The sequence below is a fragment of the Ursus americanus genome, chromosome 21 (assembly GCF_024610735.1).
Source record: "Ursus americanus isolate L20-20 chromosome 21, mUrsAme1.1.p, whole genome shotgun sequence".
Taxonomy (NCBI): domain Eukaryota; kingdom Metazoa; phylum Chordata; class Mammalia; order Carnivora; family Ursidae; genus Ursus; species Ursus americanus.
The window spans coordinates 40,612,443-40,680,454 of record NC_142147.1 but is presented as its reverse complement, the minus strand read 5'-3'; the positions used below and the strand labels follow the sequence as shown (position 1 = coordinate 40,680,454).

The 68,012-nt window shown below is 55.9% G+C and overlaps 3 protein-coding genes and 1 long non-coding RNA gene across 8 annotated transcripts; 1 reads left to right on the top strand and 3 right to left on the bottom strand.

Annotated features, from left to right (window-relative positions):
- Positions 1 to 10,472: 10,472 nt before the first annotated feature.
- Positions 10,473 to 27,325, bottom strand: HPN (hepsin). Of its 3 annotated transcripts, none has more exons than XM_087870683.1 (13): positions 27,163 to 27,325; positions 26,518 to 26,587; positions 20,889 to 20,990; positions 20,765 to 20,806; positions 15,737 to 15,866; positions 15,533 to 15,655; positions 15,378 to 15,418; positions 14,763 to 14,928; positions 14,469 to 14,659; positions 11,727 to 11,867; positions 11,382 to 11,524; positions 11,038 to 11,202; positions 10,473 to 10,819 (listed from the first exon to the last, which is right to left on the bottom strand). In XM_087870683.1, the coding sequence occupies exons 2-13, from the start codon at positions 26,531 to 26,533 to the stop codon at positions 10,781 to 10,783; spliced, it is 1,299 nt and encodes a 432-aa protein (XP_087726809.1). In that variant the 5' UTR covers positions 26,534 to 26,587; positions 27,163 to 27,325; the 3' UTR covers positions 10,473 to 10,780. The 3 variants fall into 3 exon arrangements, with proteins under 3 accessions (XP_087726809.1, XP_045652623.2, XP_087726810.1); XM_045796667.2 differs by having other exon boundaries at positions 11,727 to 11,822; positions 27,163 to 27,324; XM_087870684.1 differs by lacking the exon at positions 20,765 to 20,806.
- Positions 27,326 to 28,726: 1,401 nt separating this feature from the next.
- SCN1B (sodium voltage-gated channel beta subunit 1) lies at positions 28,727 to 37,340 on the bottom strand. 2 transcript variants are annotated; one of them, XM_045796666.2, is made up of 6 exons: positions 36,945 to 37,340; positions 35,097 to 35,263; positions 34,097 to 34,337; positions 29,863 to 30,004; positions 29,452 to 29,528; positions 28,727 to 29,368 (listed from the first exon to the last, which is right to left on the bottom strand). In XM_045796666.2, the coding sequence occupies exons 1-5, from the start codon at positions 36,982 to 36,984 to the stop codon at positions 29,462 to 29,464; spliced, it is 657 nt and encodes a 218-aa protein (XP_045652622.1). In that variant the 5' UTR covers positions 36,985 to 37,340; the 3' UTR covers positions 28,727 to 29,368; positions 29,452 to 29,461. The 2 variants fall into 2 exon arrangements, with proteins under 2 accessions (XP_045652622.1, XP_045652621.1); XM_045796665.2 differs by having other exon boundaries at positions 29,457 to 29,528; positions 36,945 to 37,339.
- A 2,798-nt stretch (positions 37,341 to 40,138) lies between these two features.
- GRAMD1A (GRAM domain containing 1A) lies at positions 40,139 to 64,829 on the bottom strand. 2 transcript variants are annotated; one of them, XM_045796663.2, is made up of 20 exons: positions 64,686 to 64,829; positions 63,562 to 63,862; positions 53,873 to 54,083; positions 53,760 to 53,780; positions 53,189 to 53,273; positions 52,954 to 53,057; positions 52,787 to 52,882; positions 51,921 to 52,001; positions 48,758 to 48,870; positions 48,440 to 48,590; positions 47,677 to 47,875; positions 46,592 to 46,735; positions 44,828 to 44,943; positions 44,600 to 44,742; positions 44,072 to 44,175; positions 43,815 to 43,988; positions 43,615 to 43,702; positions 42,390 to 42,497; positions 42,184 to 42,304; positions 40,139 to 40,598 (listed from the first exon to the last, which is right to left on the bottom strand). In XM_045796663.2, the coding sequence occupies exons 2-20, from the start codon at positions 63,825 to 63,827 to the stop codon at positions 40,506 to 40,508; spliced, it is 2,418 nt and encodes an 805-aa protein (XP_045652619.1). In that variant the 5' UTR covers positions 63,828 to 63,862; positions 64,686 to 64,829; the 3' UTR covers positions 40,139 to 40,505. The 2 variants fall into 2 exon arrangements, with proteins under 2 accessions (XP_045652619.1, XP_045652620.1); XM_045796664.2 differs by lacking the exons at positions 63,562 to 63,862; positions 64,686 to 64,829 and adding an exon at positions 59,963 to 60,174.
- Positions 60,288 to 62,557, top strand: LOC148108249 (uncharacterized). The gene is made up of 2 exons (XR_015728099.1): positions 60,288 to 60,964; positions 62,303 to 62,557. It is a non-coding gene; the product is annotated as an uncharacterized LOC148108249 (long non-coding RNA).
- Positions 64,830 to 68,012: the final 3,183 nt, after the last annotated feature.

Genomic DNA, 68,012 nt, shown 5'->3' with positions numbered 1-68,012 from the left:
CTGAGCTGGTAGGTGCAGAGGGGGTGGTCCAGATGTGCCCTTGGGGAGTTTAAGGGACTGCAGGCCAGCCGAGGGGCCCACGGGGGGTGGCTGCAGAGAATGACGGGAGATTCTGCACTAGAAACTCATAGCTGAGCATATGGGAGCATGAGTGGGGGACATACCAACAGAAGAAGACATTGACGTGGAGCTGGAAATAAGGAACCAGCAAAGGGGGCTTATGCTGTGCACCTGTGGAGATCGGTGGGGGCTGCCCTGGCGGGAGAAGTTCTGAGTTAGGCAGGCGGGACCCCATGGTCAAAGTGGGGATCCCCAGGGCACTGCTCTGGCTTCCCAAGCCCAAGCCTTCAGCTGGTCAAACCAGGTGGGAGCGAGGAGTGCTTATACCAGGCCCTGATGTGAGTGGACCCCTCACCTTCCCCGGACTCTGAGGAATCTCTGGTTGAGGCCTCCTAGCTGCATTCCCAGAACACCCCAGCATGGGGCCCGGGGAACCCCCAGGAAGCAGTGTCCAAGCCTGGTCAGCAGGGAGGAGCTGGCACTGGAGGACCCAGGCCCTCTCCTGAGATGTTCCGGTCACAACCCTGGCTTTGTCCTCAGATGTGCCACCTCGAGTAGATTACACAGCCCCCTATGGGATGTCACACCCCACAGCCTCTCCTTCTGGCTTGCATGGGGACTAAAGCAGCATTTCCCAAAGTGTGGCTGGCTCGTGGGCTGTCAGTGCGGGAATTCTGGGAGTGCCTAGGAGGGGATGGTTATTATTTTACTCATATTTGTTTATCTGATATTTATTATTCCTTTTTTTAAAGATTTTATTTATTTGTTTGAGAAAGAGAAAGCATGAGTGGGGGAAGGGGCTTGCGCAGAGGCAGAGGGAGAAACAGACTCCCCGCTGAGCAGGGAACCTGACATGGGGCTGGATCCCAGGACCCCAGGATCATGACCCAAGCAGAAGGCAGACGCTTAACTGACTGAGCCACCCAGGCGCCCCTACTATTTGTTATTTCTATTGAAAAAAGTATTCCACTGCCACCTGAAACCTTCAGTTTTATAAAGATTACTGTTAAAGTCAAGGCTAAGTTGAGAAAAGAGAAAGACAAAAAGAAAGAGAAGCAGAAAGACATGATCTAAATAAAATAATAACACAAGCGGGACCAGTGGTATTTGTTCCTTGTCTGTCCTCCCTGCACAAGACAGCCCCATAAGGGCAGGGATTGCATCTGGTTCGTCTCCAGTCATGTCCCCAATGCTTGGAACAGTGCTTGCTTGGCACATAATAGGTGCTCAATAAATACTAGTTGAATGAATAGTAAAAATTAAGAAAACCACTCAAATGTCTGACTTGCAGCAAATAATGGAGTAACATACATGAAACTCTCAGCAGCACCCAGCACATATGAAGTGCTCAAAAATATTCACTCATGCACTTATTCTTATGAAAATTATTATTTACAAGGGCAACAAATACGCATTCTGACCAAATGCTGACTAGCTGAGCATTAAAATGAAGATATGAATTAAGATGGCGGAGGAGTAGGGGACCCCTTTTTCAGCCGATCCCCTGAGTCAAGCTGGATAGGTACCAGACCAGCCTAAACATCCATGGAATCAGCCTGAGACGCAGGAAGATACATCTGGATCTCTGCAAATGAACATCTCCAGCGCTGAGTATTGAGGTACGAAGCGGGGAGCCGTGAAACTGCACACAGATATTGGAAGATAAATGGAAGGGGGAGGGAGCCGCCGCGATCGGGCGCCGGGAAGCGGTAGCCACCTGAACGGGGGAGCAGGCGGACTCGCGGACGGACACCTGCGAGAGGGCGGACTGAGACCGGTGAGCCGGGAGCGCGCGCCACCAGACTTCTCTCGGAACTCCGGTGCGCTCACTGGAACCAGACTGAGACCGGGAGCTCCGGAGCGCAGGGGCGGCTGGCGGTGTTAGAAACTCAAAGGACAGAGACGTGCCGGCCCTGGAAGTGAGGGCTGGGACGCCGGGTGTGGGGCGCACATCCCGGGACGCTGCAGGGTTGAGCAGCACCAACAGAAACAGAGTTAAAGTGGCCAGAACATCAGTGGAGAGCGGTCTGCGATCCCTCTGTTCTGTGACAGAGGCTGGGATTCTGCCACTGCTGCTCTGACTCTCAGAAGAGGCACAGCAAACCGCCAGGGAAAGCCGCCAGAGAACAAAAGCCTGGAAATACCATCTCACAGTGTGCCCATCCCCATCCCCCCTCGCAGGGGACACGGAGACTCTACCAAATCAGCGCAGCAGGCCCCTCCCCCGGAAGGCAGGCTGAAAAATCAAGAAGCCCACATCCCTAAGGTCCCTATAAAACAAGTGTGCACTGCATGGGTCCCGGTCAATAATTTGGGCTCTGGACAACCCTGCAACCTCCCCTCATCAGAATGATGAGAAGGAGAAATCCCCCCCAGCAAGGAAAAGACAATGAGTCTGTGGCCTCTGCCACAGAACTAATGGATATGGATATAACCAAATTATCAGAAATGGAATTCAGAGTAACAATGGTCAAGACGATGTGTTGACTTGAAAAAAGTATTAACGAAAATGTTAATGAGAATATAGAATCTCTAAGGGCGGAAATGAGAGCGAATCTGGCAGAAATTAAAAATTCTATGAGCCAAATGCAGTCAAAACTAGAGGCTCTGATGGCCAGGGTGAATGAGGCAGAAGAATGTATCAGCGAATTGGAGGATGGGTTAGTAGAAGAGAAAGCTAAAATAGAATCTGGACCCAAAAAAATCCACGCTCAGGAATGTAGGTTACGGGAGATTACTGACTCAATGAAACGTTCCAATGTCAGAATCATTGACATCCCCGAGGGGGTGGAGAAAAACAGAGGTCTAGAAGAGATATTTGAACAAATTGTAGCTGAAAACGTCCCTAATCTAGCAAGGGAAACAAACATTCGTGTCCAAGAGGCAGAGAGGACCCCTCCCAAGCTCAACCACGACAAATCTACGCCACGTCACGTCATAGTGCATTTCGCAAATATTAGATCCAAGGATACAGTATTGAAAGCGGCCAGGGCAAAGAAATTTCTCACGTACCAAGGCAAAGGTATCAGAATTACGTCAGACCTGTCTACACAGACCTGGAATGAGAGAAAGGGTTGGGGGGGCATTTTTAAAGCTCTTTCAGAGAAAAACATGCAGCCAAGGATCCTCTATCCAGCAAGGCTGTCATTCAGAATGGATGGAGAAATAAAGATCTTCCAGAATGGCCAGTCATTGACCAATTTCGTAACCACAAAACCAGCCCTACAGGAGATATTAAGGGGGGTTCTATAAAAGTAAAAAGGCCCCAAGAGTGATACAGAACAGAAAGTCACAATCTTTAGAAACAAAGACTTTACTGGCAACATGGCATCATTAAAATCATATCTCTCAATAATCAGTCTCAATGTAAATGGCCTAAATGCTCCCATAAAACACCACAGGGTTCCAGATTGGATAAAAAGATATGACCCATCCATTTGCTGTCTACAAGAGACTCATTTTGAACCTAAAGATACATTCAGACTGAAAGTAAAGGGATGGAGTACCATCTTTCACGCCAATGGACCTCAAAAGAAAGCTGGGGTAGCAATTCTCATATCAGGCAGATTGGATTTTAAACTAAAGACTATAGTTAGAGACACAGAAGGGCACTATATTATTCTTAAAGGATGTATCCAACAAGTGGATATGACAATTATAAATATATATGCCCCCACCAGGGGAGCAGCAAGATATACAAGCCAACTCTTAACCAGAATAAAGAGACATATAGATAAAAATTCGTTAATGGTAGGGGACCTCAACACTCCACTATCAGCAATAGACAGAGCACTGGAGCAGAAAACCAACATAGAAACAAGAGCTTTGAATGCCATACTTGACGAGTTGGACCTCATTGATATATATAGAACACTACACCCCAGAACCAAAGAATACTCATTCTATTCTAATACCCATGGAACAGTCTCAAGAATAGACCATGTTCTGGGACACAAAACAGGTCTCAACCAATACCAAAAGACTGAAATTTTCCCCTGCATATTCTCAGACCACAACGCTCTGAAATTGGAACTCAGCCACAAGGAAAAATTTGGAAGAAACTCAAACACTTGGAGACTAAGAACCATCCTGCTCAGGAATGACTTGATAAACCAGGAAATCAAAAATCAATTTAAACAATTTATGGAGACCAACGAGAATGAAAACACAATGGTCCAAAACCTATGGGATACTGCAAAGGCAGTCCTAAGGGGGAAATACATAGCCATCCAAGCCTCACTCAAAAGAATAGAAAAATCTAAAATGCAGTTTTTATATTCTCATCTCAAGAAGCTGGAACAGCAACAGAGGGACAGGCCTAATCCACGCACGAGGAAGCAGTTGACCAAGATTAGAGCAGAAATCAATGAAGTAGAAACCAGAAGTACAGTAGAGCAGATCAACAGGACTAGAAGCTGGTTCTTTGAGAGAATCAATAAAATTGACAAACCGCTGGCAAGACTTATCCAAAAGAATAGAGAAAGGACCCAAATTAATAAATTTAATAAATAAAATTATGAATGAAAAAGGAGAGGTCAAAACCAACACCAATGAAATTGGAAGGATTATTAGAAACTTTTGTCAACAGCTATATGCCAATAAATTAAGCAATCTGGACGAGATGGAGGCCTTCCTGGAAACCTATAAACTACCAAGACTGAAACAGGAAGAAATTGATTTTTTAAACAGGCCAATTATTTATGGAGAGATTGAATCAGTGATAAACAACCTTCCAAATAACAAAACTCCAGGCCCGGACGGTTTTCCTGGGGAATTCTACCAAACATTCAAAGAAGAAATAATACCTATTCTCCTAAAGCTATTTCAAAAAATAGAAACAGAAGGAAAGCTACCAAACTCATTCTATGAGGCCAATATTACCTTGATCCCCAAACCAGGCAAAGACCCCATCAAAAAGGAGAATTACAGACCGATTTCCCTAATGAATATGGACGCCAAAATCCTCAACAAGATCCTGGCTAATAGAATCCAACAGTACATTAAAAGGATTATCCATCATGACCAAGTGGGATTCATACCTGGGATGCAAGTGTGGTTCAACATTCGCAAATCGATCAGCATGATACATCATATCAACAAGAAAAGACTCAGGAACCATATGATCCTCTCAATCGATGCAGAAAAAGCATTTGACAAAATACAGCATCCTTTCCTGATTAAAACCCTGCAGAGTGTAGGAATAGAGGGTACATTTCTCAATCTCATAAAAGCCATCTATGAAAAGCCTATAGGAAATATCATTCTCAATGGGGAAAAGCTGGAAGCCTTTCCCTTAAGATCAGGAACATGACAAGGATGCCCACTCTTGCCATTATTATTCAACATAGTACTAGAAGTCCTTGCAACAGCAATCAGACAACAAAAAGGGATAAAACGTATCCAAATCGGCAAAGAAGAAGTCAAAATGTCTCTCTTCGCAGATGACATGATACTCTATATGGAAAACCCAAAAAAAGCCACTCCCAAACTATTAGAAGTTATAGAGCAATTCAGTAATGTGGCGGGATACAAAATCAATGCTCAGAAATCACTTGCATTTCTATACACGAATAATGAGGCTGAAGAAAGAGAAATTAGGGAATCCATCCCATTTACAATAGCACCAAAAACCATACGTTACCTTGGAATTAACTTAACCAGAGACGGAAAGGATCTATATTCTAGAAACTATAAATCACTCTTGAAAGACATTGAGGAAGACACAAAAAGATGGAAAAATATTCCATACTCATGGATCGGAAGAATTAACATAGTTAAAATGTCCATGCTACCCAGAGCAATCTACACTTTCAATGCTATCCCGATCAAAATACTGATGACATTTTTCAAAGAACTGGAACAAATAGTCTTTAAATTTGTATGGAACCAGAAAAGGCCCCGAATCTCCAAGGAACTGTTGAAAAGGAAAAACAAAGCTGGGGGCATCACAATGCCAGATTTCGAGCTGTACTACAAAGCTGTGATCACAAAGACAGCATGGTACTGGCACAAAAACAGACACATAGACCAGTGGAACAGAATAGAGAACCCAGAAATGGACCCTCGGCTCTTTGGGCAACTAATCTTTGATAAAGCAGGAAAAAACATCCGGTGGGAAAAAGACAGTCTTTTCAATAAATGGTGCTGGGAAAAATTGGACAGCTACATGCAAAAGAATGAAACTTGACCACTCTCTCACACCATACACAAAAATAAACTCCAAATGGATGAAAGACCTTGATGTGAGACAGGAGTCCATCAAAATCCTAGAGGAGAACATAGGCAGCAACCTCTACGACATCGGCCAAAGCAACCTTTTTCATGACACATCTCCAAAGGCAAGAGAAACAAAAGATAAAATGAATTTGTGGGACTTCATCAAGATAAAAAGCTTCTGCACAGCCAAGGAAACAGTCAAAAAAACTAAGAGGCAGCCCACAGAATGGGAGAATATATTTGCAAATGACACTACAGATGAAAGACTGGTATCCAAGATCTACAAAGAACTTCTCAAACTCAATACACAAGAAACAAATAAACAAATCAAAAAATGGGCAGAAGATATGAACAGACACTTTTCCAATGAAGACATACAAATCGCCAACAGACACATGAAAAAATGTTCAAAATCATTAGCCATCAGGGAAATTCAAATCAAAACCACACTAAGATACCACCTTACGCCAGTTAGAATGGCAAAAATAGACAAGGCAAGAAACAACAATTGCTGGAGAGGATGTGGAGAAAGGGGATCCCTCTTACATTGTTGGTGGGAATGCAAGTTGGTACAGCCACTCTGGAAAACAGTGTGGAGGTCCCTTAAAAAGTTAAAAATTGAGCTACCCTATGACCCAGCCATTGCACTACTGGGTATTTACCCCAAAGATACAGACGTAGTGAAGAGAAGGGCCATATGCACCCCAACGTTCATAGCAGCATTGTCCACAATAGCCAAAGCGTGGAAGGAACCGAGATGCCCTTCAACAGATGACTGGATTAAGAAGTGGTGGTCCATATACACAATGGAATATTACTCAGCTATCAGAAAAAACGAATTCTCAACATTTGCTGCAACATGGACGGCACTGGAGGAGATAATGCTAAGTGAAATAAGTCAAGCAGAGAAAGACAATTATCATATGATTTCTGTCATCTATGGAACATAAGAACTAGGAAGATCGGTAGGGGAAGAAAGGGATAAAGAAAGGGGGAGTAATCAGAAGGGGGAATGAAGCATGAGAGACTATGGAACTCTGAGAAACAAACTGAGGGCCTCAGAGGGGAGGGGAGTGGGGGAATGGGATAGGCTGGTGATGGGTAGTAAGGAGGGCACGTATCGCATGGTGCACTGGGTGTTATACGCAACTAATGAACCGTCGAACTTTACATCGGAAACCGGGGATGTACTGTATGGTGACTAACATAATATAATAAAAAAAACATTAAAATAAAAAATAATAATAAAATAAAATAAAAATATGCGCCGTGCTGAACATCACCATCCTAGGATGAACTTCTGAAACATAAAAAGAAATCTGAAAACGTATTAAATGTTTATTACTGTCACAATCTTATGACCCACCACAATTACAGCAGGCAAATCTTTCAGGTTGAACGCTTTAGTGAGGGACAAGCCCTCCACTTCGTCACGGCCAACAGGCCCCTACAGTAAATGAGTTTCTGTGGCAGTTCTGAAACACGGCCCCGAATTTCTTCAACAGACTGAAAGGTGGGGTCTGTCTCTCTCTGCTCCTCAAGTCTGGGCAGGTTTGTGATGGCTTCAACCAACGGAGTAGAGCAGAAGGGAGGCTGGGGTGTAAGAGGCAGTGTTTACAGAAACGCTCCCCGTGGAGCCTGAGACCCTTGAGAAGTGCCAATGTCCTGAGGCAGCTGTGCTAAGAGGCCGGGTGAGCTGGTAGCTGAGCCCGGCCTCTGAGCCATTCCAGCCCAGGCATCAGACATGTGAGTAAAGCACTTTCCCTACCTCTGTCTCTGTCCACCGAGTCCCTGCATCCTTCAGATCTTCGAGCCGAGGACCCCGACATCACTGAGCAGAGCCAAGCAGTCCCTGCTGCTCCCATTTGACTTTTTGAGCCGCAGAACCCACGAGCATCATAAAATGGCTGCTATTTCACACCGCTGAGTTTGAGGTGGTTTGTTGCGCAGCAACGGAACCGCTGCCCACGTGACACCGCAGAATTTAAATAGTATTACTTTTTCTGCAGAAGCGAAAATCCATTTCCTACTCACACCACTACTTGAACGTTCACGGTAATTATTTCTGATCGTCACAATCATTGTTAATCGTGCTGGCATTTTCCTTGTAAGATAATTATTGTGAAAGCCTGGATGTTTCTCCTTCTGCTTGACTGGGAGGACGCCAACTTGGGAAACACACGTGAGGCTTTGCATTCCAACTTACATCCCAAAGGCTTTTCTGTATTTGCAAGTGAAAATTCAGCTAGAAGCACTGACTGTGAATGCAAAGCCTTGCTTGTGCTCCTGATATGGTTGCATTCAGTGGGCTGAATCCTTCCGGCTTGGAGATGTGTACCAGTGACACGGAAGTTGAATTTGGAGGGTCAACTTTTCTGAAGATCAAGACCCCAGCAGAACATGACGATAACCCTGTATTGTCATCATGGTTCTAATAGTGGCTTCTTGGGGGTGGGGGGAGCACAAGGCTGGTGGGGGCAGGAGGGGAAACTGAGGCTCACAGACCCCTGGCAAACACAGGAAGCTGATAGATGACCGTTGAGTGAATCATGATCCCTCTAACTGCCTCCCTGCCTCCAAGGGAGCAATAATGGTGGCAGATACCAGAGTGGCCACCTGGTCGACCTGTTTCCGGTAGACCTGTTATTGGCTTTTAACGCACTAGGTCCCCTAGAACAGGGCCACCTCCTCTCAGGTCCCCCAGGGCAGGCCATTGCCCTCTTTTGTCCCCTGCAGAGCTGGGTCAGGTCTGCTCAGACCAGCCCTCTCCTGCCAGGGTAAGCTGTGTCCCCTTAGGCTCTCCAGGACATGGTTGTATCTGCTCGGGACCCCCACCGTGGGGCTGTGTTCTCTCAGAACCCCTGAGCTTCATAAAACACAGGCACCGTTCATTTTTCAGCTAATTCCAAAATTCTAACGAAACAAAGTGTGAGCCAAGTCTCAAATGAACATCTCAGATAGGATGGGTCGGGCCGTGCAGCCATGTGCAGACACTTGGAAAACCTGCCTGGAGCTTGAATGAGACTGGGCAGTTGTGTGTGGGGGGGGGGGTGGGGTTGGCTCCTGAAGGACAAAGCAGTGGTGGGGATCAGCCACACTAAGGGTTCGGAATCCAGGGAGTGATGCTTGGAGCATCTTCCAAACGGTCTGTTATTTGAAGGCACTTTCCTGCGTCTCTGTTTTAGGAAATTGCTTGGGTGCGTGCAGCTGAGGGGCAGCACATTATAATGTTGTCACTGGAAGTCATGGGAACCAGGCTTCCGTGAGCATTTTCCTGCAGACCAGCTGATTTTCAGCAACAAGTGGACTATTAGGGCAGAAAAATGCTTAATTTCTCCCAGTTCAGGGGCAGCAGCACCCCCTGGTGGCAAACACAGGAAACACCACCCCCACCCCCGTGGCCATCAAGCCTCTATGAGATCTGCAGATACTCTAGAGAACAGAGTGGGTCCCAGGGGAAGCTGGTACCCAACCTCCAGCCCAGATAAAGGAAGGGGCAGGGGTCTCAGGCTCTACTCACGGGGTCTAGCACTCCTGTCTCCACCCTACAGAGCCTGGTTTCTTGTGTTGGCCTATGGTGAATGTCTTTTTCCCCCCAGTGGGCATCTACATCCCTTTTTTTTTTTTAGAAAAAACACTCCATATTCCTTTGGGGAACCCCCTACACTGAAGTCATATAGTTCTTGAGGGTCAACCCCCTGACTCCATGCATCACGTGAACAGTGATTTGATGAGGGATGAGCATATGACCCAAAACTGTCCAGTGAGAGCCAGGCCTGGGCCTTTCTTGCTATAGCTATTGGGAGAAAAGCATTTCCTTTCCACTGGGGCTGCTAAGTGGTCCATGGCATATCAGCCTAGCGTTTGGGTGGGTGGGAGACATCTCTGTCTCTGGTTGTAGGGGCGTAGGGGAGGCTTCTTGCAAATAAAGCTTTTCTCTATACAAAACCAGACTTTGGAGAGGAAATGAGGCAGTTCTGATGAAAAATATTTGAGCAGCTGGATCCAGCAGAACCTGAAGCCGCTTGCTCCAGGGCATTTTCAGTTAAGTGAACCAATTAATTTTTTTTTCTCTTAAGCCAGTGGGAATTGGAGGATAATGCTCCTTGCCTGATTTGTGCCAGTCCCTAATTTCTCTCTTCCCTCCCCGACAAACGTCCTCATTGCTGTTTACACTTGCAAACTCAGAGGCCATGTTAATCAAAACCATCTTTATTATTTAAAGAGCATCCTGTCATCACGGGCATCTAGATGGGGGTCCCCAGATGGCAGAACAATATTTACATGGGGGTCAGGAGGGTGAGGCTCGGGTGGTCCCAGGGCTGAGTGGGCCCGCCACTGTGGAAGAGAGGAGCCTGGAGGAAGGGTATCCTTGGACCTGTGGGCTCAGCCCAAGAAGAAAAACGTCCCATTCCGGGCCCAGGGTGAACCCCAGCAGGTGGGGCTGGAGCCACGTGGGTGAACTTGGGCCCTGGAGGCGTGCGCATCAAGGAGAAGCCACAGGTCAGAGCTGGGTCACCATGCCGCTGGCTTCGGAGTGAGTCTGGAGAAAGACAACTGGGGGCTTCTGAGGTCTGAGAGGCTTCCCCAGTCCCACAGCTAACCTCCCCTCCGCACAAGCCCTTGGAAATCCATCTGTCCCCTAGGGCACCATTTCTAGCCTGAGCACAGGTTTCCAGAAAACCCCTGCCTCCTCCCCTTTCCCCATTAAGAGTCCCAAACCCTCTCGCCCTCTGGCTCCCATCTGGGCCCGACGTTCACCTTTATGGCCTGGAAGATCCACTCCCGGAAGTCACTGACTTTGGTGTAGACACCTGGCTTCTGGGCCAGGGCACAGCCAGTGCCCCAGCTCACAATGCCACACAGCCGCCAACGAGGCGTCCGAGAGATGCTGTCCTCACACACGAAGGGGCCACCACTGTCACCCTGGTGGGAGAGGGGAGGCCTGGCTGGAGGCCAAGAGGTCATCCGGGAGGCCCTCTTGGGTAGCTAGGGGCTGTGGTCACAGAGCTCTGGCCCTGAGATAGGGAGCCCAGCCACCTACAGCCCTGTGTTCCCATCCCTGGAGTGGCAGGGGCTCGGGGCCGCCCCACCCAGTCCCTCACCTGGCAGGCATCAATGCCGCCCTCAGGGTAGCCGGCACAGAACATCTTGGGCTTGATCTGGTTCGCGTAGAAGTCGGGGCCGTTGCAGACCTCATTGCTGATTATGGGGACTCGGGCCTCTTGGAGTACCCCAGCCTGTTGGCCTGGGGGTGTGCGGGCAAGGCTGGCAGAGGCTGGGGAATGGGCGCAGCCCCCTTCCCTCCTGCTGTCCCCCCCCCCCCCCAGGCTCTTCAGCGGCCCTGGGCCCCAGGACCAAGAAGCATTTGCCTTTCCAGCCAGATTGCCTTTCCCCAGCCCAGCTCCGTCTCCCTCACGGCGGCTCTGCAGGCAGAAGACGGGACTCACCGTAGTACTGTGTGTTGCCCCAGCCAGTTACGGTACAGATCTTGCCGTCCACCAGGGCCTGGCCGGCGGCTGGGAGGCACACGGGCTGGATGTATTCTGTGAGAGAGACCAGGCGGTCCAGCCTCTGCTGGCCTGGCCCGCCTGGAACAAAGCCTCTGTCCAGTGGCCTCAAGGGTCCCGGCACACCCTCTCCTCTGCTCTTTTCAAATAACCACAGCAGGAGCTGCTGTCCCCTGAGAGCGCACCAGGCACTAGATGACTTCCTGCCTCGGTTCCTCCCAATTCCTGGCAGTCCAGAGAGCAAGGGGCTACTATTAGCCCTTTACAGAGGAGGGAGATGAAGCCGAGTCACTTGTCCAAGGTCTCGTAACGGGGCAATAACAGAGCTAGAATTTGAACCCAGGTTGGCCTGGTTCCCAAGCCCGCGTACTTAACCGTGGCCCACAGGCCACCCCCCGCCTAGAAGGCACCCTTGGGAGAAATAGAAAAATGCATCCCTGTCTTTAGATACTTGACTCCCATCTGCCAGAAGATCATTGTAATAGATACACAGGCCTACACCAACAACAGTGGCGCCCCTAAGATGTGACGTCCTTGTGCAGTGCACAACCCACACCACAGTCCTGGCAGCTCTGTCTACTGCCTGCCTGCTGGCGACTTCATGGGCCTAAGCGTCAGAGCTCTCAGATATAAAATGGACAGGATAATTGTTCCCCTCAGAAGTTGTGGTGAGAAACTGGTGACGCCCTGAGCAGCACACTTGGCAAATAGGAAATGCTCCCATAACTAGTAATAGTAATAAACAACAACAACAGCAATGACTGTTTGTGTTAACTGAGTGCTCACTGTGTGCTGGCATTGCTCTAAGCTCTTTACTCAGATTACCTTTCTTTTTTAAAGACTTCATTAATTTATTTGAGAGAAAGCAAGAGAGAGCAAGCTTGAGCCGGAGGGGGAGCAGAGGGAGAAGCAGGCTCCCTTCTCAGCGGGGAGCCTGACATGAGGCTCCATCCCAGGACCCCAGGATCATGACCTGAGCTAAAGGCAAATGCTTAACTGACTGAGCACCCAGACACCCCTCATATTACCCTTTTAATCGTCTTGATAACCCTAAGAAGTCATTTAATGGATCAGGGAAACTGAGGCACGGAGAGGTGAAGCCAAGATCACATAGCTGGTAAGCACCTGAATCTGATTCCAAACCCTGTGCTCTTACCTCCTCAGCCATGTGTCTCCTGGCCAAGCGGCTCCCACCCCATCCTCCTGTCCTTCCATGGACCCTTCTCTATTTCACGATTTGTAACCCTCCCTAAAGACAAGGGTTTGTTTCACTTTAAAGAAAAATGTGTATCATCCCCTTTGATGGAAAACCAGGAACACAGAAAATAACCATAAAAAGAAGTAGAATGCAAGCTACAGAACAGTCCCGGCAGCAAAGCCAGGGGGTTACACACAGATTCCCATGCCAGGCGGCCTTGACCCAAACCTCTGCCATTTTCCAGCCTCGGGACTTTGGAGCCACATTTACCTTCTCTGCGTGGGGACCTCCTCCATGTGGGAAAACAGGATCCTAAGAGGATCCACCCTCCCAGGGCTGCTGTGGGAGCTAAATGCGTGCAGGCTCCCCAGCCTGCTGAGAACAGGGCCCGGCACACAGGAGGTGAAGTGCGAGTGTTGGCGCTATGACATCATCACCGGGATAGTATTTAATTCTACTATTTCATTAACGTTCTCCTGTTGCCTGCCAAAGGCTCGTCATCATCCACGACTGTGACTTCATCAGCATTGTTTTTATTAATACTGTTGTCACGCTGTGGCCTGCTGAGAGCTGGCTCTCAGTCCACCGCCCTGCGGTGGAAAAGCCCTGAAGACATCCTAGCCCCCAAGGGAGTCTTTCTCCCAGAGAACAAGGAAATGCTCCTGAAAACTGCGGAGGGAATAACTTCTAATTCCCTCTCGGTTTCATTCATAGATTTTAAAAGCTTTCTTCATTTCCGCTAACTGTATTTTTTGGTAACAGCTTTTCCGAGACATAATCCACACACCATACAGTTCACTCCCTTCGAGCAGACAAGTCAATGGCTTTTAGGGGGCTTGCAGAGAGGGTTTAGTGGCACGCCTGGTGACAGGAAGATGCCCCCATTGCCACCATCGATTTGGGAACATTTGATCACCCCCCAAAAGAAATCCTGTATTCGCTCCATGTCACCTCCCAATCTCCCTGTCCCCCTCCTCGCCCCTACCTCATACCACCGCTACCCCCTGGCAGCCACTAATCTACTTTCTCTCTCTCCAGCTCTGCCTTTTCTGGACATTTCATATAACTGGAATCATATAGTGGCCTCTTGTGTCTGACGTCTTTGCTCAGCACAATGTTTTCAGGGTGATCCATTGCGTATCATGCGTCAGTGCTCCAAAACTCCTTCTTATGGCCACATATCACTCTCTTTATGGATCTACCGCATTCTGTCTATCCACTTGTCAAATAAACATCGGGGCTGCTTCTATCTTTTGACTGTCGTGAATAGAGCTGCCGTGAACAGCTGTGTCTAAGATTTTGTGTGCACCCGTTTTCCTTTCCTCTGGGCACGTAGCCCGGGGTGGAACTGCTGGGGCAAATGCTAACTCCATGTTTAACTCCCCTCGAGATCGTTTTCCCTATCACCATGGATTCCTATGGCTCTGTCCTCTGTCCTCCCGGCCTCTGGCGTCCCCAGGCCAAGGCTCAGCCCCCAGGCTTACCTGTGAGGGGCAGGGCACTGGACAGGTGGACCAGGGCGATATCATTGCTGTTTTCCTCACTGTTGGGGTCTCGAAAGGGGAGATAGCCCCCGTGGTAGACTACTGCCTGCACCCCCAGCTGCAGGCCATGGGGTGAGACCTGGGCCACAGCGCCAGCAAACACTCGCCATCGAGACAGAACCCGGTTCCGCCTACCGGGGAATAGGAGAGGAGGGTGGCAGCGTCCCCAGGCGCAGCCTCTCTCACCTCGCCTTTCCCCTGCCTCTCCCGCTCAGGGCTGTGGGGGACACTCACTCAGGGAAGCAGTGGGCTGCTGTCAGCACCCAGTCTCCGGAGAGCAGGGACCCTCCACAGAGGTGTGCTCCATCGTAACGAAGACTGACTTGCCACGGCCACCTGCCCAGGCTGGTGTCTTGGCCTCCCACGATGCGGTCCACAGGTAGCTTCCTACGGCCACAATCTGCAGGAGAGGCAGAGTCAGGGGCAACAGGGGGGCCTGGAAACTTCAGGACACAGCCCTATCCTTAGGGACCTATAGGAACATGGCCCTGCTTTGGGGGACTAAGGGGACATGGACCTGTCACCCTGGGGGAGTCAGAGGACACAGCTCCATCCTCATAGGATCTAACAAGATATGGCCGGGGGTGGGGGGTGTCTGATGGGAGGAGACCCTGACCTGAGGGCTCTGCAGGAACATGGGCCCACCCTAGGGAAGTGAGGAGACACATAGTCCCATCCCTGGGACCCTATGGGGACATGGTGATACCACCCTGGGAGAGGACACACAGAGCTCTGCCCTTGTAGGGTAAGAGGATTTGGCGGGTGTGTGTGTTTGGAGAGGGGATCTGATGGGACATGGCCCTGCCCTGGAGGGTCTCAGGGAGAAGGTTCCGAGTTTCAGGGTCTCACCTTGGCAGACAGTAGCCAGGAAACGGCCCCTGGGACAGTCACTGTGACAGAAAGACAGGGGCAGAGACAGAAACAAAAGGGGAGGCCAGTTAAGACAGGAGAAAGGGCCCCCGAGGGTGGGCAGGCTGGCGCCCCGGCCCCACGGCCCTCCTCACCACACGGAGATGACCTCGAGCAGCCTCTGGGCCAGCGGCAGCCTCCCCTCGTCCACGCAGAAGAAGCCCGACGTGCCGTTGGCGCCCGCTGTCCGCACGTCCAGCTCCGAGTGGCCCAGGGCCCTGGGCAGGCAGGGGTCAGGCCTGCTCCTCCCACCCCGCCCCTCGCCACCAGTACCCGCCACCCCCAGGGCTGCCCAGTACCTGAGGAAGCCCATCTCCTCGCAGCCCAGGCCCGCCACCCTGGCGTTGGAGCGCGAGGAGCACAGCAGCCGCCATGTGCCCTCTGTGTCGTCGAACACCATGAGCCGGGCATCGGCCGGGCTGACCTGTACTGCAGGGCGACAGAATAGCCGCCTGGGTCACCTCCCCACCGCGCCCCCCGGCCCAGCCCCGAGGAGCTCCAGGTCTGAGTCTCTGTGGGAGCTGACAGGAGCTTGGGGTGCACCTGTGGGCGGGGAACCCCGGGGACCTTGCTGTCACCTCCTTGCTGCCTAAGCTGGCTGCGCAGGCACCGCACGTCTGGACCTTCACTCGGACATCAGATGTCAGGGAAGAGGGAAGTGGTTTCAACCACGTTCCCGAGACAATGGCCTGTGAGGCTGGAGCTGCTGGGGGCCGTCTTTGCCCCCATGTGGGGAAAAATAAGCCAGCGTGGAGGAAAGCCAAGAGATGTCTGCCCCTTGATGGAGCCAGGCCTGAAAGACCCCCAGAACTGTTGGATAATAAGTGAATCGTTTCCCTTTTTGTTTAACCAGTTTTCTTATTTTCTCCTTTTGTCTTCTGCCACCCGAAGGCCCTTGACTAACACTTCAGATGGCCAAAATATTTAGATACCCTATAGTCTTCTAAAAAGGAAGGAAGAAAGAAAGAAAAGGAAAGGAAAAGGAAAGGAAAAAAGAAAGAAAAGAAAGGAAAAGAAAAGAAAAGAAAAGAAAAGAAAAGAAAAGAAAAGAAAAGAAAAGAAAAGAGAGAGCCATCTTTTTTTGCAGGACTTGTCCGAGCCTTGAATATACTAAAATGCAATTCTCCAAGCTGAGCATGTGGTATTCATTCATTCATTCATTCACTGACTCACTCAATTCATTCATTCACCTGATAACAAGCATTAACTAGATGTCTACTCCATACCCAGCCCTGTAGGGGGTGATGCTGGAGGCATAAAGATGACCAAGACAGCCCTGGGCAGTGCCCTCACCAAGCCAAAATCTAGGATTGGGGGAGATAGACAGCCATAAAAAAGTCACTCAACCAAACACATCATCACCAACTGCGAGAAGAGGTGGGGTAGAGATACAGGAAGGCTAGAGAGAACGTGCGAAGGAATCCTTGTGTCTGGGGCTGGTTGTGTTAAGAACTGACCGTCCTCTTAGCCCCTCCCGGGCTACTCCCCACGCATGGCCAGAGGACCCGCTTCCACACCTAAGCCAGTCACAGCCCTCAGGCGTATTTATTTCCATTTACCACTCAGGATGTGCTAGGCTCTATTTTGGGCAATGAAACAAATTGCCACAACTATAAGCAAATCAGAGAAAAGCCCTGCTCTGTGGAGCTCCAGGACCAGCAGGTGAGATGGGTAAGGAAAGGGACAAGTAAGCAAAATAGATGGTGTGTCACAAAATAAGGAGCCAGGGAGACAAATGTAGCTTGACTGAGGCAGGGGCATCCTGGCGCCTGGGGAGAACTTGCCATTTCCCACAGGCGGGCAGGGAAAGCTTCGCGGAGAAGATGGGGTGTGAACATAGATCTGAAGGAGGGGAGAGAGTCGTGAAGGGAGGTGAGGGAACAGAGAACTAGGCCGCAGGAACTTCAAGTGCAGAGATCCCCCCCTGGAGGGGCGGGGGTGGGGGAGGAACGGCAAGGAGGCTGGAGCAGAGTGAGCAAGGGGCAGAGAGCTGGGAGGTAGGCCAGGTCCGCGGAGGACTTTGCTTCTCCCAGGAGGGAGGTGCAGCCAGGGGAGGCTCTGAGCCAGCAGCGCCCGGACCAGACTCAGGGGTTCACAGGCTCCCTCTGGCTGCGGGCCAGGGGCAGACTGCAGGGGGCGCCACAGGAGCAGGGAGCCCAGGGAGGGAGTCCAGGCTGGGGAAGATGGAGGCCAGGCCCGGGCTGGGAGAGTGGGGGAGAAGAGTTTAGATTCTGGAGAGATTTTGTGGGTCAAGCCAACAGGGTTTGCTCACAGACTGGATGTGGCTGTGAAGGAGAGAGAGGGGTCAAGGACAACTCCGAGGTGTTTGGGCTGAGCTGCAGAAGCACGATGCAGCCGCCGTTGACCAGGATGGAACAGGGGGCAGGGGGAGCAGGTCTGGGGAAAGCCCAGCTGTGACGCCCGTGGTCCTATTCTCCTGACCCTACTGCACTGTTGGCGCCCCAGAGCACCTTCTAGAAAACCAGATCTGGGGCAAACTCAATTTGGCCTCACCCAAGCTGAGGGGTCTTCCCCTAGCCCCCTGATCCCAACAAGGGAGACAGGCGTTCTAGACCCAGTTCTAGAGAACTCCGTCTGCTGAGAACCTGTGTGTGCCCAGCACTGTGTTCCCCCTGCCCACCAACCGCAGGGCCTCGCCACACCACCCCAAGGCCACAAAGATCACCCCCGTTCTGATCAGAGGAGGAGGCTGAAGCTGGGAGAGGCGAGGTGCCTCACCCAGGTGAGTGAGCAGCAGAGACTTGCATTCAGGCCCACACGACTCCAAACCCCCAGCTCTGCATGTTGCCCCAGACAAGCTTTTCCAGTGACTTCCTTACCCACAGCTGGCACTGATTGCTTCCTAGCTGCCTTGCCTTAATCGCGGCCTCCTGCTCTGAGGTGGGGGCAGGCGAGGCCTGGCGCCTCTGCTGATGGCGCCCACCACCCCGAGTTCCAAGACCCAGACTTGGGGTTTGAAACACCAGCTGGGGGTGAAGAGCTTCCAAATGGTCCAGATAGCGTGAGGTTTTAGGGAAAAAGGGATCGCTGTATGGATAGGTGTTGGGGGGGGGGATATCAAATGCCCCCTCCAATTATTTTTAAAGCCACGTTCTGTGCCACTGTTTCTCACTTTTCAGCTCTTTATTCTTGTTGGCATTATTTGCAAAAAAAAAAAAAATGTGTCTGGGTCATCTGGTTTTGCTTACTGAATTGTCTGATATATTTAGAGGTGTGAAAATCCCAGAAAAATTAGGTGGGGATATAGCTTTGGGGTTGTTTTCATTTGTTTTGCAATTTCCCACCATTTTTGGAAAACCCAAGTATAACTGAAGGGCAGGAGGGCTGGCGTTGGCCGGAGCAAGGTCTGAATCACGGCCTAGTTGCTTTCCAGCTGGAGGCCAAAGACAAGTTAGTTCATCTCGGCAACTTGTCTCGTGCATGTTCATTAGGTGAAGACTTCCTGAGCACCCACTACGTGCAGGACACCGTCTGCGGCAGCAAACACAGTGCCCCTGCCCTCCTGAAAGTCCCCGGAGGTCAAGTGTGAGGAGAATTTTACCCCACGCAACAGGCATGGCCGCGGGGTGGAGGGAGCATGGGGCCCTGGGGGTGCAGGAATGCCTGAAGGTGAGACCCAAAAGCCACATATACCAAGTGGCTCAGAGCCAAGCACCGCATCATCTCTCCTGGTCCCCCGTGCCCACCCTCCTGCAGCTTATGGCTAAGGAGGCTGGGACTCAGAACAAGACTGGTATGAGGCCCCAGAGCTCAGTGGAACCCAGAAACTACTTCTAAGTGTGAGTGGCAAGAGGTGATGAGCCAAGACTGTGGGGCCAGGAGGGTCCTTCAAGGGCATGAGAACAGCCCATAGACTGGACCCTGGAGAGTGCCAGAAGCAGCGCGAGGTGAAGGCGGAAGAGGGGTCTGCCCCCTAAGAGCCGGGATCCTGCAGGGGGTTGAGATTTTAGCTCAGTGGCATTGAGAGCTACGGAGTGGCTTCTGGGACATGATCCCTCTGGCCTGCCACTTCTTCAGTGTGTGGTCTTGGGCAAGTCGGTTCACTCCACTGGGACTCAGTGTCCCCCATCTGCAAAAGGGGGGGCGACGATAACAGGTCCAAGGTTACAGTGCGGGTGCGGCAGATGGTAGCCATGCCTACGGTGAATAGCTTGGCGGTTTCTCGAGAAACAGCAGGGTGTCGTGGTTCTGCATAGAGCGGATTTCGGCTGCCTGGGTTCAGATCCCAGAGTGGCCGCTTCCTAGCTCTGAAAGTGCAGCCAGCCACCGGGCCTTTCTGCATCTCGGGCTCCCCATATTAAAATGGGCTTTTGTGAGGGTTTAATGAATTGAAACCATAAAGCCCTGAGGCCTACGCCTGGCCCCTGTAAATGCTCGCTAAGTGCTGGGATGGTGACCAGTGCTGACGTAGGCTTTCTCTGTCCGGATTTTCATTTCTCTTAGCATGAGCTGAGTCCTTTATGGAATTAGATGAGGCTCCTGGGAGTGAAAAATACATCCCATCACCCAACTTCCCCTTTCTTCCTGCTGCACGGGCCTACGGAATGGCAGCTGGGGGCTGGCACCCAGAAAATTCACCCATTCATTCCACATTTAGTTTCCACATCTATTACTAGTGTGGCCGTTCGTTCTCAGCTGTCTGCAGACACAGCTCTGCTGGGCCGTCTGAGAGCTATTCCTGGCCTCACCATCTCCCAGCTGTGTGTCCTCTCTGGTCTCACTTTCCACATCTGTAAATGGGGATCACAGAAGTAGCACCCCCCTCCCCCACCTGGAGAACAAGAAGGGGTCTCTGAATTCATACAGCGCCTCGCAAGTGGGCTCTGACCATGCCTCCTAGTAAAGAAACATATTTTTACATTTTACCATGTAGCCCTGAACTTGTGCTTTCTGGAGCAAATCACTGCATTGCTCTGAGTCTCAGTTTCCCCATCTGTAAAATGGAGACAATAACAGCACGGCTCTTAGGGAACCAAAATGAAAGATTCACAAAACTTTTCCGTGCTGAGAGAGATGAGCTGTGGTCTTTACTATTCTAATCTCCTTCGTGCTTTTTAAAATGTGGTTTTCAACTCCCTAATTTGATTTCATGAGGCACTAACGGGTAAGGTATATAGAGTTCGGAAAACACGAGACAAGGTGAAGCACGTAGAACGGCAGCCGATCCGCAGCAGGTGCTCAGTACGAGGGTGCAGGTACTACTCGCATCTCTGCGCATGCTCACGCAGTCACTCAGAAATCCTTTCTTGAGCTCGCACCAGGTTCCCTCCGGGGCTCCCCCGAGGGTCCCGGCCTGCTTTACTCACCCGGATACAGCGGCTCCTGGTCACTCTTGAGTAGAAAGGTCGCTGCAGAGAAGGCAGAGGTGAGGGCAGTCAGGAAGAGGGCTGCGGGGGTGGGCAGGGGGGGAGAGGCACAGGGGCCACTCACCAATGGCCCAGGACGCTGCCCCGATGCCTGTCAGGAGCAGCAGGGTCCCTGCCGTAAGAGCTGCCACCTTGGGTCCGGAACAGCATGGCACAGTCCGGCCACCTGCAACAGACACCACGCGGGGACCGCTGCCAGGCCTGTCCTCGTCACCAAGGCAGGGTCTGGGCACTGGGCCAGCTCTGCCCTGCCCCCCAGGGCTAACAGCACGCCGGAGCCTGCCATGCCCTGGACCTGGTTTCTCAGGGCCCGCCCTCCCCTACAGTGGGGCCGACCAGGTGTCCCGCTCCCCCAGGCTTCCAGCTGGGAAGGGGCGTGGCCGGGTCCGCAGCCACCCTCCCCCTCCCTCCCCGCAGGCACTCCTGGCACTCCTGGCACTTCTGGCATTTGCGGGCTCTCTCCTCCCCAGTGACGCTGCACTTTGCAACTCCTTTTCTTGAACCTCTCACTTCTGCTCACTCTCTCAGAGGTTCTTGGAGCTTCTTGGGGGCTGCGACCCCTGACCTCAGCCCTCTTGGCAGCTCAATCCCCTGCTGTTTGGCACGTTCTCACTGCTCCATCCCTCTCTGCTGTCCCAGCCCCTCTGTCCCCGGGCATTCCCCCCAAACCAGACCTCTCCCTCAGGACCCAGCTCCAAGGTCAAATATGCCCCTGAAGATTAAGAACCTAAGTTTGAAAAGCTGCCAGCCTCACTTAATAAAAAAAAGAAGACTTACCCTTCCTGACCCGGGACCTTGGGCAGGTGACCTCACCTCTTTGAACCTCAGCTTTCTTTTCTGTTTAATGGGCATCCACCCAGCACTCACCTCTAAAAACAATACTTAAAATTTCTCTTACATCATAGTAGCCAAACTCATATCACAGGCTTATTCTCCCAAGCACTGTCCTCGTTTTGGGGGAGGATTCCCATTTTTCGGACAGGGAACAGTAAGGCTCAGAGAAGTGGAGTGACATGCACGCGGGGACTCAGCCCGCAGGAGGCAGTGTGGAGTCCCGGACCCCAGGGCACATGGGGTGCTGGGGCCCAAGCGTATAAGCACGAAGCTGTGCTCCCTCTTGCCACGCCTGGCAAAGAGCAAATTCTCAACAAATGCTTTTACGTCATTAGAGCTGTGTGCTTCTGGCCAATACCCTTCACCTCTCTGGGCCTTAGTTTTCTCCTTGGTAAAAAGGAGCTTTGTTCATTCACCGTCCTACTGACTATCCACTCTCCTGACACCATTCTAGGCTCTGAAGATACATCCCAAGACAGATGAGATGCTGGCTCTCGTGGGGCTCACATTCTCATATGTGTAAGGTTGAGGGGAAAACATAAACAAGTAAACAAACTTGATCATTCCCAGATTGTGACAAAGTCTATGAAGAAAATAATGCGGTCGGGGCAGCAGGTGGCTTCTGTGGGGTGATGAGGGAAGGCTTCCCCAAGAAGTGACCTTTGAGCTGAGACCTGAAGGCTGAAACCAGCCATGCAGAGATCTCAAGGAAGAGCGGTGTGGGCAGAGGGAACAGCATAGGCAAAGGCCTTGAGGCAAGAATACGCATTATCTGTTCGAGAGAGAGACCACTGATACGGCCAGGATGACATGAGTTTGGGGAAGGCAGGGACCTAGGCTGGGACCGGCTAGGGAGGCCGGGTGGCCTAACAGGAAAGGGATTTTTATTCCCAGTGCAACAGGGGCCCTGGGGATTAAAAGCCAACCCCTTTGCTAGGGATTGTGGGAGGGCCAATGATGTTGGGGTCCCAGGAGGCTTCAGCTGGGCCTGGCGTGCCCCTGGGCCTGACTGCCCCTGGCCTCTGCAGGGCATTGGCAGGGTGGCAGGAGTCCCAGCTCCCCCACCTGTATCGCGGTCCTACAGCTGGTGGGCACAGGGCCAGACCAGCACCCAGAATGGAGCAGGGCATAGTCCGGGATCTTCCTGGGACGGCCATTGTCTGGGTGTCTTAAGAATTTGAGAGCCCAGGGGCGCCTGGGTGGCTCAGTCGTTAAGCGTCTGCCTTTGGCTCAAGGCGTGATCCTGGCGCTTTGGGATCAAGCCCCACATCAGGCTCCTCCACTGGGAGCCTGCTTCTTCCTCTCCTACTCCCCCTGCCTGTGTTCCCTCTCTCACTGGCTGTCTCTTTCTCTGTCAAATAAATAAATAAAATCTTTAAAAAAAAAAAAAAAGAATTTGAGAGCCCAGCAGTTCACGCCAGGGCAAGAGAAAACAAATACACCCTCCCTCCAAAGAGGCCACAGGGGGCCAGGCCAGCCCTGGCCTCCAGCCCGCCCGCCCGCCAGCTCTGTCCCCAGCCATCTTCCTGGTTCCGGTGGGAGGTCTTGGCTCCTGCAGCCATTAGGCCAGTCCTGGTCCTTTTGTTTTCAGGGGTGCCTGTCAGGGCTTTGGGCCACTCCGAGTTCAGCCCAGAGGCTTTGGTGTGTCTGCCGGGGTGTATGGCATTGCCACTCCGTGTCTCTTCAGGTGAGAAGGACTTTCTTCCATGCCCTCTGAGTCAGGGGGCTTCAGGCAGCCCTAAAGCAGGTGCCCCTGGTAGGACAGGAAGTGTCCTCGCTCTGGGTCCTCCAAGTGTGAGGGGCACACTCACTGCACGTCTTTCCTGAGGCAGGAAGTGTCCTCACGCCGGGTGTGAGGCAGCAGCATTGCCGGAATTCCTGGCTTCTCCCTGAGGTGCTGCTCTCTGCTCCTCAAGGATGCTAAGGGCCCCCTCGCCTTTGGTCTTCTGTCCCCACCATCTGGCTGCTAAACTCTCACAGGTGACATCTTTGGCTCCTTGTCTCTGAAACTCCGCCCAGTCAGCAGCTTGTGTCTCAGCCCTCAGCGTCCCCAACTCCAACTTCCCGAATGAAAGTCTCTCCTTTGGCCTTTGGGACACCGTACGCGTCTGATTTTCCTGCCACTTCTCCAGAGGGGCCTTCTCCATCTCCTGACCCTCTTCCCACTCCCGGAAACCTGGCGTTCATAGGGTGGGATGTGGCCTCCCTCTCATGCTCCCTGCTCCCAAGTCTGTCTCACACACCTCCACAGCCTCAGTTTCCCGCTTCTGTCCTGCAGCCTCATAGATGCCTCCCCCTGGGATCCTCTAGGTCCTTCACAACCCCCAGGTCCCATACTGGCCTCAACACCCCCCCCCCCCCAGACCTCAGGTTCCATCTCAGAGGCCCCATCCTCAGGACCGTCCCTCATCTGCAGGACGCCTCCCTCCCCCACATAGCTTGCCTGCCCCATAGCCTGCAGACCTTCTGAAGATGTCCTGTCCACCCTCTTATTCCCTGCACCCAGCCCCACCCAAGCTGGGGGCTCAGCCTCCCCTCTGGTCCAGCCTCCACATGGAAGCTTGAGGATCGTCCTAAACACCAAATCCACCCTGTCCCTTTGTTACCTAGAACCTTCCATGACTCCCCATTGTTGCCCAAGACAGAGTCTAAGTCCCTCAGCCCCGTGATACCAGCCTTTCTAGGATATAAGCATGGCCGTCAGAGATCTGGGAGTTGAACCTATGCTTCCCCGAATTCCCAGACAGCCTTATGGGTCATTACCAGACCCCTGACAGAGCTTCCAACAAGCACCCACAGAACTTGTAAAAACCCAAGTCAGAAGGGAAACACAGAATGACTACTAGCGCCATCTTGTGGAGAGACCCAGCACCGCCGAGGCATCAGCCGGCCCTTCACCAAAAATAGTCCTGGGAGACCTGCTTCCGGCTTGCTCGCCTCATCACTCTCCCGGCACAACTTCCGACATGACCTCCTCCGGAAATACCCGAATTCTCTACGTGCCACTGTACACCCGGCAGCTCATCAGCCCCTGCCTCGATCCATGCTCTTCCCTCTGCCAGGCACCCCCTACCTATTCCCGACTCACCCAGAGCCAACCCAGCAGGTATCACCTCCTCCAATTCTAAGTCCCCAGAGAGCACCAAGAACCTTGCCTGGGGCACACTTCCAAGTTAACACAACTGTCTCAGACTCGTGCGCCCTCACAGCCCTGGCCTAGGCCTGGCCTGCACCTTCCTTACAGCCTAGCACCAGCTGTTAATAAGGAAGGTATCATTACCATCATCCCCAGTTTGCTGATGAGGAAAGGAGGCCCAGAGAGGTGCAGTCACCTACCCTGGGTCACCCAGCAAGTAAGCACAGCACCAGAACCTTTCGGCATCTGGGTCCAGCTTTGACTACCGGCTCCAGGTCCGACAGCAGGGCTCCGCTACCCTGGAGCCCACTCAGCTCTCTCTGTCCCCAGACCATCTCTGGCCATCCTTCCGGACATGATCTGCTTTTCTCCCTGGTTCATTCGCGCATGGGCCTGGCCCCTGGAGACTCCTTTCAGTCAGCTCCAGGAGGAAAATCGTCCCTAAGGGTCCGGGCTCTGCCAGCCACCTGCTCAGCAAGGGCACAGTGCCCCCCTCCTGAGCCACCGGGAGCCTGGGTTTGCTCTGGGCCCTAGCCGCATGGTTTGGGACTTGATTTGCTAACTGCTGAGAGCCCAAGAGTCCAGTGATCCGCACTGCTCATTTCAGCCAACACAATCAGCACCCCCTGACTCTCATGCCGTTGAAATCCTCACACCACCCTGTGAAAGGTGCATTCACCCCAGCTCCACTTCACAGATGAACACTGAGGCCCAGAGAGGGTAAGCCGCTTGCCCAGGGCTTCCCAGCTCGAAAGTGCTACCATCTGGAACTGAACGCCCGCTAGCCTGCTCCCAGGAAGAAGAGAGGGAGCCAGGCCCCGCTGGAAAGGGCAGGAAGGAAAGACTGGCCCCTGCTCCAGCCCCTCCAGCTACCTCCCAAGTGTGGTGGAGGTCGAGAGGGAGGCAGGCTGTTTGGAGCCCCCCAGGGCCTGCCAAGAGCCCCTCAGGGCCAGCCACTCAGGCAGGCGCTCGCTCCCATCATTCCTGGAGAGGTTTCTCTGCTCTACCTCCCCTCTTCATCCATCCCTGCCGAGTCCAAAGTCCTCCCTCTGCTCTTTTGCCCACAGTGCGAAGAGGTGGGAGGAATGTCTAGAATTGGTGGGGGTCTTGGGTCCCTGGGACACCAAGCTGGCTGGCCTCAGTCATGACAGGTCTGGTTCACGGCGTGTGTCTCACGCGCTACGCCCCGCACTGGTACCTTGTGTGGGTTCCGTGCTCCCGGCAACCCTTGGGGGTAGCTAGGCAGGTAGCCTTAGGATTCCTGCTTGACCCGGGGGGTGGGGTGGGGGGCGAAATGGAACCCAGAGAAATGACGTCACTTGTACAAGAGCACACGGCTAAAAAGTGGCGGAACAGATTCGAATACAGGCCTGTGCGTTCAGCCCCAGAGTCTGTGTCTGTACCCTGGATAGCTGGTCTTCCCCTTAGCTCCAAGTAGGGGCATGTCCAGGGTTAGCTGAGAAATCACTGGGGTGTGAGGGGAAACTGAGGCAAGGAGCCGGGAAGGTAATATGGGGTAGCAGGAAGGCAGGTGGTGGCACAGCCCCACAGAAAATTTGGTTAATAGTTAATCAAGTGGAAGAGACTTCAGAAGGGGGTGGGGATGGGCCCAGGAGGGGTGCCAGAGAGAGGGGGCTCTGAGGGGGCAGAGGGCTGGGAGCAGAGCACAGAGGGAGGGGCGCCAGGCAGAGCCAAAGTCAGGACTCAAGGAACAGGGACTCACCCTCCTTCTCCGCCATGTCACGGCCTCTTGTTAATGATTCCCCGGCTGACCTCCTGGGCCGGGGTGGGACCTGTGGGGAGATGAACAGAGAGGCAGGGCCTGGGGGAGCCGAGCCCAGCCCCAGTGCCCCCAGTCCCAGGCGCCCATCCAGGGAGGCTGGACGGACTGGGCCCTGGCCAGAGCACGCCGTGATCACGGACGCAGATCAGGCTGGGTTCAAGGATGGGGTCAGTGTCTGACCAGCAACCAGGGGACACCTGGATTTGCAGGATTGGGGGCCCCTCGCCTGGGTCTGGGGGAGGAGGGGACCAAGGGTCCGAACTCCTGGCTCTGAGGGAGTAGAGAGACCTGAGGGCCTGAACTCCTAGGTCCTGCGGAAAGAGGGATTTGGGGGCTCAGAACTCCTGGGTATGTGGGAGGAGGGGTGTAGGGACCCAGACTCCTGGGTCTGAGGGAAGAGGAGACCCAGGGCCCCATCTCTGAGTCTGAGCAAGAGGTGGCTGGAGCTCCGAGGTCCTTGGAGAGACGCCTGAGAGCCCACTCTTGGGGTCCCCGGGAACCCCACTGTTGGGAGGTGGACATTAGGTAGTGTGGGGATGGGGGCACCCATGCCCTGGGCCTGGAACGGAGGGCCCCGGTGCTTACCCTGGGGTCCGGCAGGTGGGGGCGGACTTGAGAGATAGTGCCCTCTTCGGGTCAGTCTCCAGGCCTGGGCAGGAGCATGGTGGCCCCGCAGCAGCGGTGGCCCCGAGGCAGAGGCAGCGGCGTGGGGCCTGCTAGGCCTGGCTGCCTCACCTGAGGAGGAGGGGGCTGGGCCGAAGGCGGGGGAAGGGGCGGGGAGGGGCAGGGCAAAGGGATTGGCAGCGCGGGAGGCCACCTGGCTGGTGGGGCAGGGTTTGCAAGGGCTGGCCCTGGCTGGGGGCCAGCCCAACTCGGAGGGGGCCCAGGTGCGCCAGTCTGAGGGGAGGTGGGAGCAGGGACAGGTTTGGCCTGAAGGCAGGGGCTTTGGGCAGACAGAGCACGCTGGGGCGGGGCAGGGTGCTTACAAGGTCTGAAGGGTGGGCCTTTGAATTGGAGGGAACCAGATAGAGGGCCCCAGCTGCCCCAAGCCCACCCTGCTCCGGCCACTTCTCCTGCCTCTGGCCCAGCCCCTGCCTTACCCCCACCTGGCCCCAGCTCAGGCCTAATTCCCTCCCTATGCACCCCTGCCCCTTCTAGCCGCCCACTCCCCCCCCCCCCCCCCCCCCCCCGCCTGAACCCAGGCCTACCACTGCCCCCTGCCATTTCCTGTCCCCATGTTCAGCTCCTGAACAAAGCAGTCCTGGTCCCTGCCCCAGCCCTGGCCCCAGACCCCTCCCTCCCCCAACTCCCGCCCCAGCCCTGCCCCAGACCCCTCCCCCCAGCTGCCTTCCTACAAGTCACGGGGGCTGGTTTGCTTTGGCAGCCTCTCTGCTGCCTGCAGCCGTGACCTCTGGAGCCTGGAAGTCCTACACCAGGGGGGGTAAGGGGGATGGGGGGCTTGGCCCGGAAAAGGCAGCACCGAGTGCTGAGGTCCAGGCCAAGTGGCCGGAAGTGTCCACAGGCAGATACACACTGTCCCGCCAGCAGCCAAGAGTGATCCACGTCAGACCCCAGGGCCAGATAAACACCCAGACACACAAGGGTCACCATCAGCCACCTGCTAGGGGACAGCCATGCACCCAAACACAGACCGCAGCTGCTCCCCCCACACGCTCGCCCCACGCAGGGCCACAGCCTCCCACAAGGGGTCATGCTGGGGGGGGGGGCGCTGGTGATGCCAGCCCCTAATCTCTCTCTTCCTCTCCCTCCCTTGGATCTTGCTCTCCTTCCCTCGCCCCTCCCCAGCTCCCACCACAGCAGAGAGCACCCTGCTAGGAACACAGCAAACCGCCAAGACTGCCGTCCCCTCTCTTCCCTCCCATGGCACTGTCCCTTCGCTGCGGCCCCCGTGACTCCTCTCTGGCCCCCTCCCACCCTCCCATACCACTCATGGGCCCCGCTGAGCTAATGCCTCCCCCAGGCCCCACTAACCAAGTGCTAAGTGGCCGCACCTGAGACTCACCCACCTGTCCTTCCCCATCCTTTTCCCTGAATGTGCACAGAGGGCAGGTCCCTGGGAAAACGGAGGCTTTTGGATTTGGGGGGGGGGGGTGTAGAGGGTGACGGGGCTCACGAGAGAGACTAGGAATCAAGTCCAAGAATCTTTATTTCATGAACAAAACTACTTGTGTGAAGAGAGAAGAGGCTGAATGGGCCTTTCTAAGTGGCCACAGTCCAAGGCTGGTGAGAGAGGGCAGGGTTGGGCTGGGGCAAGAGTGCATCACAGGGAGAGAAGACCCCAGGTCCAGCCAGAGGAAGGAGGGGAAATGTCGCTGGGGGTCGGTCGGAGTGGGTCCCAGAACCCCCTGCCCCAAACTGTGCCGGCCCATCACCACCCCCGCTGGGCGGGGGAGGGGGGCAGGGAGGGGCTGGGCCCCAGTAGTGTGCATCGGAAGCGGCCAAATGTGTGCAAATCAGCAAGAAGGAGGGGTGCGGAGCCGCTGCCCCCACCTCACCGCCCCCCCTCCTAAACAGGCAGCAGAAGCAGGGGTGGGGGCAGCGGCAGTATTGCTTTACCCATCATGCATGGCGTGGGTGGGCGATGGGGCAGGAGGACGTAGGCTGGATTGGGGGTGTGAGCCAAGCCCCCTGCCCCCTCCCACCCTGGCGGCTCCGTTGGCAGGACTCTGAGGCTCGTGGAGGCCCAGGAATGGCCAACCCCCATTGGGGGTAGGCTGTGCCCAGATGTTCCCCATTAGGGCTGGCTCTTCCTTGAGGTGGGGCCCAGGGCCTAAAGGTGAGGGAGAGACAGGTATCAGGGACCTACTGGGCTGACACCGCCCGGGCACTCCAGCCCCTTGCCCACCCACCTACCTTACCGGGGCTATTCGGCCACCTGGACACCCGTACAGTTCTCTTTGCTTTCTGAGGTGATGGCCAGGTATTCCGAGCTGTGGGGGCAAAGGCCAGTGTACAGTGACCCCCGTCATCAGTCTGGCCCACCCCCGGGGAAACTGAGGAGGGTTGGGGTCTCTGCCCCAGGTGCACAGGGTTCTGGAGTTAGAGAGAGGCGGGGACCTCTAGGGGACCTCTAGAGAGGCTGGACATCTAGGGATCCACAGGAAGTCCAGGCTGGGGCCTGGAGTCCTGAGTCTGAGGGAGAAGGGGACCCGGGGGCGGTCAGACTCTGGGTCCTGACCCTACCCATCCATGACAACAGACGTAGCCCTCTGGCAAGCCCGGGTGCCTGGGTCGCCTGACCCCCTCCCCACTGGCGCCACTCACGCATTCTCTTGTGCGGCGGCCTCCGCGGCCGCGGCGATCTTCCTGTAGCAGTAGACCATCTCGGCCACGAGCCATATGGTCAACACCACGATGAGCACGTACATCATGATCTCCGACACGATAGACGCCATGTCTCTGTTGGCTGCAAGGGCCAGGCAGGGTCAGGCGGCCCTGGGCCCAGGGCCAAGTGACCTGGCCTCCCTGCGCCTGGTCTGCAAATGGGACCAGGCTCCTTCCCTAGAGTCATTGTTGTCACTGTGATTCTCTTTTTGTTTTAACGTAGACGCCACACCCAGCGTGGAGCCCAACTCGGGGCTTGAACTCACGACCCTGAGATCAAGACCTGAGCTGAGATCAAGGGTGAGACGCTGACTGAGCCACCCAGGCACCCTGTTACTCTTGATTCTTAATAACCAGCCTCCAGTGGGCATTGGGATCCCCCACAACCTGCCTCCCCCTGCGGCCGGAGGGGGGCATCTATAATTCACGGGGCTGTAGGTGCCCGACAGCTGCAGCTCTGCAACCAGAAGGCTCAGGTTCGGATCCCGACTCTGCCGCTTGCCAGCTGTGTAACCTTGGCAAGTGACTCACCCTCTCTGGGTTTGAGCTTCTCCATCTATGAAAAGCTGATAATCACAATATCTCCTTCCTGGGAGTGTTGTAAAAATGAAAGACGCTTCAAAAGTCCTTAGGATAGTCCTGGATATATAGGTAGCACTCAATACCTGTTTACTCTTATTAATTTTATTACTACTATTATTATGGGAGTGATACAGCATAGTAGTTAAGAGCAGGGGCTCTGGGGGCCAGATTCGAATCCTGACTGCCTCTTATTAGCTGTGTGACTTTAGGCAAATGATTCCACCTCTCTGAGCCTCCATTCTGCCTCTGTAAACTGGCGATGACAATACTCATGCCTTCTCCCAGGGTCACTGGGAAGAGAAAGCAAGTAAATATCCGTGACACGTGTGGACGGGCTCGCAGTCGGCACTGCCTAAGTATTGGCTATTCACTGACATTTTCTGGAAAAGTTCTGTCCTTTCCACGGCGTTGGCTCTTGCCATTGCCAGCTTCCTTTCACGGAGCCTAAATTTAAACTGTGAAGGGGATGTGCTCAGCCAGGGGACCAGAGGCGAAGGCCATTGTGACATCCTCAGCCGGATTTCACAGGTGTCCGCCCCGTACTCCTAGGCCTCTCCTTCCGGGTGGCCAGGATCTCATTTTCCCCCACTGTCCTCACATGGTCTTTCCTCCTGTCAGTAGGCACTGTCTGCTGCTCCGCCCTGTGCAGATGGCAACGAGGCTTTCTGGGCCAGAGTGAGGGAGGGCGCGGGGCTGGATGTTTCTCCCTGCCTCTCTGCCAGGAGGATCTGGGGAGAGGGCTCCACGCGTTATTCGTTCATTCAGGGGCTAGGAAGGCGTCCCATACGGTGAATGCGTGCTTTCAGCCAGGCTCCATACTAACTTCTTCATGTGAGCATCTCCCTGAGTCTCTGAAACACCCCAAGGACACAGAGCGTTCTGGCTTCCCGCGTCAGCTGACCTCAGGAAGCACACTGAGTTGGATATATGTTGGATAAAGCTGCTCCCTGCTCCTGGAACTCAGTGCTCAAATGGATGTAGGTCATGTGGTATCTCCCGCTCTCCCAGTCACATCAGGACAGTGACTGGCACGGCTCTGTAGCCCAGGACACTGAGACTCAGAAAGGGGATGGCGCTGGGCAAGGAAACGCAGCCAGGATTGGACTCGGAGCCAGGATTCAACCCCAAGTGTAACTGACTGCAGCCTCTGAGCTCTTCCCTGCTCTGGAAACTACCACAGCCAAAGAAACACTTGGTAAAGGGCACTGTATGCCCAACGTAGTCTCTACCAAGCCACCCAGACATCTCGGGAGGTGGGCTTGTCATCCCTCCACTTCACATATGAGGAACTGAGGCAGAGCGGTCATACAGAGGGTCACAGGCACCTTCTCTGGGGAGAACTTTGATATCTTCAAAAACCCCCAAATCTTCTAAAAGCTGGCAGCCCCTGGATCTGAAGCCCCAGCCTGCCCCTCAGCAGACCAGATTTCTCACGAGGCTCAGATGCTGCTTTCCCAGACGTTCTCCACCCATACTGGGTAGAGCCGAAATAGAAGTAGCCCTCCTGTCCCCATTTGCCAGCTCCACTCCTGCTGGGGGACCCCAGGGGCTTCTACCGTCTTCCACAGCCCGGCCAGCTCAGTAAACGTCTCACCACCAACACCCCCTGGCCCTCCTTTGGAAGTGACTCCATTCATTCCTTGAGATTATTACCAGGAGGCATTCTAGGCTGATGGGTGATGTTGAGAATGCAGAAAGACAGTGGATTATATTTAAAAAAAAGAAAAAAGAAAAAAAGAATATGGTATGGCCGGCAATGCTAAGGGTACAATAATACCACGGGTAATCAAAGAAATACTGTGGTGTGATGAGTAATGTTAAAAATACTACAGTATGCTGGCTGATGAGGAATACAGTAGAACAAGTAAAACTTTAAACTACTACGATATGATTAATCTAAAATACTGTCGCATGGTGGGTAATGTTAAAAATACTCAGTATGATGGACTATGGTAAAAATACCGTTATATGTTTGGTAATGTTAAATAGGATAGTATAGAGTAACGTAAAATACCGTACTATGGTGGATAAAAAAAACCCCACTAGAGTATGTTGGATACTCCCGTAGACTCTGGGGAGACAACATAAAGAGCTCTGCCTTTGGTCAATGTGAAGAACACAGGCTCTGGGAGGTAGTCGAATATGGTAGATCATGTTTAAAAGAGGCTCTGCTGGGTCCTGGGCGTGCTTGAGCCCAGCCTCTGTCCCGCAGAGGAGGACAGCACTGTGGGCAAGGGCCGAGCCTCGGGAGCCACAGGACGGAAGGAACGTGGGAGCCTCCCTGCTCTCCTGACCCCTCGCCTCCGCACTGATGTCGAGAGACAGGATTGACACAGATTTCGCGGAAGCCCCAGTATTTGGGGGCGTTTCTTGTTACAGCCACTCCCATGGGCGGGGCTCCGTCGTCTGCATCTGTGGGTGGCCGCCCACCCAGCATCGTGACCTACACCAAAGAGGAGCTCAGACGCGTCTCCTGCACTGAATCCTGCTGGTTCACTTTGATAACAAACGTAAAAATGCTAATTATCAAAAGAAACCCACAGGCTCTGGCTGACAGCAGAGTGTAGTGAATCACGCCAAGAACAGAAACGGCAGTCACACATGCTTGGCTGGGTTCAAATCCAGGTCCCAGCTCTGTGCTCTCGGCCACGCAATCTTACCTCCCTGAGCCTGGGTTTTCCCACCTGTAAAGTGGGGATAGTAGCGGCCCCTAGCCAGGAGGGTGGGTGGGGAGGTTCAGTGAGGGTCTGCACCCCTTTTGCGGAAAGGAAGGACAATGCCCGTTGCCGTGATGGTGCGCGTGCGCTGTGGGCCCCACGGGACGTACTTGCCATAGCTCTGTGGTAGCTCAAGTTCTGGGATAGCTTCCTGACTCTAAGCCAAGGGGCCCTCGGGCCCTGGAAAATTCCAATTTACACCCGTTGGAAGATGGTTCAGAGAAAGGATCCAAGGCAGCTGGAGCCAAAATGATGAAATGTCCCCAAAACGCCTTAGATCCTTGCTGTTTGGTGCGGCCCCACACCTGCAGCACTGGCTTTGCTGAGAGCTTGTCGGAAACGTAGCCGTGGCCCCACCCGGAGTCTGCTGAGTCAGGGTCTGCCCTTAGCAAGACTCCCAGGACGCTCAGGAGCACAGTGGAATTTGAGGAGCTCTGCTCTAGGGGACACACTCTTATACCCCCCCCACCCCGTGACAAAGGGAGGAGGGGCTGAGGCTACCGGAGTCATCCCCACCATGTGTCAGGCTGACCCCCAGCCCGCCGCTCAAGCCTCACATGGCCGAGAGGTGGATACCATCATCACCGTGTTTCCCATGGGACAGCCCTTCCTCAGAGACAGGAAAGCACCCTCGGGGCGTCCCACAGCACAGGTGGCAGAGAACTTTCAGGGGAGGGGTCTGCTGGGGCCTCGCTGAGGGTCGAAAGGAAAGGGAAGCCAGAGCTGGGACTGGGGAAGGAGGTTCAGCTCCCCCCGCTGCCGTGGGCGTTTGCCTGGCCCGGGCGTGGAGCCAGCCTGTCCCCTACCTGCCATCTGTCCCACCATCTGGCTGCCAGTGGGCAACAGGGGTGAGGGGCAGGTGGGGCCAGACTCACCTTTGTCCACCACCTCAAGGTGGATCTTTTTGACGACGCTGGTGTTGTGCTCGTAGTTCTCAAAGAAGAGCAGGCGGTAGACGTGGCACTCGTAGTCGCCTGAGTGGTTGTAGGTGACGTTGGTGATGAAGATGGACAGGTCCTGCAGGTCCTTGGTGCCCCGGCTGCCGTTCCACACCACGCGGCCCTCGAAACGTTCATCTTCCTCCAGCTGCAGCACCTCGTTCTCATAGCGCAGGATCTGGGGGGCAGCCGGGCCGGTCACCACCTGCGCCCCCCCAACCGGCCTCCCACCCAGACTATTCTGTCCCTTGCCCTGACACTCAGGGACACAGTAAACACACACGTGGGCACCATGACCTCAGGCAGGGAGGGCACAGGGGGGCGAGGATCGTGCCCTGGCCTGCCCCCAACCCTGACTGTGTCACTGGCCCTAACCCACGCACACACGCACACTCACACATGTATTCCTCAGGCACCCCCCCTCCACCCCCGAGCCCCCATTCGGCCTTCCTGGCTTTCATTCTCACCAGGCACACTCCTCAGCCAGGGACGGAAGAGGCCCATCTCCGCCCCGGGCAGACCCCAGTGCTCCAGGAGGCCCTACGAGTTTATGGTGCCCCTTATGCGTAGTTCCGAATACATATAACGTACAGGGGGGCAGAAGAGTCATCTTCCACGATGACTACCTGAGACGTCCTTGCTGGTACTAAACCTTTGTGCCAAACGCGTGCCAGGGGCAACACCTGGATCAACCTTCACCCAAGCCTACGAGCTAAAGACCATCGCCACCCCATCTTTACAGAGGAGTAAACTGAGGCTTGGAGAGGCCCAGCACCTCGCCCAAGGCCACCAGCTGGTCAGGGTGGAGCTGGAATTTGAATCCAGGTCATCACGAATAGCACATTATCGGAAACAAAGAAACAACCCTCCCGCAGGCCGCCTGCCGCCCTGGCTGACACAGAGGCCCGCCACCCGGCACCTGTGCCCCGTCCCCCACCTTGACAAACTCCTCCGTCCCCTTCTGGCGGAAGGTCCACTCTGTGAAGGTCTCAGCGGTGGTCTCGCTGCGGCGCTTGCAGGAGATGCACAGAATTTTGAAGGTCATCCCGTACACGGCCTCGGTCTCTGAGTCCACCTCCACACAGCCCCCCCAGGCTGAGGACACTGCAGGGACAGCAGGCTCAGGTGGAGCGGGGGCGCCCATCGACCCGGGCAATACCACCCCGGGCTTACTACTGGCCGTGGCTCTTGGAAACCATCTGTTTCCCCTCGATAGTGATTACAAATGGACACAACCAGACACTCAGCCTGGCCCTGCCGCTTGCTGTGTGCCCTTCGCAAGTCCCTCATCACCTCTGGCCTCAGTTTGCTTCTGTGAGGCGAGGGAAACGGTCATCTCTGCTTTGAGGGGTTGCTGGGCAGACTCCACAAGTGAGGTAAGGCCCCAGCAGGGGGCCTGCCATGCAGGAAGCCCCCCCAGACAACATAGGGCTGTCACTGTGGGCACTCAGAGTCCTTGCTCTGTACCCCAGTAGACACCCATGTACCCCTTCTTAAGAAGTCCCCTTGCCCATGGTACTGCAGCATTTAGGTGGTGGGACTAGACAGAATTCCAGATGTGTTAGAAGTTCAAGGTGGCAGAGTCATTTCCCCCTTGACTACTCTGCAAAACCAGCCAGCCCCAGAGAATGGGTTGGGAGAAGGCAAGGCCTCAGAGGGGTGGGTGGGCACTGGAACCAGGGCAGCCCCACACTCCAGCCCAGCTCTCCAGTCACCTACCCCCTACGCAGCTTCTGTGGCCCCTGTCCTCCCACCCCAGGCGCATCAGCTCCAGACCGCTCTCCCCCACCTCCTATCAGCTTCTGGAAACTCACTGAGCTCTTTGCAGCCTCAGGGACTTTGCACCCCCGCTGGATTCCAGTCCCCTTGGGTGCCTCCTCCATATTCTTACCTGCCACCCCCTTCCCAGGCCCAGTGCTCACCAGCTAATGCTGTGCCTCTCCTGCTCCAGCTCTGGGTCTGTTTCCTTGTCCCCGAGTCTCTTCTCTCCCTCTTTGAATCTTGGGAACTCCTTGTCCTCCTCCGCTGCTCTAACTCCTTGAGCACCTCTGTGTCTGTCTCCCCTACTTTATATCTCTTAGGGAGTCTCTCTGAAGGGCCCACCACTTTGCGTGCTCTTTCCAGGCTCAGACGGCCTCTCCCGATCTCTCTCTCCACCTTTCCCTGTCTCTTTTAAACTCCATCTCTCCCAGTGTCTACCTGTGTCTCCATCTCTCCCGCCTCTCTCAAGTTTGTCTCTCCAGCGCTCCGATTTCTAACTCGCTTCTCGGCCTCTCTCTGGCACACTCTACAACCCTCTCCATCTCCTTCTCCCCGTTACTCCCGATTCCCAGTCTCGGCGGAGCACTCGGGAGTACTCCGAGTCGCTGCGCCTCTCGCGCCTTCCCTTGCGTCCCCATCTCTCCCTATCTCTCGGTCTCCCCCGTCCCAGTCTCCGGGCGCCGCCTTCCCCCACCCCCTCCCGCGGCTGTGGGTGTCACATTGCAGCCTGCGGGGCTCCGGGAGCAGCTGACTCCGCGTTTCCTCGCCCCGGCTGGGTGCCCGCAGCCGCCGAGCTGTGCCAGCCCGGCCCCCGCCCGCGCTCGCCCACCCGCACCTCCACCGCCCTCCCCCGCCCCGCTCCCCGCGCTCACAACTTCGGAAGCGCACTTAGCCCAGCCCGGGAGTGGGCCGGGGGCGGCCCTCGCCCCGCCGTCCCGGGTCCCGCGCGCGCACCCCGCCGCCGGGCCACGGCCCGGCTGTGCCGCCCCCCCCCCCGCCGCGCCCCCCCAACCCGCGCACTCACCCAGTGCCGCGCCGACCACCAAGGCCAGCAGTGTCCCCATGGCTGCGCTGCGCCCCCCTCCCGGGCCGCCGGTATTAATAGCGGGGCAAGAGGCAGCGGGCCCGGGCGGCGGTTAGAATGTCCCCGGGAGCGCGCGGGCGCAGCAGCTGCGGCTCTGAGACCGGCGAGGGGGGGCGGAGGGGGGGCGCGGCCCCCCCGCTCCGGTTACCGCCGGGGGCCCAGCCCCGGGGCCCGGAGTCCGGGCATCCCCGCCGCGCGGGCGGCGGCCGCTGCTCGGGCTGCTGCGCTGGCGCGCGCAGCCGGGCGCATTCGCCAAGTGCACCGACCCCGGCCCGGCTCCGGCTCTGGCGCGCTGGGGCGCGGGCCGCGATCTCCTGCGCACTGCAGCGGCGGCGGCGGCGGCGGCGGCGGCGGCGGAGGCCTGGGGAAGGAGGAGGGAGCGGGAGGGGGCGGGATGAATCACCGCGGGGGGAGGGCGCGGCCGCCCAGCCTTTGCCGCAGCGGCCCGGGAGGCGCCCGCTGCACCGGCCTCTCCGGGTGGCGCAGGGACCGCGGCTTCTGGGCAAGGGCGGATGGCCTGGGTGTCCCCGACCCCTCCCGACTCTGGGGACCCCCAGCATTTGAGTCTGGGAAAGGTCACCCCCAGAGTCACGGAAGGGCTTAGAGAGCGTTTGGGGGGCGGGCAGGGCTTCCGACTTCAATTTATGGAGGTCATTCTCATGGGAGAGAGGGGGACTCAGCTGGGACCTCCAAGTGACCTCCTCTTCAGATTCCTGACATCCGGGCCTGGAGGTCACTGTGCTGGTACCCAAGCGGGCATGAGGTGGTGTCAGACTAGGGCCACCAAGAATACTTCAGCCTCCACCCAAGCAGGAGGGGCACGCTGGAGATAAACCAGAGACGCTGCTCTGGGGGTCTGGGGGTACCATGTTTCAGGAGGACGGTCCTTGGTCTCTGATGTTACCACGGCCCCCAACCACCTCCACTCTCCAGGCCCCTACCTCTGTTCCCAGTGCAACAAACTTCTTCCTGCCTCAGGACCTTTGCCCTCTTTGCTCTTCCCTCTGCCTGGACCACTCTTCCCCCTGGTAACCAAAAGGCTCGCTCCCTCTTCTCCCACAGCTCTTGGCTCCAATGTCACCTTCATCAGGTCTTCTGTCCATTCCCAGGAAACTGCCTCCCCTGTCCCTTACTTGACCGACTTTACTCATTTCATTTTTTTCAACCACGGTTGCCACTACCTGACATTATACTCTTCCTTTATATAGATCTTCCTTCCACTGCCTGTCCTTCCAACCCTGGAACGTAAGATGTCCCCAGGTGAGGACACTGTCCCATGCACCACTGTGTTCCCAGCACCTGGAACTGTGCCTGGCACATTATAGGTGCTCAATAAATATTCATCATGTGAATAAATGCCAATGCTAGAGCCCTTCTGATATGCTGGTTCCATTTCTACCCCCCCAACATTGGCAGCAAGTTCTATTGTTATCCCCATGTTACAAAAGAAGAAACTGAGGCTGAGAGCACCTCACTCCCTTGCCTAGGGTCACGTAGCTGGCCTCAGGTGGATCTTGAATCCTGCCCCAGCAATGCTGGGTGGACAGGTTGGGGCTGTGGGCTCTGGGCTGTCAGGAGCAGGGTGGGAGTGAGACTTCTGGCTGGCTGCTTAGGTCCCGGCCTCCAGTTTTGGGTGCAGTGAAGTTCCAGAATCCCCCTGACCCAGTCCCGCTGAGCAAGAGGAACCAGGGTGTGGGGCAGGCTTGGGGCAGAGGAACAGGAAGCCAAGGACACTGGACACCTTTGTGGTCTGGGCCTCTGGGCCAACACCTCCTGGGCTGTGAAATCGCCCTGCAGAAAATAACTCTCTTGCTGTACCGAGCCCTCCCCCTAGCAGCAGGTGACAGGCAGAGGCAGTGAGGACAGGCTTTAGGCACTGGGCAAGGGTACCTACTTGCAGCCCTACAAGCTGGTGTTCACTGAGCACCTACTGTGGGCTCGGTGCTGTTCTAAGCACTTCCCTAATTTTAACTGTAATTCTTCCTACAGGGTGGGCTTTATCACTCTTCCCCATTAACAGGTATGGGAAACAGAGGCCCAGAGTGGGTAACTTGCCATGATCACAGAGCTAGAGGAGAGGCTGGCTCTGTCCTTTGTCACTTGTGGTCCCTCCCACCTCCATCCAACCCCTCCCTCCAGTCCTCTTGTCCCAAGCCATCAATTTAAGAAGTTTCTTACAGCCTGACCGTGACATGTCAAAGGTCTCTCCTTATCTCTCACTCACTCTGGTACCAGAACAGCGTTGAGTGAGACAGACCTGGGTTCTATATGGACCAGAGACTTGGCCTCTAAGCCCCTTTCCTCATTGGCAAGACAGGGGTCCAGACGGCCTCAACCTGGACAGGCCACTGTAGGGCCCTGCAGGGGACAGGACGTTGTACCTAAGTGTGGAGACACCAGGGACAGGCCTGCAGTCCTTGTCTTCACGCAGAGTGGCTTTAGACTGTACCAATCTCCCTCCCCCCATCTCACGGAGTCACCGTGAGACTTCAAGGGTCACCAGACCTTGGCACCGAGCCTCGTCCACACCTGGTGCTTACTGCAGGAGTTACTTTTCTCTCCCCCCAGTTTTTCCATGATGAGAGTAACATCAGTTGAATACTTACTCAGCACCTGGCCCTGTTACGAGGAGCCACGTTTATTACCGCATCTTTTGTAACAGTGGCTCGCAAAGTGGGGTCCTGGGAGCTTGCTGGAAGTGCAGGCTCTCAGCCCACCCCAGAGCTGCTGACTCAGAAACTCAGGGGTGGGGTGGGGTCTGGCAGTCTGTTTTCCAACAAACCCTCCAGGAGATTCTGATGCAGCTCAGACTGGAGAACTATTCACTTCTAAGAACCCTGGGAGACAGGTGCCACTCGTATGCCCATTGTGCAGTAGGGGAAACCAAAACTCAGAGGGGCTGACCCGGGTTACATGACTGCTAAGGATCAGCGGTAGGATTTGAAACCAGGGCTCCAGGCAGCCGAGTCTGCCCTCACAGCCCCCGCACTGGACCCTGATGATGCAAAGCTTGTGGGAGACGGTGAAGAGTTGCAGATCGTATAGTGACTCGGGGCCCCAAAAATGGACAGTCCCCCTTCCGGCGCAACGGGAGGCCCCCGCCCACTCCCAGAGACCCTGTAGGCACAGCCACAGCCGTTTCCAACCCTTTATTGGGGCTCTCAATTGGCCCCAAATAAATATAATACATTAAACCCAGAGCTGAGGGAATCGTGCACCCCAGAGGCACCCCCCACCACCCCAGCTGGGCAAAATAAGTTAGCGGGGGGCCTGCCGAAGGCCAGGCCAGCTCCCTGGCCGGGCAGGCGACGGCAGCTGGACTCGCACACGCTGGTCTAAAGTGCATCTCGGTTCTGTGGTCCCCGTGTCTGTGTGGCCTCTGGCTGGGCCACTGGGAGGGGTGGGCGGGAGGCTCCCGGCGCTCACACCGTGCCAGCAGTGGCCGCCGAGGCTCTGTGTCCATCTGTCCATTAGGGGGGTCGGCCATGTGGCTGGGTGCCCTCAGGAGAAGCTGTCGTCAGGCCGTGGCTGGGAGTCGAAGGGAGGGTCTGAGACAGTGATGCCTCGATGCAGCTTCTCCAGCGAGAACTTCATCTGGCAGGAAGAAGTGGACAGGGTGGGAAGTGAGTGCTGGTAGGGGTTCCCGCCACTGAGGAACTGGGGAGGGTCCAGAGAGGCCCCGTCCCCTGCCAAGGTCACCCCGTGACAACAGCGGAGCAGGACTGCACCCGGTTTAACTTCGAAGATGCTGCAGATGGAAGGGGCCCTGATGGCCCTGGCTCCGGTCCCAGCCCTGCTTCTTACTGGGTGCTCTTAGGCGAGCCCCTTACCTGTCCCAGGCCCCCCAAGCTGAAAGGTCACGGGATGAATTCAGGTTTCCGATGGCCAATCACCTCACATGGGGCACAGTAGCTAGTCTTACTCCCTGCTGCGTGACCCTGGGCAAGTCTGAACTTCTCAGACCTTAGCACCCCTCTCTGTTACGTGGGGGACACCAAAAGCACCCTTCTCCCAGGCTGGCCTTGAGGAGCAAATCGGCTGGTCACTTCAGCACACAGGGCAGCCCGGCTCCAACTGCGTCTGCGGTTAACGAGTCTGTGAAGTCAACTCAGAGCGCTTGGCAACTTGAGAGGAAAATACTCAGAATTTAACTGAGGACGGGGAGGCTGTGCCATCCCTCTCTCTGAGCGATGTGACCCCCGCCTCAAGCCCTCCCAGCCTGTGCCACGCGGCCCTTCCCAGCATGAGCATCTCCCTGCAAGCATGGTTTCAGGGCGCACCAGAGCCCCTAGAGGTGGGCTCCACGTTCTGGACTCTAGCGACCACACACGATTTCCCCGTCACCCACCAACTTGGGCTCTGATACCCTTGGGCACCCAGCCAATGCCGGCCGCTCCTCCACTTCCCGCACCTCCTCCCCCCACCTGAGGCACCACCCCAATACCTGACCTTTGTGCTGACCCACCACCCACATTACTGGCACCTACTGGGCTCCCACTACTAACAGCAAACACGCGTCAGGTGTTTACTGCGAGCGCTAACTCATTTGATCGTCAGGACAGTCTCTGAGATAACAGCACGTATGGAGGAAGAAGCCAAGGCCGGCAACGGTGCAGTCACTTGCACACATGGCAGAAACTGAATGTGGGCATCTCAAGAGACGCTGCCGCGGTACCACAGAGAGTGTCTGGGGCAACCCCTTCTGGAGATAAGACCCTCGTGTCCTTGGGAGGAACTCTTTCCCACCCTCATGGGACCCCTTAGTGGGGGTGGGGTTCAAGGACGAAGCCTCGCCCGCCCCAGCCACTGTGAGGTTCAGAGATGGACAGGTGAGCCCAGCGGCCAGTGAGAACGAGCTCTTTCCTCTGTGTCAGCCTGGAGCTGCAGCTGCCACCTTGGTCAAGGGTGGGAGGGGAGGATGCCCCAAACAAAGCCAACCCTGGCGGTGGGCAGTCAAGAGACGGCATGAGGGCGGCTGGAGTCAGCCATGCCTGAAGTCAGACACTGTGGACATTCTTCCTCGGCTGTGAGCCAATTCTCTGTTCCATTTTTTCCGGCAACCCTGGGAGCTGAGGACTATGAATGACTTCCCCAATATACAAAGGAAGAAACTGAGGCCCAGATGTCTCTGCCACACGTTGGGATCTGAACACAGGGCCCCGCAGCCCCAGAGCCACACCTCGTCTAAGAGCTCCACGGACGCCCGCAGGATCTGCCTCCACTTGTGCACCTCGACGCTGTGGAACTGCTTCTGCAGCGCGAGGATCTCCGCCCACTCCGTGGCCGTCTGGGGGAACTTGCTGTGGGGGGGAGGCAGGGCCTGAGTGGGGTGCTGGCCTTGCCCGACCCGCCCAAGTTCCCAGCCCCCTCGGGCCACCCACTCACCCCTTGGCCAGCGCCAGACTGTGCCAGGACTCGAAGGTATGGGCCGTCCTCTCCAGGGACCAGAGGCGGTAAAAGAGGAGGACATTGAGGGCGATGAGGACGATGAGGCTGAGGGCAGGGGTCAGAGGTCAGTGTCAGGACACAGAGGCCCTCCTAGGTCAGCACCCACACAACCACACCTTGAAGGGGCACCACAATTACCCCCCTTTACAGAGGAGAAAGCTGACTCAGAGAGGGTGACAGACATGCCTCGCTAGGGTCACGCAGTCCATAAGCAGCAAAGTCAGGGGTTGCATCCAGGCCTGTCTGATACCCACGCCCCTAACTGCCACAGCAGGCTGCCTGGCTGGGAGAGCTGGGGGCCCAGGGCAGGGAGGGGCTGCAGGTAGGGGGTGAGGTGAGAGGGGAGGGGGTGCAGGATGCAGGGCCCTACCTCACACAGATCCTGGGGAGGCAGCAGGAGGAAGACAAAGAGGTGAGAACCGCCCCGCCATCAGAGCCGCCCCTGCCCCTCCTGGAGCACGCCACACAGCCCCTCTCTGGACTGCCAGTGCTGGGAAACTGAGGCTTCCCAGGAAACCGAGGCTGAGCGTGTGACTGAGCTGACTCTCACCTCCAGGGTCTGCCGGAGGCTCGGACCTCACTTACACGTCCTCAGAGTGTCCTGCCCCCCACATCCCTCCACCCTGGCCTCTGTGCACATGGGTCTTCCTGCCTCACCCTCTGGGGTAGCTCAGGAACCCTCTGCCTTTCTGGGAAGCCTTGCCCCACCTCCCACAGCTTCCCCATCCTGGCTCTGTCCCCCAGCACCCTGGCCTGCTGTCAGGTCTCTAGTCACTACTGTGGCCCCAGCATCCCCCGGATTAGGGTTGGGCACAGAAAACAGGACTGAGATGTGTGCCAGTGCTTTTTTCCCAGATCTCTCCCCATTCCCCTCATTCTACCTCTTCTGGGTGCCTGCTCCCCCAGAAACCCCTCCCTGCCCACAGGGCCTCCCTCTCCCAGCAGAACAGACTTCTCCACAACACATGGAGCAGGGTGCTGTGTAAAGAGCTCTGCTGGGCACATTCCAAACACCCTCTCCTATCATCTCTGCTATCCTAGGAAGTGGGCCCATCTCCCACTCCAGCAGAAGCCCAGAGAGGTCAGGCACCTGCCTGAGGTCACAGAGCCAGAATGCAAATCCCGGCCTGTCTGACCCCACAGACCCAGGCCCCTTACTCACACCACGCTGATGAGAACCAGGGCACTAGGGATGCCTGTCCCAGGGCCCTGGTCCACGGACGGCTCCGAGAAGCGCGAGCTGAGAGAACCTGAGGGAGAGTGCCGTGGAGTCAGACAGACCCATCCCAGCACACCCACCGGGCCCCCCTCCCCCCTTCCCCACGCCTCCGCCCGCCCTGCCCTGGCCCCGAGGGGACACACCTGAGGTGTGCATGCCAGCCCGGGCGCAGGGGTCCGTGTCCGGGTGCTGGGGCCCATCGCCGTGACCCCTCCAGCTCAGGGGCCGCTTACGCCTCCGCAGACCTGACAGCAGTCCGCGGGCGTCCTTCCCGCCTTCCTCCAGGGACAGCTTCTCCGCTTTGGCAAGCTCTCGCTCTGTGGACACAGGAGAGGCCTCTGCATGGCCGGCCCTGGCCTGGCCACGACCCTGTTCCCGGCCCGGCCGACCTCTCCCCTACCCAGGTGGTGGAAGTAATCTTCAATGCCGCTCCAGGAGTTCTTCTCGATCAGTGACTTCACAAGGCTCCAGGGCTGTTTCCGGTAGCGGATCTCAGAGGACACCCTGGGGTCCGGGGGGGGGGGCAGGTGGAGGGAGTCAGGGTCTGACTCCAACCATTCCAAGAGCGTGCTTTCCTTCCCTCAATTCAGAGAGTCCCTTGTCACCCCCAAACAAACACACCTTGGCAAGTCTCCCAGACTTAGCAAGGCCCCCGCACACCAGCAGCTGAGCCTGCACCTGGCCCGGACCCTTCCTTCTTGCTGCCATGCCCCAGCTCCACATGGGGTCCAAGAGACAGCTCAGCCCATCCCAGACTGAGCTCCTGCTGGTCCCCCAAACCCATCTCTCGCCACCTTTCCCCATCCTGGTCCACATCGATGGCAGCTCCAGCCTGTTGGCTCAGGCCGGACCCCTCAGGGGGTTCTGACACCTCTCCCGGAGAGGGAGAGAGGGGATTCTGCCTGTCAGGTGAGGGGCCGCCGCTCACCGGAGCCGGGCCTTGTTGCGGGCGAGGCCCAGGATGCAGTAGCGGTGGGCCGTGTAGAAGTAGTCCTGGTAGGGGATGCCCTGGGTCAGCACCTCCGAGTCCACCACACAGCCGCCCGCCTGGGGGCCGCGCCGGAACAGCGTCTGCAGAGACCAGGAGGAGGGAAGAGTCAGGGCCACCGTCAGCCAGGCCCGAGAGCTGCCCGGCCGGCCCCTCCGCCCGGCCCACCTGTGTCTCCACCACCGACGCGCTCTTGGGGCCCAGTGGGTTGCTGATGGGAATGGTGTATGTCAGCACTCGGCGCTGGTGGCACTTGTCGCCACTCCAGGGACTCAAGGTCACGTCTGGGGTAGGGAGGGAGGGACAGAATGAGGAGCCCATTCTCCAGTCTTCTGCCCACAGGCTGTGGGAACTAGCCTTTTTGGGACAGTGCCAGTTCTCTGGGGATTCGCCCTCAAACCCACCCTGCCCCTGTGCCCCCTCCTGATATCTGCCCCACATTCCTTCTGGCCCCCTAAAACTTCAGATGGCGGTAATACTCCGAGCGGGGACCTCTCTCTCCCCTACGCTTGTCACTCATCCTGGGGCCATCTCCTCCATTCCTGCAGCCTCAGTTTCCCTCTCTGTACCAGTCCTGGCTTCTACCCTGAGCCTCAGACCTCGGGGCCTGTGACCTCCAGAGCACCTTCCCTCGGAAATTCCTCAGAGACCTCACACCCACCAGGTCCCACATTGGCCTCAGCATCCCCCTAAGCCTCCCCCTCCTCTTGGGGTCCCAGCACAGGGGTAGCCCCACCATCCTCCAGACTCCAGACTTCCCCAGAGCCCTGGGCCCTGCCCTGGACACTCCTTCCCCCTTGTGTTCACTTGACCTCCTGAGCATTGCTCCTGGTTCAGCCCATCCCTGCCTGCCCAGCATCCCACTCTGACCGCCCTGAGTTTCTGGCCTCAGTCTCCACCTCTTAGGTCCAGGGGGAGCTTCTTAAAGCCAAGCCTGCCCCTGCCCCTAACCTGCCTAGAACATTCCATGGCTCTTCAGGGCCCCCGGACAGAAACTGAGTTCTTCAGTCTGCCCAACCCCCCAGGACATGAGCATAGTTTTGGAGGGCTGTGGGACCCAACTCAAGGCACAGTCTCACTCATTCTGCAGGGGATTCTACGTGGCTCATTTTCACCAACACAGGAGGGAAAAAAAAGCAGAGGAAGACGATCATCTGACTAGCCCCTCCCCTGCTTGAATCCCTTCCTCGGCCTCCTGAGCCATTCAGCTGGTCCCACAGTGAACCCTTCCACGTCACCTGGCGCTGTGGCCTCACCTCGCCACACCTGGCCACAGAAGCCCCGCCTCAAGGGATTCTCCCAGTGTCTTCCCCTGGCCTTGGGGCCTTTGCAGCTACCCCACTGGCCTCCTAGGTTTTTCCCTCATCTCTTCCCCTTTCCCCAGAACAGTTCCTCCTTCAGGCCTTGGTTCCAGTGTCACATCCTTCCAGCAGCTTCTCCTGAGACCCCTCAGGTCACAGATACCCCCCTGACACTCACAGTCCTGGCACATCTGTGACTTATTTGTGTGTCTGTTTACTGTCGTTCCCACTAGATTCTCGACTTCATGTGTCCTGGCCTCTGCACAAATCTGACGGAGTGGCCACTTAATGTGTGATCATGAGCTTGTGTTTATTAAATGCTTACTATAAACCACTGCTCTTGGCACGTATCTAGGATCAACTTACACAGTTCTCAGGACACCCGGATACGGCAGGGACTATTAACACACCCCCAACATACAGAGGGGGAAACTGAGGCAGAGAGGCTCGGAACCCTGCCTGAGGCCACTCAGCTAGTTAACAGGCAGAGCCGGTGGGGTGGGGTCTGGCGGATGCAGCTTCTCTCTTGGCCACCGCCCACCGACCTTCCTGCGCACAGCAGGGCCCCCGCGCCTCCCGCTTCCGCCTCCCTTCCCCCTCCCCTGCACCCGGGGAAGCTCGGCCCCCTGACCTGTGAACTTGCACTGCTGCAGGAAGCCCTGCAGGAAGGGCGAGTCTGAGAAGAGCATCTGCTGCAGCCGCTCGGCACCCACGTGGAAGACGGAGTTGATGAGGAGGCGGCCGGAGAGGTCGGGAAGTAGGGCGGCCAGGTCAGCTGGGTGACAGAGAAGGACGGGGGAGGGTGCATTGCTTCCTCCTCAGAGCAGCTCCTGTCCACTTCCAAGCCTTGCGCGGTGGATGGGGAGCCCCACCCTCCCGGCTCGGGTGGATGCTGACCAGAGCACTGCTTGGCCCCTTTCTGCCACCGGGGTGGCTTTAGGGCAAGCATGTGTCCGCCGCTCAGCCAGCCAGAGCCCCCGTGATCGGTTCACGCAGCACCCACCGAGGCCCAGAGGGCCGCAGGCACAGCGATCACAGAGGCGAGCCTGTGCTCCCCGCCCCCACCCCCAGCCTGGGCTCTCAGCCGCTGTGATTGGTTCAGGGCTGGGCCTGGGCTCCGAGGTAGACCAATCAGAGCCAACCCTAGAGCTTCTGGTGCCTCCGTGGGAAAAGCATGCTTCCTCTCCGCTAGGCCTGCCTGGGGCCAGGCTGGGGCTCTCTGGGCAACCCCCCCCCCCCCCAAGAATGCAGGCTACAGAGAAGGAAGCTGGCACAGAGAAAATGGAAAGAGCAATAACAAGAGCCAGCACGAACTGGCCTGAGCACTTTACAAATATTAACTCACTTCAATTCTCTTAACACCCAACCCTATGAAGTAGGTAGGACTATTGCTAACCCATTTTTCAGATGAGGCAAATGAGGCTCGAAGAGTTAAATAATTTGCCCAAGTTACACAGCTGGGAGGCAGCGTGGCCAGCATTTGGACCCTGGCAATCTGGCTGCAGAGTCTGCATTCTTACCCATCTGCTCTGCCGCCTTTGAGGCAGAGCTAAAGACAGACAGATTTCCAACGTGCCATCTGAATGACTGCACACACACACACACCCCGCCCCCAGATATTTCAGTCCCGTGAGCCACTCAATCCCTTGCTGATGCCAGTCTAAGTAAGGGCTGTCGTGTGTAACCAAAGCGAATGTCTCAGGCCACCCGCCTCACCTTCCTCCCCTGTGGACGAGGAGGAGTTACTCGTGTCTGTCAACAGTTCCTCACTGCGCAGCAGGTCCAAGGGGCCCAGGGAGGTGGGCCCCTCAGGGGGGGTCGGCTCAGTGCTCGGGGGTTCAGCCACGGGGGTCACCGTCTGGCTGGAGGAGGCGTCTGGCTGGCTGTCCGTCTGCTCCTCCTTGTCCTCCTCTGCCTGTAGAGAAAGGCTTAATCCAGCTCGGTCTCACCTCCAAGCCAGCCTGAGGGCCCCCGCATGCCCACATTGGCCATAAGGATTTGAGACTGTGGGAAAACCAATGCTGGGGTGGGGGGCTGCGTGTGCACATAAAGCTTCCACCTGAGGCGCAAGGGGCCCTGGGGCTGCCCAGATGAGGGCCCCTCTTAGTCCCTCCAGGCCTTTCCTGGGTGCCTCTCCTGCCTCTCCTGGAGTAAGATTTACCCCAGCCTTGTCTGTCCATCTGTCAGTCCACCATTCCATCCATCCAATCTTGCTTATGTCTCTCTGTCTTTTCCTGTCTTCAGCCCTTTTGCCTATCTCTCTCATTCCCTGTTTTCTCTGCCCATCTTCTCAGCTCCATCCCATCCCTCCATCCATCCCCTCCCTAACCCCTCCACTGACCTCTTCTCTGGCCCTCTGTTCGTCCTCTCCCCGTGACCCTGCCACCACCTCTCAGTCTGTCCCTCTCTCTGACACCACCCCCCACCATCCTCTGTCTCATTCCATCAGCACCCACTCTCTCCCCTGTACTCTGCTCACCGCATGGTCTGCATCGCTGCTGGCCCGGGAAAGGTTGGGGGTGATGCGGCCACGGCGCGAGCCCACCGGGCTTGGCTCCTGGCTGTTATCAGCTGCCCCCGAGGGGGTGATGTCACTCAGGGCAATCACATCTCCCACTTCCTTGGGGCTCCTGCGGGGAAAGAAGGGTAAGGGACCGCTGTATCTTTGAACCCCACACACCCTCCTGGTCTCCCAAACTGTATGCCCACCTCAGTCCACCCGGGACTCCAGGAGCTCTGCACACAGCCCCTACTGTCTACCCCCACCCCAGGAACCAGACACCAACCTCTGACTTACCCCAGACCGTTCAGCTGCAAGGGGCAGACATAGTCCTCATCCTCACTGGTGAGGCCCAGCTCTGAGCCGTAGCACTGATGCACCAAGTTCCAGAGCTCGCGGGGACTCAGCGTCTGGGCAGGCAGGACTTGGGGCTGGCCTCCACTTCACTGGGGCCCAGAGCCCTTCCCATCCCGGTCCCTACTAGCCCTCAGGCTCAGCATTCCCATGGCGTCCACAAGGGGGCAGCAGCGTCTCCAGTCCCAGCCCTCACCCAATCCAGCTCCATCCCCCTCATCAGGAGTCGGGGAGCTCAGGACTTTCCCCTTAGATCCTCACAAGACTCCCGCATCCACAGGTTAGCATTCCCAGATTTACAGAGGAGAAGATGAGGGCCAGGGAGCAGAAGTCACGCGCTTGAGGTCCCACATGTGACCCAGGGCCACTCGGATTCAAACCCAGCCTGACTCCAGAGCCAATGCTCCCACCCACCATGCTGTCCTGCCCCTGACTGTTTTTCTAAGCATTCCGGGCCACAGCGGCTGGTAACAACAGCACAGAGTAGCCAGCCACCCTGTTGTTACCAGGTGCCACGCATTCCTCTAACTCCATCGCACGGGAAAACTCACTGAATCTTCTAGAACAATTCTGTAAAGCCCTAACATTGTCGTTTTAAGGCAATGACACGGAGGCGCAGTGCTGCTCAAGTGGCAGTGGTGAGATGTGACGCTGAGGTAGGAGGAGGGGGTGCCACTCTGGCACCTTGGAGCTGACCACCGTGCCAGCCTGCCTCGTAAGAGCTGACCTGCCCAAGCACGTATTCTAGGCCCAGCTCTGGATGCTACGAAGTAGGGAATGTCCCTCCCTGATGGGGTTCAGTGACTTGCTCCAGGTCACTCAGCTCCTCGGTGATGGAGCGGGAACTCCAACCCTGGCAGGCTGGCTCCAGGGCCTGAACTTTGAACCCTCCTCTGCCCTCACCCTCCCTGGAGGCTCTGACTCCGGGCTGTCCCTCCCTCAGGCTCCTGCTCCAGCCCTGGGGATGGGCATGGCTGGAGCTGCCCCGAGGGGACAGGGCAGGAGGGCAGCACAGCTGGAGAAGCAGGTTTGGCCCGCTGAGGTGCCAGGCCAGCAGTGGCAGCCGTGGACCATGCCCACCTGACTTCTCGCCACCCTCCCTCCTGCCAGCAGTTACCAAACTTGTTCGGGGTGAAAATCTTCCCCAGCCCTAGGGATTAATTACAACTGGTTTACACCAAGTTTTCCATCTTTCCTTTGCAACTGAGGCTAGTCATGTTAGCCCGTTCTAGCCAAAGAAATGCAACGAGAAGTTGGTTTAAAGGGGGCTTTCCCTCCCTGATAAAGCAAAGAGCCCTTTCTACCCACCCATTTTCTCCTTCGCGTTGGGGACACTTACGGGAGGGAGGGCATGATGCCTGCAGCTGCAGCAGCCACCTTGCAACCACGAGGCACACGCAGGTGCACAAAACATCAACATGCAGAAGGTGGACAGTGTGGAAGAGTCAACAGGAGCTGGGGTCCTTATGACATGAGGAGGGGGAGCCCTCAAACCCACCCTGGGCTGCCTGCCTCCAGACCGCTAGTTAGAGGAGCATCAGCATGTTACAGAACTTAATAGCCATGGGTCAGAACCACAGCTCTGCCCCATAAAAACCCTCGTGACCACGGGCAAGGGTACCCCTCCACGCGGCACTGATGGAACAGGTAATGGCCAAGCTGCCTCGCAGGGTGGTTGTTGTGAAGATCAAGTGAATTAACGCGTGTCATGCTCAGAGCAGTATCTGGCACCCGGTGGCACCCGGAGTATTAGCTACTATTACTACTCATCCAGAAATTCCCTGTTTTCTTAAAGCATGTGTGGTTGAGTTTTCCGTGATGTGCAGCCGACTATATCCTATGTAAACTCATGCAACCACGGCAGGCATGGACGGGGAGCCTGGGGGCCAGCACACAGTGGGCCATCGGAATATGCCGGGTCTAAAAGCCCTTACTCAAAACCTCTGGGGCAAGACGTAAGTCAAGATTAAGAAGTTTGGGGATTTAAGAAAGATAATGCAGTGCCTATGCCATACGTAGTAATATGTACCGACGATGATGACTGTATTACATTTAGTATCCGGTACACTATACATCAAAGGTTCTCGAAGTGTGGTCCAAGGATTTCTGGGGATCCCCAACCTTTCGGGATGTCCATGACATCAAAATTATTTTTGTAAGTGTGGTTAAGTGTTACTAGTATCATTAGATGCTACTTTCCTTTTTCGCTTTTATTCTCACACTAGTATATATTGTGGAATTTTCCAGAGGCTACGTGACATGGGACGCTGTCTTTTTCTGGGTGCTGAGGCAGTGTGTGCGATCGTGTATTCTTGTGTTTAGGGATTCCCCAGTTTCAATTTCTAATATAGTAAATAGTGGTAGCTATAACCCACTTAAACAAAAGCTCTTTGGAGAGTCTACTGTTATTTTAAAGAGTATAAAGGGTCCCTGAAGCCATAGAGTTTGAGAATCACTGGCATATCCAATATTGGACAGATACTTTAACTTCATGTTGAATTATGATTATATCTAAGATTTACCCCAAACACATTACTATCTTTGGTCCTGAAACACAGGAGCAGTCCCACAGAGATCAATGTAGGCCTGTGCTGTGCAGGAAGCACGTGCAGCCGTTTAAGTTTAAATGAATTAAAATGAAATGAAATGAAAAATGCAGCTCTCCAGCTACACTATCCACTTTTCAAGAGTTCAACAGGCCCATGTGGCCAGTGGCTGCCATATTCTGACAGCACGGATGGAGAATACTTCCATCATAGCAGAAAGTTCTATGGGAGTGCTAACACAGATTACAAATAACCACGTTAGCTCGGGGCAGATTTTGCTACCATACGCAAAATGAAGGTGAAGGTGCCTTCACACTTGCAGAGCATTTTGGATTTGTGGAGGTGAAGAAAGGGCCACGGATACACAGATGCATGTCCGTGCAGGCAGGGCCAGGCACTGGAGCCCTGGTGGCCCCTGCTGGAGTGTATGGAAGAGGCTGTAGGTAGGGCAGGCCTATGCCCATGGAACAGAGCTAAGGGGCCCTCCAGCTCCCCAAGTGCTGGCACTCCTGGCTCCATGATTCCCCCCCAACCCCCCATCCGTTCTCACCCAGACCCACCTTTTCAAGCAGCGCGTTCTGCCAGAGGCGGAAGATGAGGAGGAAGCAGCGGTCCCGGGCCCCAAAGGAGGTGAAGAAATGCTGCAGGAGAGAGATAGGTATGAGGGTGTGGGGACAGACATGGCCAGAGGGAGGGGAAGCTCCCTCTGTCGCCATCCACACTTTGTTCCTGGATCTCCATCCTGATGTATCCCTTCATTCGTCCTTTCATTCACTCCACAGAATGTTTATCCTGTGCCCAGCCTGGCACCAGATGACGCTGGAGTCCCCGTGATGAGGAGACGGCCCCTGGCCCTGCCCCCAGAGCTCACAGTGCAGGGTGGGAAACAGGCACAGCCCAGACTGGGTGGGCTATGAGTGGGGAAGCCCAGGGCACTCTCCCAGTCTCCTTCGACCAGGAGGGAAGGTCAACTAATCCACATTTGGCCCATAAAACACAAAGGGAAGTCTGCTGTGAAGTCTCCCCACCATTCCCTTCTCCCTTCCTGTCTGAGTCCCTGGTGTCAGGCAGCCATCTTGGGACCGCGAGGCAACAATCATCAGGATAGAACGGAGTGTCAGGGAAGGCTTCCAAGGAGAGGGGACATCTGAGTGGACAGATATGGAGGAGGGAAGAATTCTACTATTAATATTATCCCTGAGCAGCTGTGTGGGAGCACAGACCACAGGGACTGAGACGAGGGGCTGGTGAGGAAGGTCCAGGTCAGAGGTGATGGGAGCCTAGGCCAGGCCAGCAGGGGTGGGGGGGGCGGACAGAGAGAAAGCAAGAGATCTGAGAGTTCAGGGTGCAGAATAAACAGGGCTTGGGGCAGGCGGGGCTGGCTGCGACCGGGGACCACAGCCCCCCAGCAGGTCCTCGGGCTCACCTTCTCGCTCTCAGTGCAGATCTGGATGGCGTTGGGGATCAGCTTGGCTGTCTTTTCCTTCTTCAGACACGTCACTTCCTTCAACTGGATGGAAATCTGAAGACGAGAGGCCGGTCAGAAGAGGCCCGGCCGGCCCGGCCCGCCCCTCCTTGGCCCAGTCGGCTCACTGTTGTTTCCCAGCGGAAGATGTTGCTGTAGAAGCAGATCCAGTTCTCGGAGAGGTAGAGGCGGCCCTGGAGGAGGATCTCGCGCTGCAAGGCACAGGAGTAATCTGAGGCAGCCGAGGGGAGAGACGGCAGACACCCGAGTCACACACGCTGGGCCGGCCAGCGTGGGCGTGGCAGGTGGGAGGGCGCAGGGGGGACCCAGGGCCCGGCCCGGGACGGGGTCTGCCGGACTCACCCACGATGAGGCGTTCGGCCTCCGGGAGTTTGCTGAACAGTTTCCGGAAGTCCTCGTTCCGCTGTTTGTACGTGGGGCTCAGCATCTGGGGGAGTTGGGAAGGTAAGAACCCAGCTGGGGGCTCACACCCCTATCCTTCTGCCCCATCAAGTGCCCAGAAGCCCCTCGGTCTCCTCTGCCCCGGTACAGCTCTCGCGGGTTTAACATCTAGCTCCCGTCTGGCTTCCCCGGCCCGAAACACGAGATTGAAACCATGATGAGAGCAGTCACGTACTCATTTCCACATGAGCCTGCCCCTGCGCCAGGTACCCACCGGCACCACTGACTCTCAGCGAGTGTTCCCTTCGGCCTTGTCAGGTTGGCACTGTGTCTCAGGAGACAGGCCCAGAGAAGTTAAGTAACTCACTCAAGGACACACAGGAAGTAAGCAGCAGCACAGGATATGACCCTAGGTCCGCTGACCCTAGCACCCAATTCCTTGACGGCTGCAGCCTGGGGCTCCTGGCCCGGCACCTGTCCCCCTCCCTCTCTCCCCTCCAGCATGCCCTCCCTCCCCCTGCCCAACACTTACGCTGTACCAGCTCTGCATCTTCTGCAAGAGAAAGGAGCAGAGTCAGAATGAGCCCCTGAATTCCCCTGCCCTTGCCCCTCCCCACTTCCCCAGCCCACGGGGCTCGCACTGACCTTGCTATTGCGTATGAAGTTCCGGCCGCCCAGGCTCTGGGTGCTGGGTGTCCCGGGCACCCCGCCCTTCTCTGAGGAGCTGTCTGACCCCTTCTCCACCATGGTGCCTGGTTCAGGCTCGGGTGGGGGTCGGCTCGAGGGCAAGAGCTGCAGCCGCTTGCGGAGAGATGGGGAGCTGCTTGGCGTGCTCCGGCCGGAGTGGGGGGTGGTGCTGGGGGAGGAGAAAAAGAGGGGCATTGTGGGGGGAAACAGGCTAGGTGTGAGGACAGGCTTATCGTAGGAGGCTCACACATCAGCCCACCCACACCAAGTCCCCACACCCCATTCAACTCCACTTCCAGCGGTGTGACCATGTGACTGAGCAAGCAGGTCCCTATCTCTCTGCACCTCAGTGACTTCGTCTATGACCCACGGGTGATAAATACATGTCCTCGTCTGCTTGTTTGGACAGTTGAATGAGTCAGTACATGTCAAGAGCTTCTAGTAGCGCCTGGCATAGAGTGATCTCTCAAGAATACCTGCTATTTTCAAAATCATTAATTCATTCATAAATATTCATTGAGTAGCCCCTCCCCACTCAATTGCTTGAGCTAAAAACTAAGCATGTGCTTCCTTTTTTTCTTGTTCACTCTCCATTTCTAATTTGTTAGCAAGTCCTACCTGCTTTACCTCCAAAATCTATCTCCGTTATTTCTATTATACCCATTTCCCCTGCTCCAGTGCCCTGGCCCAGCCTCCATCCTTGCCCTCCTGGACCTCACAGCAGCTTCTCCCTGGGTTCCCTGTCCCCATCGCCGTCCCCGCAGTCAGCTCCCCACCCCAAGAGGGCGCCTGTGAATGCAACCTGGGTCAGGGCCCTTCTGGCTCAGAGCCTCTCCTGGCTGCATTGCACTCCAGGTAAAGGCCAAGTCCTCACCTCGTCACCCCAGGCCCTGGTGTGACTCGCACCCTCTCCTTTAGCCACCCCAGGCTCCTTTTGTCCCTAAGCTCACCCACTGCAGTCCCACGTCAAGGCCTCTGCCCTTCTGTTCCCTCTGCCTGGAATGGCCTTCCGCAGCCCAGCCTAACGGGCTCTGCCTCATTTGGCTCAAACGCTCCTCTTCCCCTGGGGACCCAGCCCCCGTGGCCCCCCTCACACCACCTCAACTCATCCTGGTGGCCTATTCATTTTGCCTATTGTTGCCTCCAGCTGTGAATAAGGAGGTCTTAGTCACCACTGTGTCCCTGGCACCCAAAACTGTACCCAGCACGGAGCGAGCTCTCAAGAAGCATCGGCGACTGCACGAATGCCCCGTGCGCTGGCTAGAGCGGGAGCAGCAGAGGGCCACTCACTGGCGCCGTACCAAGGCTCTGGCAAGCTCTCCGTATGATTCCTTATTCCTCAGGCAACCCTGGACACATGACAGTAGCACCATCCCTGCTTGCCAGAGCGAGCAGCCGGGACGCGAGGCAGCCACCACTTGTCCCAGGACGCACAGCCGCCGTAAGCCAGGGCACGATTCTACCTGGGGGGGGGGGGGGGCTAGACCACACGGGGGTCCTCGAACTTTCCTCTCTTGCCTCCAAGCTTCAGCACACGCTCTTTCCTCACTGCCGACTGCCCTTGGCCTTCTTCGCCTGGCGAATTCACGTGCATCCTCCAGGACCCTTGCTCACCACCCCTCCCTCCCGGCCAGAGCCTCCCTGCCATGCCTCCCTAGGGACCCCTGGCAGCTCCCCTCCTGTCGCTAACCACTCTGCCTCTGCGTCCCCCATCCCAGCCCTGACTACTTCCAGGCGGCCACTTGTCTGACGACAGCTCCATTTCCCCCACAGGCCTGTGAGCTCCCCGATGGCAAGGTCCTGGTCAACGCTCTGTCCCCAGGCTTGCTCAGGACAGGACCCAGGGTAAGCATTCGTGTCACACTTGCGAAATGAGTTTGTGGGATAAAGTAAGTACATAAATAAATGAAATAGGTGGGGATCTGGACCACTGCCATACGCCCCTGAACGACAAGCTGACTTCTCCCAGGTCTCCCTGACACCCATCCCCTACTCTGCTCCCCAACTGTGGCCAGCGGGTGGGGGGAGCGATGAACACCTGAGTCGGGCTGGGACCACCCCACCCCCTGCCCGCCGCACCTGACTCCAGCTAAATGAGCCTCTGGACCCTCTAATCAACCCCTTGCTCACTCTTCCCCAGCTCCTGCCTTGCCTGTTCCCTCTGCCCAGAGGCCCTTCCTCCCAGATTTCGGGAGGGCTCCCTCACCTCCTTCACATCTCTGCTCAGTGGACACTTCCCACAGGGGAAGGGGTTTGTTTCCAGCTGCAGCCCCACCGTCTAGAACGAGGCTGCCGCACGGAGCCTTTGCTCTTGTTGGCTGAATGAAAGGCCGCCCCGCTCCCACCCCTCCCAGAACCGGGATTCAGCCAGGTGTGAGCCTTGCTCACCCCTCAGCAACACCCCAGCCACTTGCTCCCCGGGTGACTTGGGGCCAGTGTCTGCACCTGTGCCTCGTTTTCTTCCTGACCACGACGCGAATAACGGCGTCCACCTCACAGGGCTGTCTGGGGGAGAAAGTGAGGTAATACACAGTTGACCCTTGAACAACACGGGTTTGAACTGTGCGGGGTCCACTTACGTGGGAATTTTATTCAAGAAATACAGTAGTCTTCCAAATGTATTTTCGTTATGATTTTCTTAATACCATTTTTTTCTAGGTTACTTTATTGTAAGAACACAGTATATAATACAGATAGTACATCAAAAACCGTTCATCGGCTGCTTATGTTATCGATGAAGCTTCTGGTCAACAATAAGCGATTAGGAGCTAAGTTTGGGGGGAGTCAAAAAGTACACACCGATTTTCAACTGCACGGCAGGTCAGCACCCCTCACCTCCGCGTTGTTCAACGTCAAGTGCACTAAAGCCCAGCACATGGGCGGCGCTCGGGTTCGATCGGTAGGTTCTGTCAGACTAAAACGGAGGCCCCAGCGCACCTGTGCTCGAGGCAAACGCTGACCGGGACGGGCACCACACAAACACCTCGGCCTGGGGCGCAGAGCCCAAACTGACCCCAAGCTCCATCCTTCACTCGCTAAGTACGGATTAAGCACGCGTGTGCCCTGTGCCAGGCGCTGGGGACACGGAAGTAAGCAAAACAGATACCACCCCAGTCTGCAGGGACCTGACATTCCAGCTGGGGAACAGAGATGAACGACAAGAACACGCGTCAGTGGAGATGCTGAGCTCAGACACTGGTCATTGCTATAAAGCAGCACCGCTCACGTGAGCCACACCAGCAGCCCTGGGGCCTGTGTGACCCAATGCAGACGTCCTGAATCCGAAAGTGGGGCCCAGGAGACGGAAGCACGTTCAAGTCTGAGGACCACAGAAACAAAGGCGGGCTAAGTGGGTGGGTGGGTGGGGTGCAGGCCACACTTGAGCTGAGCCCGAGGACGAAGAGCAGCTCGGCCAAAGAGCAGGGGAAGATTACTTTAGGGACAGGGGTATGGAATTCACAGACAGCACTGAGCCTGGCAGGTCTGAGGAGTGAGGTGGCCAGCGGGGCAGGGGAAGGAGGACAGGAGGGCACAGGCCCCCCTTAGGTCCCTCAGGTCCCTCAGGCCCAGGTCAGGAGTTTGGGCTTCCCCCTGAGGGCACTGGTGAGCCACGGAAGGCTTCTGAGGGAGGGCGTGACCACTTTCCTCCCCTGCCTCATCTTCTCATCTCTCGCCTGAAATGCAGACCCCGTCTCCACCTGTCCTATTCTCCCAGGGCCACAGGTCTAGGGGAGGACGCCTAAGGACAGGCCAGATAACACACAGACGGGGCAGGGCCTGTGCCGCCAGATCTTGCTCTTCTGTAGGAGGAAGAGGAAGTGCTCGAGAGCGGCCACAGCCCTGAGGCTGCCCAGCCAGGCAGGCTGCAGCAGAGGGAAGGGAGGAGCCGTTGTGGCTGGAGGACCGTTATGGGGGGCAGGGACTCGGAAGAAAACAGGGTTTTGCCACTGCAGACACCTCTCTTCGGACTTCCTGGGTCTACGCAGGCCTAGAGCTCCCTCCGGTCAGAGGGCCAGACGCACACATAGGTGTGCATAAAAGAGAACTGTGGTGTGCGTCACATGCAGCCAGTATCACAGACAAACGGTACTTCCCCACCATTGCAAGAAGTCTCCCCCACCGCACCCTCCCGGACAGCAGAGCTTCACAGGTGTGTTACCCTCGCACCCAGAGCCGCGGGGTTCTCGCACAATGATTCACACAGCTGCAGCATTACAAGTCGGCTATAGCCACGAAGTCCCAGAAGTTACACACACACGCACACACGCACACACACACGCCTGTCCATGATACACACATGCAGCTGCAGGGGGGGTCACAGAAACCACAGAAAGTTCCAGATAAATGACATTCACACAGACTGCCACAAGAAAGTCTCCGAGAAGAGGTGAAAGCAAATCATTCTCCAGGGAGAGCCATACAAGTAAAAGAGCGGTCCCAGAGGAACTCAGCCATCGCGGGTACAGTGCAGGTCAATTTAAGCCATGGGGTCAGCTCGGCTCAACGTGGTGGAGGCCTGCTCTCATGTGGCAGGGGACAGAGGGGTCAGCCGTTGCTGCTGCCAGAGAACCTAGACATGAAGGACCCCGGAGGTCATGGACACAGCTTAACAGCACAGTGGCCAGGCATGGAAATAATGCATGGGACACGCTTTATAAACTCTAACTGGGGAACAGTGTCAGTCATTACTGCTTCAGACTGCCAAGGGTACACCCACGGTCTCAGGAGAGAGGGTCCCGGGCCCACTAAGAGCCACAAGGGATCTCTCTTTGTGCTCTGACACACACAAGGCCCCAGGGTCTCCGCTGCACACCCACAGAAGCCCAGGCACATACACAACCGTCACATATGGATACACACAGGAACTTTCAAAGATGGAATCGGAAGTAAGTTAAGGCACAACCCCAGGAGGCTTCAGCCATATACCCCAGGCCCCCGACACACACTGTCACATAGGGACACACAGGTCACTTATGCTTGCACCAAGAGCTAATGTGTTCAGAGGTAAATTATAGGCACAGACAGAGACACAGAGTGATCGCTGTAAGCACTGCGTACACACACCACCACGTCACGACTGGACACACAGGCAACTTACAGTGACGCCTGGAGCCACAGATGGAAGCAGAAGTAAATTTCACAGACACACACACAGCCAGGGAGGACCTCGGCTGTCTGCACACTAGGAGACCTCCACGCATGTACACACACTCCAGAGTCACAACCAGACATGCATGGGTCTGATGGGGTGCGATACTACTCTACCATACATACAACCACAAAAGGTCACGGGCACACACAAGGAGCCCCCGCCCCAACCAGAGTCACAATCAGACACATTCAGGGCATTTACAGTAACACACGGAGTCACAGATGGAGTTTGACGTAAATTACACACACAGCCGGAGAGCATGCACAGCAGGAATACAGACACGCATACATACACTTCCGAGACACCTACAATTCATACTCAAAACACAGCGGGCCCAGACAGCGAGGAGGAGGTCAATTCGGGGTACAAGGCCGGCCGGCCGCGAAGCCCCCACCACCAGCAGCTCCAGGACTCCCCACAGACAGGGGCGGTGGGAGGGGGCCCAGGCCAGGAGGGGCTGCTCCCGGGCCTGCCCCGGGCTTCGTGGCCTGTGCGCGGGCCAGCGGGGGGCTTGTGTCCGCCCTGCCTCCGCCCCAGGCCCAAAGCCCGGGGTCAGCCTCGTGCCCACCCCTCGCCTCCCGGACGAGCTAGGCCGGAGCCCTCCCCCGCAGGCCCCGCTCCCCGCGGATGAGCCCGGGACCCCCACCAAAGCCCCGCCACCCCGGCGCGTCGCGCCCTGGTGGTGACGAGCCTGCCCCCCCCCCCCACCCGCCGCCGTCAGCGCCCAGGCCCCAGTGCAGCGCCGGCCCCCTCCCCGCCCCCACCCGGTCGCCCCCCCCCCCCCACCCGCCTCGGCTCCGGTCGCGCCCCGCACCCCCCCCAGCCGAGCGCGCGCGGAGCCCCGGGCCGGCCGGCCGCGTCCTCCCCGCCCACCGCGCCCCCGCCCCGGTCCTTACTCGAACATGGATGCGGCGCAGCGGGCGCGCCCGGCCGCAGGGCTGGGCCGGCCGAGCGGGGCTGGGCTGAGCTGGGCGTCCCCGCGGGGCACCTGCCTCGCCTTCCGAGGCCGCCGCCCCCACCCGACCGCGCCGCCCGCCGCCCGCACAAAGGCCGGAGCCCGGGAGCCGCGGGAGCAGCCGCAGCGTCGGCTCACCCTTCCCGCCCCCGCCCCGTCGCGTCACGGCGCCGCCCCCGCCCGCGCGGGAAGGGGGGCGGCGCAGCGGGAGGGCCCTCGGACCCGGGCAGGGGGGGAGGGGCAGGGGGAGGGGCGGCGGCCGGCACCACGGGGCGGGGGCCGGCTTAGGCCCGGGAGCGACGGCGCGCGCGGCCCGGCCGGCGGGAGAGAGGCCGCGAGCCAGACTTAGAGACGCAGCCGCAGGGGAAGGGCGAGCGACCCGGGCAACCGAGAGGGGCGGCTGCGGCGCCGCAGATACAGACCCAGGAGAGAGGAAGAGCAAAGAGAGACACCAAGAATCGGAGGAGGAGGAGAAGTGAACAGAGGAGAGGGAAGGACAGAAAGGGAAACAGACTCGATTCAAACGAAACAGCGCCATGGCAGCTGCCTTGGCACCGGCTGCGACCCTGTCCCCTGGTACCCGGAAAGGGTCTTCCGCTCCCATTCTGCCCCTGGCCGGGAGCTACCGGCCGCCCAGGGCGGAACCTGAGAGGTGGCACGGAGCTGGAGGGGTTGGGGTGGGCGACGGGACGGAGATTCTGGGAAGCGGAGGGGTGGGGGCTGCGAGCACGGAGGAACCCGGCTGGCGGGAATGGGGTGGGGCCCGGAGACCGCCTGCGGCTTCCCGTACGTGTCCACACCCCCCAGTGTTGGCCCAGGAAGTCCTCGGGGTCTGGGGACCCCTCTCTGTCCCAGACCAAGTTAGACTCCAGCCTCCCTGGCTCTTAGCTGTGTTTGACCTTGGGCAAGTAACCCCAGTCCTGGAGATCTCACCAACTCTGCGGTAAGGGGCTTTCCCACGGGACAGCGCGGGGGTGGGGGCTGCGGAGGGGGTGGGGGACAGCAGCCCTTTTACAGGTGGGGTAGCCCGACCTCAAAGACGGGAAGTGACTTGGCCCAGGGCACGCAGTGGGTAGGCTGCAGAGCTGGACGCAGCCCTGCTCTGACATCATAACCTGCGCCCAGCCCTGCAGGGACTGTCTAGGTCTGTTGGTGTCCCCGACTGCTTGCGGGGAAATGTGAATCCCACCTCACAGCTCTTGGCCCGAGGCACAGGGACTGGCTCCCCACCCCTCTCTAGGACATGCTCTTCCTACCTCTCGAAAAAATTCCATTCCCATCCTTCTCCCCACCTTTGCAGCAACCCCCCCCCCCCATAAGCCCCAGTCTACTTCTCCATTTTGGTGGCTGGCAGGCCCAAAACTTCATCTTTCCTGGCCCCTCTCTTTCCCTCACACCCACATCCAATCTCTCAGCCATCCCTGTCCACTCCACCCATAAAATCTCTCCAGAATTTAAACTCTTGGCCCCCACTACCCCTGTCCCGGACACCACAGCAGCCACTTGGCTGCTCCTATCCTGCCTCCTATAGTCTGCTCCCCACCTGCAGCCATAGAGAACCTATGAATCCCTGAGTTAGGTCAGGAGGGCCCTCCTGGCTGAGAGCCCTCCTGTGACTCCACCTCACTCCAGATAAAAGCAAAGTCCTCACCTGCTTGGTGGCCAAGGCCCGAGTGTGGCCATTCTGACTTCACCTCCTCCTTCTCCCCTTTTTGTATTCCCCCAGACCACCCAGCTTCCCTGCTGTTCCTCTAACTCATCAGACACATTCCTGTCCCAGGGCCTTTGCACTTGCGGTTCCCTCTGCATAGAAGTTCTCTCAGGTCTTAACTTAGGCCCTCCTTCCACCATCTCCCTGTGTCTCACTGGTCTCTTTCTCAATACAGATGACTCTTGAACAACATGGGTTTGAACCATGTGGGTCCATTTATACATGGATTTTTTACAGTATAGTACTCCACATGTATTTTGTCTTCATTATGATTTTCTTAGAAACATTTTCTTTTCTCTCACTTATTTTATTGTAAGAATTCAGTATATAATACAGATAACATACAAAACATGTGTTAATTGATTGTTTACGTTATAGATCAGCTTTCTGGCTAACAGTAGGCTATGAGCGGCTGAGTTTTTGGGGAGTCAAAAGTTACACTTGGATTTTTGACTGCGGGGGGGGTCATTGCCTCCTAACCCCTGCATCGCTCGAGGGTCAACTGTACTTCTCTTTGCCTGTCTCTTCTTCTTCTTCTTTTTTTTTTAATTTTATCTATTTATTTGACAGAGAGAGAGACAGCCAGCGAGAGAGGGAACACAAGCAGGGGGAGTGGGAGAGGAAGAAGCAGGCTCCCGCCAGGATCACGCCCTGAGCCAAAGGCAAACTCTTAACAACTGAACCACCCAGGCGCTCCGCCTGTCTCTGCTTTTAAAATACTTCTAAAATTTTAATTAGGGAATATTTATTTCAAACAGGAAAAATAAAATAAAATGGTCCTCCCTGCCATCCATATCCAACAGATGTGGATATTTTGCCATTTTAGTTTCAGCTCTTTTCTTTCTTTTTTAAAAGAAATCAACTTTTACAGGCCAGCCAAAGGCCCAGCTCCCCATCCCTCCTTTCTCTGCTCCTGTCCCCAAGGTACCCGCCACCCTGAAGCTGGTGTGTGTTCCTCCTGTGCACTTTTCCATCCTCTTTTTAAATATCAGGATGGATCCACCAACAATATATCCCATTGTTCAATGTCTTTTAAAAGATACACAATTAGGCTCCTACTGTATCATTTTGTAACTTGCTTCTCCATCATCATTGTTTCTGAGACTCCTCCACGCTGACACACAGAGCTCTATTTCATAAACCTCAACTCTTATCTAGCATCCACGATTGGAAGAAACCACAGTGGCCATTTCTATTCAGGGCTGGTATAGTTCTTCTTTCCCCCTGAAGGCTCAAACCTTCCGTTTCTGTCTCCTTGTGCCAGAGGCAGTTTGCTTGCAGAAGTTTTGTTTACATTTCTTTTTTCCTTGCCTTTTTTTTTTTTTTTTTTTTTTTTTGCCCATGAGCTGCAGCAAGATACACCTTTTACACTGGCCTCCAATACAAGACATACATGTAATATGTAGAAATATATGTAACATCACAGAAGTCGCAGGAAACCGCACTTACTACCTCATGCACTATTTTCAATTCTGTCCCATTTCTGTTTGGAAAACGTGCCGATCGCAACGCGCTACCTTGGTTTCGTGGCCCTTAAATGGTCATGATCCACAGTTTGAAAAACACTGGGTGTGCCAAAGGGGGTGTCCCCCTCCCCCCTTAGCAGGCAGTGCTCAGTGGAGAGCGGAGAGCTCAGAGTTACTTGTCCCAGCCCATGTTCCCAGTTGCCTCTTTCTGTTATGTGTCTCTTTCACAACCTCCAGTCAGGCCCCATGTGCCCCTAAGGCCACACTCCAGCTGAACTTCAGCTCCTGCACCTGGACAGTGTCAGCCCCCCTTGAGTCCCGAGAGAGAGAGCATCTCTTTTTTTGTTCCAACACCCAGCTGACCTGTCCTGAGATAGACTGTCCGGGTCTGGGGTCCACGGCAGCTGCAGGCGCTGGGGGGTCGGGGTGCAAGGGGGTGATTCTCCATCACTGGATGGTGTGATATAAATGGAGGGCACCACCAGGGGCCTCCAGGGCTCAGGGGCCGGGCCCTCTGCCCCGTCACCCGGTGGTTCCTGGCTCTGCCACTCGGCTCGGGGCACAGATGTGTCCTGGGCACCACCCTCGGCCCGTGGGGGCCAAGGCAGCTGGGGCAGGAGCTCAGCCATGGGGAGCGCTCCGACTGCCAATGATGGCCCGGTCTCTGGGGGAGAAAAAAGAGAGGTGCGGGGGGGAGCCCCTGTTCAAGCCTGCCTCTCACCACTCCCCCTGCTCCCCGTAGAAGACAGCCGAGCTGAGGGGCAGAGAGCAGTGTAAAGGTCAGAGAGGTCGGGGTGGGACTCCCACCTCTGTCAGGGTCCTCTCTTTGTGACCCTCAGTTTGCTCTTGTGGAAACTGGAGATCCTGGTGCCCACATCGTCCAGGGGCTGGGCGGCGTCAGAGAGCTCTGGCGTGTGGGGTGCGCAGCCCAGGGCCCCGCACATGGTATGTGCTCAGTGATCATCCGTTTATGCCCCAGGGTTGGGGTTTATTTTGTCTGAGCATTCACCAAGGCCAAGCCCTGGATTTTCTATACACCAGCAACCCTAGTGTGCGGGCGCGCACACACACACACACACACACACACACACACAGGAGGCCAGGAAGGAGCCAGAGGCCTCGGGGCCTAGGTAACGGTAAGGAGACAGAATCCGGGATTTCCCTTCCATGTTTGCTCAGCAATTGCCCCTCCCAGAGCAAACAAAGGGCAGGTGGCGGGCTGTGGCCTCCTCAGCTGGGAGGAAGCCAGGCCTGTTGTTGCACTGTGGCTGTGCTATGACGGGCCACCTGGGTCTGGGGACATCAAATCAGTGTCTGTCCACAAAGCAGAACACAGAAAGGGCTGCTTGGTGCCCAGTTGCCCAGGAACTAGGGAAGGAGGACCTGGGACCCCAGAGAGGGTTTCCCCTGGCTTGAGGAAGAGACCCGGACCCTTACAGGCCAGGCCCAGACCCCAGGGTCCTTCCCAGGCACCCCAACATCCATACCTTATGGCTTCCTCCTCCTTCTGTCCGCACAGGGTTCAGACTTCCAGGGTTAGGACAAGAGACCAAGCCCTTCCCTCCCCCCAGGCGTTCTGGCTGGACCAAAGAGTCACAACCTTGCGGCCGGAATAGCATGTCCGGCCGGAGTCGTGTTCCGCTCTGACCAGCTGTTCCTGGGCGAAGAGATGGAGTGGGGGTGGGGGCACCCACACCACAGAAGAGGCTCAAGTCCGCCGTCCTGCCTTTCCCTTGCAACTACCCTGGCCTCAGTGGTCCATTTCTCCTGTTGGTCGGCAGCCAGCCACAGCGTAGCTTCTGTCTGTCTGCACTATTCCGCCAGAACCGCTCCTCCAAGCCCGGGGGTCACCCCTAAGTGACCAAATCTGGGACGTTTTCCAGTCCTCCTCTTCCCTCCCTGCTCTTAGAAGCCACAACCTGGGAGACCCGTCGTCCTTCTGGGAGGTTCTCTCTGCCTCTGTAGAAACTCGGGTTCCCCATGGTTTAGATCCAGGCAGGGCTCTCTTCCTTTCCCGTTTTTACCGCATGATAATTGACACATACTAAAAAGTGTCTGCATCATAGACTCGAGTTATAAAGCAGAACAATAAAGCGAGCCCCATCGCCCCCCACCCAATTTGAGAACCAGCACCTCCCTGGTGTGTACTCCTGTGACTGCCTTAGGCCCCTCCCCCACCCCACTTCCCTTCCAGAATTCTCCATCACCCCTCACTTGACACTTCTCATTCCCTCACATTTTTAACCGTTTTTTTTCTCCCAAATCACATTGGTACACATCCCTCAACAATCCATTTTTTAGTTTTACTTGCTCTTGCGCTTTACGCAATGGAACCACACATCTGTGACTGGCTTCTCTCGCTCAACATGGTTTCTCAGATTCAGCCACAGGGGCAGTCACACTTCATCCAGTTTTGCTACGACGCCACCTTCCATTGTGGGAATACCTCACAATCCGTCTTTCCTGCCCACGGACAGCAGGTGCTTTCTGGCTTTCTGCTCTGAGGAGTAAAGCTGCCCTGTAAGTTCCTGGGTGTGCTTTTTTGGGGGAACTCCCTGGTTAGCCAGCGGCCCACTGATGGCCCGCCCCCCCCCCATACCTCCCCTGGGTGTGTGTCTCTGAGCGCTCAGGTCAGTTCCGTGGGCCTTCTGTGCAGCCCCGGTTCCATAAAACATGGCCTTCGTTCCGTGAGCGCTGAAGGAAGTCGGGACGTCTGGTGAGCAAGGCTTCCCTCTCTCGCTCCTCTTGCACGAGTCAGCTCCTCGAGTTCCAAGGGGAGAAAAATCAACAATGGGAACTTGATTGTTACGCTATAACCAACAATGGGTATCTTTGCAATACTGAGTTTTCCGAAATGTCCACATGGGGTCACTCTCCAAGTACTTAGGGAGGTTTTAATGTCACTCTCTGGGTGTTGAGGAATTTTTCTTAACTGCAGCAAAGTACACATCAAAGATACCGTCGGAAGCATTTCTAGGTGTGAAGTAAACAGCGTGGTCGCGTGTAGACATCACCGCCATGCGTTTGGTGCGTTCGAAAAAGAGTTTTTCTTGTCGAGTTCTTTCCTATCTTTTTCTTCCAGTTTTCCTGAGAAATAATTGACGTACGTCACTGTGTAATTTAAGCGGTCCAGCACGACGGTCTGACGTATGTATTGTGACGTGATCACCACACCAAGTTCGCCTAACGTCCTTCTCGTGGAGAGACAATAAAAAGAAAAGAGGGGCGCCTGGGCGGCTCAGTCCGTTGAGCGTCCAGCTTTGGCTCAGATCACGATCTCAGGGTCCTGGGACCGAGCCCCGCATCGAGCCCTTCATTCAGCTCTGCACTGGGCTCCATGCTTCGCGCTCAGTGGGGAGTCTGCTTCTCCCACTCCCTCCTCCTCCCCTTGCTCATGCTCTCTCTCTCCGTCTCTCAAATAAATAAATAAAATCTTTAAAAAAGAAAGAAAGGAAAAAGGAAAATAATCTTCTACTTGTGGTGAGAACCCTTAGGCCCTACTGGCTCAGCAACCTTCCCGTCTATCACACGGCGGGGTTACTGTGGTCACCACATTGCAGCTCGCATCTCCAGCACGTCGTTACCTGATAACTGGAATTTTGTACCATCGGACCTCTTCCTCCAATTCTCCCTCCCCCCACTTTCTTATCTTTTGCTAGATTTTTTTCCTTTGGTATTTCGTGTTTATGAAAGATCTTTTTTATGACAGATAATACACACAGGAAAGGGCATAAAATATAAACATATGGCTTAAGGGACGCCTGGGTGGCTCAATCAGGTAAGTGTCTGACTCTTGATTTCGGCTCACGTCATGATCTCAGGGTCGTGGGATCGAGCCCCGCGTTGGGTTCTGCACTGCACATGGATCCTGCTTGAGATTCTCTCTCTCCCCTCTCCCTACCCCTCCCCAGCTTGCATGCACGTGTGCACATGCTCTCTCTCTCAAAAATAAAATAATAAAATATAAGTGTATGACTTAATATCTAATTATAAAGGAAGAACCCACGGACCCACCACCCACGCCAAGAAAACGCATGTTGCCAGCACCCACAGATGCCTTCCCTGTCAAACCCCTTCTCCCCACAAAGAAAAGCACACCGTGAGCTCTCTGAAAGTCCCTTCCTTGGTTTTTCTTTAGTTTTACCACTTAAGCACATATTCCCCAAAACCACAGTTTAGTTTTGCCTGTTTCTGAACTTTACACGAACAGAGTGACACACTTGGAATTGTTTTGTGTTTGGCTTCCTTCATTTAACATTATGTTTGTGAGTCATTCACCTTATTGTGTACAGCTGAAATTTGTTCATTTTTAATATCGTGTAGTATCGCTGTGGTACTGATAAAATAAATTGTGGATTAATACCTCTACTTACTTATCAATTATGTTGATGGACATTTGAGGGCTTCCCAGTTTGCGCTATTAAAAATAGCGCTGCTATGAACACTCGTTCACGTGTCTCCTTGCTCCTCTCTGTTGGACGTCAAGCCTCCCTCCATCCATCCATCCACCCACCCACCCCTCGGTGTTTCGGAGCTTCCTTGGTCTCCTGGTCTACCCCATGCAAAACCCACACTACCTTAATTATACATACCTAATTATCCTAATTATATGTATAGTTTTACAGTTAGTCTTGCTATATCTGGGATGGAAAGTCCTCCCACCTTGCTCGTCTTGAAGAGTCTCTTGGCTTTTGTGTTGGATGCTTTCCTCAGCTGTGCATGAGCCTTGCCTGTCAGTTCGTATTCAGGAGTGGGGCCCGGCATGAGGCTCCCCCTGTGGTTTGACGCTGAAGGGGGAGTGGAAGATTGACATC

Bases quoted from the DNA above. Each gene is read 5' to 3' on its own strand.
- SCN1B (XM_045796666.2), bottom strand. From the start codon at position 36,984: ATGGGGACACTGCTGGCCTTGGTGGTCGGCGCGGCACTGG. The intron at 35,264-36,944 runs GTGAGTGCGCGG...CTGTCCCTGCAG, and splicing joins GGTGGTCGGCGCGGCACTGG to TGTCCTCAGCCTGGGGGGGC. The intron at 34,338-35,096 runs GTGGGGGACGGG...GCTGCCCCCCAG, and splicing joins GGACGGAGGAGTTTGTCAAG to ATCCTGCGCTATGAGAACGA.
- HPN (XM_087870683.1), bottom strand. The intron at 11,868-14,468 runs GTAAGCCTGGGG...GCTTTGTTCCAG, and splicing joins CAGTGCCCTGCCCCTCACAG to GCGGGCCAGGCCAGCAGAGG. The intron at 10,820-11,037 runs GTGAACGTCGGG...GTCTTTCTCCAG, and splicing joins GGATCTTCCAGGCCATAAAG to ACTCACTCCGAAGCCAGCGG.
- GRAMD1A (XM_045796663.2), bottom strand. From the start codon at position 63,827: ATGGCTGAGCTCCTGCCCCAGCTGCCTTGGCCCCCACGGGCCGAGGGT. The intron at 42,305-42,389 runs GTGAGTGGGTGG...TCCCCCCCACAG, and splicing joins AGTCTGGCGCTGGCCAAGGG to CAAGTTCCCCCAGACGGCCA. The intron at 40,599-42,183 runs GTGTGGCTCTGG...TCTTCCTGCCAG, and splicing joins CCGTGGAGCTCTTAGACGAG to ATGAAGTTCTCGCTGGAGAA.